Source organism: Gymnoscopelus braueri (genome assembly GCF_963280865.1).
Source record: "Gymnoscopelus braueri genome assembly, chromosome: 8".
Taxonomy (NCBI): domain Eukaryota; kingdom Metazoa; phylum Chordata; class Actinopteri; order Myctophiformes; family Myctophidae; genus Gymnoscopelus; species Gymnoscopelus braueri.
In genome coordinates, this window is record NC_137609.1 from 19,554,443 (window position 1) to 19,626,531 (window position 72,089).

The 72,089-nt window shown below is 41.8% G+C and overlaps 3 protein-coding genes across 4 annotated transcripts; 1 reads left to right on the forward strand and 2 right to left on the reverse strand.

The window, feature by feature from the left end:
• Positions 1–7,337: 7,337 nt before the first annotated feature.
• Positions 7,338–31,260, forward strand: robo4 (roundabout, axon guidance receptor, homolog 4). The gene is made up of 19 exons (XM_080434833.1): positions 7,338–7,592; positions 9,748–10,080; positions 14,440–14,597; positions 14,853–14,973; positions 15,194–15,332; positions 16,372–16,499; positions 17,007–17,122; positions 17,328–17,559; positions 17,721–17,842; positions 18,043–18,223; positions 18,701–18,901; positions 19,529–19,571; positions 21,213–21,328; positions 21,454–21,780; positions 22,115–22,210; positions 22,934–23,084; positions 24,391–24,621; positions 25,267–25,613; positions 30,122–31,260. The coding sequence occupies exons 1-19, from the start codon at positions 7,493–7,495 to the stop codon at positions 30,304–30,306; spliced, it is 3,327 nt and encodes a 1,108-aa protein (XP_080290959.1). The 5' UTR covers positions 7,338–7,492; the 3' UTR covers positions 30,307–31,260.
• A 9,259-nt stretch (positions 31,261–40,519) lies between these two features.
• LOC308089885 (cell surface A33 antigen-like) lies at positions 40,520–58,190 on the reverse strand. Of its 2 annotated transcripts, none has more exons than XM_080434835.1 (7): positions 58,091–58,190; positions 56,705–56,862; positions 42,460–42,676; positions 41,979–42,272; positions 41,718–41,799; positions 41,445–41,472; positions 40,520–41,334 (listed from the first exon to the last, which is right to left on the reverse strand). In XM_080434835.1, the coding sequence occupies exons 1-7, from the start codon at positions 58,161–58,163 to the stop codon at positions 41,239–41,241; spliced, it is 948 nt and encodes a 315-aa protein (XP_080290961.1). In that variant the 5' UTR covers positions 58,164–58,190; the 3' UTR covers positions 40,520–41,238. The 2 variants fall into 2 exon arrangements, with proteins under 2 accessions (XP_080290961.1, XP_080290960.1); XM_080434834.1 differs by having other exon boundaries at positions 40,520–41,337.
• On the reverse strand, positions 47,704–52,937 carry LOC308089886 (calpain small subunit 1-like). The gene is made up of 8 exons (XM_080434836.1): positions 52,851–52,937; positions 52,683–52,740; positions 52,395–52,459; positions 51,266–51,334; positions 50,141–50,219; positions 48,763–48,879; positions 48,595–48,653; positions 47,704–48,349 (listed from the first exon to the last, which is right to left on the reverse strand). Exons 2-8 carry the CDS (start codon positions 52,735–52,737, stop codon positions 48,323–48,325), a joined length of 471 nt encoding a protein of 156 aa, XP_080290962.1. The 5' UTR covers positions 52,738–52,740; positions 52,851–52,937; the 3' UTR covers positions 47,704–48,322.
• Positions 58,191–72,089: the final 13,899 nt, after the last annotated feature.

Sequence of the window (72,089 nt, forward strand, 5' to 3'; positions counted from 1 at the left end):
CCAGCTGGACATATAAAGAGATGGGGGCGGGTGATACGGAGAAAGAGAGAAAGATGCAAGGGTAAAAGAGGTGTGTGCAGAAAGCTCAGGGTGCTTGGTTTGGAAGCAGCAAAGAAGGGGATGGGGTGTGCTCCTCTCTAGTAGATCCCGTATTGAGATCAACTCAAGCAGAACGCTTGCCTCGCCTTTCACACCCTCATCCGTCTCTCCGTTTGCGATATGACCCACCCCCCACCCAGCTTTTGCCACAAGACCCCCCCCCCAAATGTGCTGCTTCAAAATAGCTGGTGTTATTTGTTTGCTGTCAGGGAATGTGACAAATGTACAAGAACTCCACAGATATTGATCCTCTATCCATCCCCGCTAATTTGGTCGGTAAAAACGTGCTTGCATGCTTGGAGGTGGCACATCTAATGAAATAATCGGTTAATTTGACATGGTCTTATGAGCCAACAAAGTGGAAGTCTGGCAAACACGGAGATGCCATCATCCTGGGTTTCTTGGCTGGGTGTCTGACTAGGGCTTGAAAAATCGTATGTGTTAATGGTGGAAGGAGGGGAAAACGAGCTGGGAACTATTTGCCTCAGTGACAAATTATGTATTTTTAGAGCCAACCAAGGTGGATTTTCTCAGTGGGTGGATGGCTCTAGTCCAGCACTCCCCGTTGTGAGAAGCCAGAGGGTGCTGTCACTGAACCACACACTAAGAGGACAATATCCCATTCCCTATGCCCTGGCGTTGTCCCGTTTTTACCTTTCTCTTAGGAGGGAATTACCCTAAAGCTGCTTCCCTTTGGGGGACGCTGAAGGCCCAGTTTAGAGGTCAGAATGCCTCCCAGTGGCTCTTTTTGCTGCTTGGACATGACGCCCTGTTGTGTGCCAAATCATGGCTCTATGGGGGTTCCGTTTCTACAGTGTTGAAGAAGTGATTGGACATTTGTAAGATCTTGAAAGGCAATGGCTACACTGCTCAAAACGGATGCTCACAATGGTAGAACAGGGGTGGTCATTGCGGTCCAGCGAGCATGTTCAGTCAGTGTATCCAGTTAGATTGCTATGTCTAAGGTGAAGTACAGGTACACATTCTTTATAATAGGAGGGGAAGAAGAAGAATGCATTAAAATAAAAATGATGACGTGTGTCTGGCAATAAATGACTTAGTGTTTAGGTTTTGCTTTTTTCCTTCTTCCTTTTTGAGGGGCTTGAAATTAAAACTGGCCAATCATTTTTCAGTTTCTTCCTTTTTGAGGGGTTGAAATGAAAACCGGCCAAGCCAAGACTCCAATTATCTTACAGAATGTTATATGCATTTTTATTGTTTAAATAAGTAGATGATAGGAGATAACAATGTTGATGCAATAATGATAATAATAATAATAATAAACATTGTGCATAAGACCGTAAAGAACCTTTGACAAGGTTACTTCAAACTGAGTGGCAAGTGAAAATGTGATGTATGCGCTCCATACTGTGCAGAAAAGCAGCTACAAATTTCTTGCACTAGTTGACTGGTTGGTTTGGCGGGGGGGGGGGGGGCTTGAGATGTCTCACTAAGGAAAACGGTGAATGAGGAAAAAGAAGCCTTTGTACCTGTTTCCCTTTTAGCTCTTCAAAAGAAATGACATTATTGTGGCCAGATAATTTGCACATGAGCCCTGACAATTGAAAATTGTCATCATGCAGCTCAAGTGAACAATCTCCTCTTTTGGCAAATGAGAATGCTCCAGCGTTTCTTTCTTTCATTTAGATCTAGTTTGGCTCCGTCACCTACTTCCTGCCAACCAAGCAGGAATGTTTCTTAACAAAAACTTGGCCCCTCTTAGAACTTATGAGAAGGGGGTCAAAATAGTTTGAAAACACTCCCTCGTAAATGTAATTTTACGGCCCATTTTATAACCTCAATTAACTGGTGTGTGGGCACCCCTGAAATCCAACAGCATGTCATACAGTTTAAACTTTACAGAGTTGCCCAAAATAATAATAACTGTGTGATTTGTTTTGTACAGAGCAGAAACAGTCGTGCTGCATTTGATCAGTCGGACGGTAGACATTTGATTGATGAAGCTGATCCAGTTTGGTAAAAAAGGCTTTTCTGTGTCACCTCCCCTCGTTCCAACCTCCACTTTCCTCCTCCCCCAGGCTAGGCCTTGTTTTCTGCCCCCACACCCCTACTCTATGCAGAACGAATGCCACAGATGTTGTTGGACAAGACAGTACCCCTTGGACCCCTTCCCCACACTCCTTGCGCAGCATGGGGTCTGAAACTTGTTTTTTAATCACCCCCCCCCCCCCAAAAAAAAAAGGGGAGAAAAAAAACCTTTTCCCTCCTTAAGAGAAAAGAAATAGGCAGAGAGGAGGGTGGCACAGCGAGTGAAGCCAAATTAAAGAGGGAGGGAAGAGGAGCACAAAAGCATGTTTACGAAATACAAAGGCAGAAAAACAATCTCTGAGCATCAAATTGTGGGCAAGGGTCTTGTCGGGGAAAAGAAGGTATCGTGGAGCTGCCCAATAGGAGGTCCCAAATCTCTAGAGGTTATGGATGGTGCACAAGCGCCTGGCATCCATGCGTAGGATTTATTTCTATCCAGGAAGTGCACATTGGACCTGTGAAGATGTGGGTTGGTGCATGGCTGTTCTGGGCGTCCTGGTTCTACACCTGGGCAGCAGGATCACATCGTTGCCAGTGTGAATACATTTGTCCGTCGGAGTCAGGACTGGACCAGAGGTCAAAGACCCCGGTCAAGGAGCGTGTTCGTCATGGTTTGGAACACCAGCACACACGTCATAAGAGCAGACCACACCGGAGAAAAGGTAAACTCTGCCTACACGCAACTTCCTCACATTGCTCTCACTTGAAAAGACAGCGACCTGTTGCAGAAGAGTTCATTAAATTAATGTCAATGTAGTTTGATGATTTTTTTGTGATGTTCTGCTATTGACTTCAGAAACACTTCATTGTGTATCCATAGCCTGGACAGATCAGTCACTAACACATTATCACTTGACACAACTGAAAAGATAACTTTGAACTGCAGAGAATTTTTTCACCACAAGAAATGCATTCATCAAACTTGTAAAAGTGGAAAATCCCTTTTTCTTCTGGTTACATTTTTGATTTGTAATTTAAACTCTATTTTTTTTTAAATATCAAACACATACTTGTTTTGTTTATATATTTAGAAAGTATATTTTTGATAATAGGCTATTTATTTTCAAAATACATTTCTGTGAAAAGTGAGAGTATGTTAGAATGTTATTTTGGTGACACCATCATCTACATCCGAGTTCAAATATGCAACATGTCGGCCAAGATTATGAACTTTTAACAAAATATGGGTGAAAATGTAAAAGATTTCTATCCAATATTTTTGCTTTTGAAATAATTTAATCACAAAGTTTAAAAAAAAAGCTTTTTGATGTTATTATAATTTGATTGTTTAATGACATAGACATTTCAAAACGCAGAGACTTCAGTCTATAATATTTTTATATGATCACCATCGTAATGGAATTTCGGGTATGCTTTGGCTAAAAGTTTCCTTTTTTAGTTTATACCAAGTACCTACACCATTTCATGTTGGCAGTGATTGCACACATTGCACAAGTACTTTTTAAACAGTCAAGTAACACTAAAGAATTTACTCTTAAGTCAGTATTTTACACATTCCTTACATCTGACACATTCATTATTCCCCCCCCCCCCTTATTTCATCCCTCCCTCCTACCCATTCCAATAGTACTTGTGACCTTTGGACTATAGAGCATGAAAGAGGTTCATTCCCTGGGCACATCTCAGCCCACCATCATTCCCATGGGTTGTGTTGAGCAGACTCATCCCTCATACTCTCTAAAGCTTTTGTTGCTCACTGAAAGCTGGCCGATGCTGAGGCCATCTAGCCCAACTTGTTGGATCAATATAAGCATCCATCATTTGGCCCTGGCCCTTTCTGGGCCTCACAATGACCAGTTGACTGAACAATACTTTATTTATGTGTGCTTTTGCTACTAATGAACTAGTGGTAGTTCACTTTTCTCTGGCCTGCCCCTGCTTTGCTATGGCTCTGGATAATTGGGTTAAGTTACTATTAGCTTCTGCTGTGTTCTTTTTCTATACACCTCACAGTTACGATCGAGCTTGAACCCATTGTTTTCACTGCTTTACGGTGTGAGTAAACTGTAAAGGCGACTGTAATGGAGGGCAGTATATATTATTCATTCTGAAGAAGGCATGAATGACAAAACATAATAAAGTCAACTACTTTGGGAATACTTTGTTTTCCTTTTCAAGAAAAACAAAAAAAGAAAATATGCCACAACCTCAAGCATATGTGTGATGTAAGAAGAGTGTTTTTTTATGGAAAGGTTTCACTAAAGTATCTATTATCTAATAAATATGCATTACATACAGTATACTATATTATTAAGCTTTTTATAATATTGCACGCTATGTATTTTATAATATAAACTTGCTATGGTGAGCAAAGTCCAGTCATAGATTGATCTAAAGTTAAAGGTAGGGTAAGTGATTTGCGTTGGTTAAAATAATTGTTAAATAGCTCTATATTCTGATAGTACTCATTGCTATAGAGTGTTTGTTCAGTATTAGGAGTATCCTTGTCTCTCCACCTCTTTAATAAACAGAAAATGCATTTTCGTTTCAGTTTCATTTCCAATTTTATCCAACCAGGACAGAGAACTCAATCAGGATACAGATTAAACAAGTGAAATTGGAAGTGATGACACTAAGAAATGAGCAGGAAAAATTGGAACTGGAACACTGTACAAATTAAGCTTAAAAATGGGTACTTTCTCCTGATTGGCTGAGATTTTGACACCTACCGAAAAATGAATTTTCTGTTTATTAAAGAGCTGGAGAGACAGGGAGACATCTGTTACTGAAATATCAGAATATAGTATTTTAACCTTTTAACAAAATACTTTTTGTTTTAACCAAAAAATATCACTTACCCTACCTTTAACTAAAGTACAGTATGACATGCAGTGTATCTGTGTAGACTCCTTAGATGTTGAGAAAGATGTAGCATTTCCTTCAATTGTTTTAAGGCTTGAGACTCTGAATTTCCTGTCTCCTTGCAGTGTCGACAGAACTGCAGCCACAAATTGACATTGGATTGTCAACAGCTTGAAAAATGGAATGGCTACTTATGTTTACCTAAAATGTTTCAGTTCATCCATGACAACTATTCAGAGGTGGAGTGTTGTGAGCTTGTAAATCTGATTTTTTTCTTCATTTCTGACAATGTTCGCCTATAATGACATGCTAAAATGCTAGATTGAAGGTGGTTTTAAAGTAAAATGACCAGTACAGCAATGAAAAAATACTTTACATTTTGAGTGAAAGTCCTGCATGAAAAAGTAAGTACCTGTATAAACAAAAATGTTAAAAAAGTACTGGTTTGGTCGCTCTGATTGATATATTATTATATTTGACATTAGAATAATTCTGAAGCATCAGTGTGTGTACACAGCATGTTACTGTTGTAGATGCTGAAGGCGGGGCTTGTTTGATCTACCTTCAGTTAGCTAGTTTAGTCCAGTGACTGCATGCCAACTTAGGGGTCAGGTCCCTCCAAAGAATCACCAGATACATCTGAAGGGTCGTGAGAAGATTAACCACTTAAACCCTCTATTCTTAGTAACACGGACCGAGTTGCAACTGTACTCGGACTGCTTTTTTCCGCCTACACCAAATCTCTCCAACAGAAATTGTTATATTATCAATTGTGTCAAATCTTCACCTGCAAAGCAACTAGTAACTAAAGCTGTCTAGCAGAGAAGAATAGGCCTACAATATTTGTGTGAGTTGAACAATTAAAGGACGCATCTGCACACTAAAAACTGTGCAAAATCAGATTTATTTTATTTTATATAGATCTCTGAAGATGAGTGAAAATATGAAAAAGCATAACATGGAAATACTCTAGTAAAGCACATGTATCTCAACATACCTAGCCTACATACAATAGTCGACTTGCGTAAATGTACTTTACTTAAAACAATCTTTTTAATATTTGGCTCACAATACTCTTTTTCATTTGTACTTTAAAGGTACAAAGGCATTTAAGTATAATGGGATTCATTTAAAATAATTGAAAAGCATTGAGCTCTGATGACGAAATATGTGGATTAGTTAGCTTTTTTTAAAAGTCTGATAATAGGAGTGTCACTTTTTGCAAGGGTGGCCTTGTCACTGGATAAAGACAGTTTCACAAAGGTATATTTATTGGGTGCACTTTGGGTCTTCAAAATTTGAGCTTTGACAGTGCAGAAATGTATTAATTAAAATAAACCTAGCTCTCTACAGTATATTCTAATAGTACTGTAATCATTGCTATAGACTGTTGTTCAGTAACATGGGGTCTCTCTCCAGCTCTTTAGGAAACAGAAAAAACATTTAGGCTACATGTCGGGATACCACTTTCATCCAATCAGGAGAGAGAACTCATACAGGATACAGGATAAACAAGTGAAAGTGAAGAAACAAATAAATCAACAGACACACTTGTAACCGGAACACAAGCTGATAAAATAATCTTTGTGGGGCTCTCTCTCCTGATTGGATTACATTTGTAGTCCACCTGAACATGCATTTTCTGTTAAGTAGCCTAAGTGGCAGTGCGTTCGGAAATTTATAGCAGAATAGCACTGAGCGCACTGGCCAATGCAAACTAATAGGCGAGTGCGCTCCCGCGGTGCGCATTTCCGAATGCATATGGAGAGAGGGAGACCACTGATGAATACCAAAACAGTCGCCCCAAAACAGTCGCCCTGGGGCAAATCCGGCTACCTCCGATTCTCCGAACGGTTGCCACCTGGTAGCTATTCCTAAACGTAACCTCAGTAAACCATGGCTATATGATATCTATTACCTAACCTTATTCCTAAACGTAACCTCAGTAAACTATGCCTAAACCTAACCACAGTAAAACTAAGCCTAACCCTAAACTTATTTCTAACCTTATCCTTGGTAAAACAAATACACGAATACAAGAACCGCTGTGGGCGAGCCGTCCGCGGGGCGAGCGTGTTTTGGGGCGAGACTTCCGGTTACCCTAATTAATGAACACTATCAAAGAAAGAATGTTTTTGTTTCAAACCCAAAATGGCACTTAATAGTAATACTTGAGCACCGTTAAGGCTATATTTATTGAAGGTGTCGGGCTTCCTTCCACCTTCCAGAAAGCTCAGCCACTTACTTGACTGTCCAACGTCAAGCCAACTTCACATCACACACTGCAGCATCCTCAGAGGTGCAGCTGTTGGTCACAACATGCGAACTGAGTTCTGACGCACCGTCTGTTCCTTACGTTTAGACAGCCTGGAATTCATTCCAGCGAGGTTGTAACTTTACAATGATGTGACTCTGGTGTAGCAGCTTAAAGTTTTAAAGAACGTTACAATGATGTGACTCTGGTGTTAGCTTAAAGTTTCCAAACGGTTTGAATTTGGTCCGTATGTCACCGACTGCGTAAATGCACCGCGCGTTATTACCGACCATCAGCCTACTTAAAATGACCAGCTGCGTTTTGATTAGAATGGTGGCGTTATGGAGTATCATTGGAAGCCCAGGAGGTAAGTGTGCGTTTATTAATTTATTTGTAGCCTATCCTATTTTTACAACACATTTTCATTTTAGGACATGTCCTTTCAGCCTGGATAGCGCATATGGCTCTCCTCTTTTTTTAAACTCCTGATAAAATAGGCTACGCAACAGTTTTGTCATATGGGTTTTTTTTTGTGGTGTTTCAAGAAAAATAGGCTACTTGGAATCTTTTTTTGCGGCAAGACTTGCGACTTATTAGCTGTTGCTTTGACACCATGTTATGAAGTGCATATAAAGCTGACGGCGCATCCCTGTTAAGTTTGGTTAAAGTCAGTGGTGGAAAAAGTATTCACATTTTGTACTTAAGTACACAAATATCAATACCCTATTGTAGAAATAGTCTGTTGGGTAAAAGTACAAGTTTGGTATTCAAACTGAGTAAAAGTAAAACAATATTGGCATCAGTATACTTAAAGTATCAAAAGTAAAATTATTCATCATTATGCAGAAGGTGCTATTTCACAAGTTTTCAAATGCATAAAATGTATACATTTTCAAATCCTTTGAAAATAGTAGATCTACAAGCAATGCGACTCGTTGTGAAATTTCCATATAGCCAAAGTTTAAATAGGGCTGAAGTGGTTAATGTATGTTTTGTAATAATAATCAAAATCTACAAAGTAACTAGTAACTAAAGTTTTCAAATATTTGTAGTGGAGTAAAAAAAAGTAGGCTACAATGTTTGCCTGTGAGATGTAGTGGAAATATAATATTGTACTTAAGTACAGCACTTGAGTACTTGGTTACTTTACACCACTGTAAAGTCTTAATAAGACTTCCATAAGATTCCCATAAGATTGGGTAAGGTTGTTCACTTGCCCTACATCTTGAAAAGGTGATTGAAAAATTCACCTGTCCTGCACAAATCTCAGACTTTGTCACTTTTGGATAGTTCAGCTCCATTTGCAAGTGGATACTTGGGGTGGAAAAGCAGGTCCCAGAAAGTGATAATTAGTCAATAGATAGGCTAAATTGTAAATCTCACCACCACTTTACTCTCTCAGTTGCATAGTTTGTTAACATATGTGTGTTTTACTGAACATTAAAAATGTCACAGTTGACTGTGTAGTGATTGCCCTAATAAATGAGGATGCTGTCAACAGTCTTGTCCTATAATGGCAGGCCGACCAAGAGGTCATTGAATGATGACTTTACAAAGATAATAAGAAACCACAATTCTATTTTGATTTCCACTCCTGGGCCACACATACTAGTCAGTTTACACATACATACAGATTAAACAGATGACTGCATCAATCTTTAGGCATTTTATACAGGGATTCATTTAAAATAGGCTACAGTCGCATTTCTGAAACAAAAATAAATGGTATCGGTATACTTTTCTTTGCAGGCTTATTTCAAGTTACTTTGATGAAAAGATATTTGGACCACTATTTTATCATACATTATATTGTCATATTGAATTTGTGGGAAATGGGCGTAGGTCTACCTGTATAATATAGGAACATGAATGTGAGTAATAGCACTGTCCCCAAGAATGAGGACACTAGTAAATAGTGGGTCCTTTTCTCATAATGACAGCCTAAAAGTCACTTTTAGTGGAATTCCTGTATAAATGGGATCTTTTGTTCTGTTCCGGATACGGTGTTGATGAGGGAGTTCCACTCGCTTTTGTTGGGGATGACTGAGACTTGCTCAAGTTTCCTGTCCTGTGCAGGAAGTTGATCTCAGTCCCCCCCGTTTCCTTGAATGTGGTCATCTATTCAAACAATAGCATTCCAACTCTGTTGGCTGCAAATAGACGTTGTTTGTTGGTAGCAGCACTGAATGCTGTTTGTTGCCGTTCTGAAAAAGCTACTTTAATGAAAGCAGGGATGGTGCTACCTACTTCTAGGGGGCTGCTGTTTGGGTGTGGTGCTTCCCCACATAAAAAAAAAAGAGTTAACTACAGCCTTTTACTTGAAAACAAAACCACATGGTTCCAGATGCATGGTTCCAGATGCAGCCTGCTTGGTTTTGATGGGGACTGACGTTCAGTTGCTTTGGCTCCATCTCTAACCTTATTATGCAGCATAACCATGCATGCCTGTACAGTCGCCTCCCCTGTTATCAAACATCCATACTAGATACATGTTAAACTCGATAACCATATCCCCTCTTCAGGTTCTAAGGTACGTGCAGAGGAGGTTCCACCACGCATTATCCACCATCCCTCTGATGTGGTGGTGAAAGTAGGCTATCCTGCCAGACTGTCCTGCCGGGCAGAGGGAAACCCTGAGCCCACCATTGAGTGGCTACGCAACGGCCAACCCGTGGACATGGACAGGAGAGACAGCCAATCGCCATCGACGGCGATCGCTTTATCAGAAGGAAGCATTTTCTTCCTGAGTGTGGATGGAGGAAGGAGGGGCCAGTCAAATGAAGGCGTGTATACATGTGTGGCGAGGAACAGTGCGGGCAAAGCCACCAGTCGCAACGCATCATTGTATATTGCAGGTAAGACTTGTGCAACTGGCTGAGGGATTATTGTGGAGTATCAGAATCATCTTCATTGTCACATCACAGTTTAACAGGTGTAAAGAAGTGGGTGAAAGTCCTTCTTTCATGCACGCTCCATTATTTTTGTAGTTTTTGTGAGAAGGGAGAGGATAGAGATAGAACAAGAGCTGGAGAGAAAAGAAAAACACAGGATAGAAACGAGTCACATAATGAAAAGATATATACACATACAGATAAATAACATACTGTATGTACAGTAGTAACATGTATGGTGTTTAGAACACTAGCATCATATGCAGAATCAGAATCAATCAATACATTTGACAGGTTTACAGGTGTAAAGTAGTAGGTGAAATTCCTTTTTGAGCAAGCTCCATCATTCATAGCTTTCAGGATAGAAAAAAGGGGGAGGTCAGAGAGAGGGAGAGCAAGGAGAAAAACTGAAAAGGAGCATGTCAAAAGAAAAATCAAAGAAAAAATCAATATTGTATACTCATAGCATAAAAATGCAACAGGTTACACTAGGTTAGACATAAGGCGCAATAAGTAGCAATTCATCGGCAGTTCCACATAGGAAGGTACTCCGCATAAGACAAAACTTCACAGGTCAAATCTACATAGATCCACAGAGGAAAGTAGGAAAGGAAAGGGGAACAAATTCACACGAAGGGAGGTAATCCAACATGGAAAAAACGTCTGTCAAGGAAAGTGTTCCACTGTGTCAGGCCAGCCTGGTGACAGGCATTGTTCAGCCATTGTGCAGGTGTGTACATAAAATATGCCGCCATGAGGCAGAAGTAGCAGCAGGTGCAGTATTCTTAAGGTGCAGACAGTTCACTAGACCAGTTTGTGCAACAAGGAAAGGTAAATCCACATAGTTCACTTAGGCAAAATCCACAGGTTTAACCAGGCATAAATAGACTAGAGTATGCTATATTCACAGCATCTGTACTTGTCTATGGGAAAGACAAATAGTGAAATTTGCTAAACACACAAACTGTACACAGATACCGGTACACCAATATAATCAATGAACCACTAACTTAAAGGGATACTTCACTCTCGGGCCGGGGACACATTTAAAAAAAATATTAAAAATAAATGAAAAAAGTTATGGAAAATTCATGGCCCCCTCACACATTAGTAGGACACTGCGTGTCGTGAGGGGGCCATGAATTTTCCATAACGTTTTTCATTTATTTTTAATATTTTTTTTAAATGTGTCCCCGGCCCGAGAGTGAAGTATCCCTTTAAGTACTGGATGTTGCAGTCTGTCTCAGGTAGACATCTACAATTCCCTTCTGTGGCTCAGATCCCCTGAAAATCCTCCAACCCCCACACCAACAGGAAAGTTCTATAATCCTTCTTATCTCTTCAGAGAGAAGATGAGGGCAATGTGGGCACCACATGACACACACACACACACACACACACACACACACACACACACACACACACACACACACACACACACACACACACACACACACACACACACACACACACACACACATGTATTTATGGTGAAAGAGACAGGGGTCCAATGTCGATGTTTGTTTGAGAGGAGGGGGTCAAACAATGCTGGTGATTGACCTCAGACCCTCACTGTTTACTTATCGGAATCCCCTTGAGGTGCTTCAAATGCTGCTACTCTTTCTTGGGTCCATGCAGACACCAGCTTCAATGGATAAGACTAGCATGGAAACACACCAGAACAACGGAGTCCTTTCCTTAGACTGCAACACAAAAAGAGATAATAAAGCAAAAGAAAATGCTCCATGCTAAATACTGTTCCCAGGATATAGATGGAATGCCAGTATCGAATAGTGTGTACGCATTAGAGAGTTGTCTGCAATCAATGAGATAAAGGGCTTTAAAGCCTTTGAAACTTGTAATTAAAAGTCAATGTGTGTTCACCACTTTACATTCCATGTGTTGAACAGCAGTAGCATCTAGTTTACAGATGGTGAAGATACATTTGATTGCAAGGCTAACTGGTCTGTTGGTTTGTTGGACTATTTTGATAAATTGCTGCTTTTGACATGCATCAAGCTTTTGATAGACATCAGTTACAAAACAAAAAGCTATTATAAAAGGGGGCCCTGTGGAGCCTATACGTATCTCCACCAGGCCTAGACAGGGCTGTGTAATAGTGGTGGGTTGCAGCTGCCAGGAAGTGAGGAAGCTTGGGGGGATGAGGGCTGGAGCGTATATGTTTCAACTTTCCAAATTTGTCCTGCCCCTATGGGCTGAACCGAAAGTGGTTTAAGAGGTGCACTCTAGAGGCCCCTCAACATCTGATTCCAATGGGGGGTTGATTGGATTGCTTTCATGATATTTGGCATTTTTTGTAAGAAACATGCGCACCTCCCACTAATTTATGAAGGCAATGACAGGCAAACACAGTATGGAATATCGAAACCCTGTTTGACGTAATTGTCTCAAATTTGGTGGGAAAAAAAACATGATGTAACTGCTATTTGTGGCTTTAAGGGATGGGTTTAAGGGATATCGCTTTTTTCAGCATTTTTGTCTAACTAGATTTTCTGCTGTAACATTGCTGTTTTTTGCTGTAACATTGCTGTAGTGCCTCATATGTGTGCAATTTAGTTTTGTTTGTGTGACAATTCTCATGCCAGACCCCTGAACAGTGTTTGTGCCACGTTTGGTGCAGATTGGAGAAACAAAGTGTCTGTGGCCCCTTGGGGCCCCTTGTGTGACTATTGTTATGGCAGAACCTTGAACAGTGTTTGTGCCAAGTTTGGTGTGGATCGGAGCAACAATGTTATTTGTGATGACTGCGGTTGACCCACCCACCCTCTCTAGGCCAGGGGTCTTCAACAGGGGGTCCGGGACCCCTAGGGGGTCCTCAGAGTTACTACAGGGGGTCCGCCAAATCTTTGTGTGATAGGACTTTTATTTTTACCTTAAAGGTATCATGACATTCATTTTCACTTTTTTTATTTTCAATGTTTTATTTGGGGTTTTATGACCTCAATTACACCCAAAAAACCTGAACTTAAAACATTCAGTGGATTTTCTGTGGTCTGGGGTTTTCTGAATAATTAGGCTGAAAAGTAATCTGAGCTTGGCCCTTCGACAGTGAGGTCACTGTCGAATAATCCCGCCCACTCTCCTCCTCGCCCCTCCCCTCCCCTATCCTTTCCTTTGGGGGGGGCGGAGCAGAGGCGATGATTGACAGGCAAAATCCCTCACCAGCGACACCCGCAGGCAAAGATTTCTTTTTTCATTGCAGTTGAAAAGGCTTTAGAAATGTGAGAGAAAAACACCTGCCATGGATCACTGGAATGGAATTTTCACTTAAAACTTTTTGTACACTTTTGAAGGACCAGGACAAAGACTTTGAATGTGGTGTAAAAGTGAATGTCATTAAACCTTTAACCACTTGAACCCTAGAATCCCTTTTCTGAGGAGAACTTTGGCCAAAAATAGCCGATCTACAAGCTCACAACGCCTCGCGCTGCGAGGCGTTGTGAGCTTGTAGATCGGCTATTTTTGGCAAAGTGGTATAGGTGTAGGGGGGAAAAAGAGCAGACCACGTAAACAAAAAATGTTGAATCTGAAACACAATTTTACACGATATAGAGGGGGTCCCTGCTTCATCTGTCTCTCAGCTGGGGGGTCCTTGGCCTGAAAACGTTGAAGACCCCTGCTCTAGGCAATATAGGATAGGCCCCTCCCACAAACATTGGAAGGCAATTATAGCCAATTGAAAGTAAAAAAATCTGAATGATAAATATTTATGAGATAATTCAACATGTATGTGAGTGTTATATGGGGAGGCCTATATGGGGAGTGTCATCCTAGGAATCCAGGGGTAATATGTTTGATTGTACAACCAAGAGTTATAGGGCAAAATGCGAAGCGGCCTGATATAGCGCCATCATGAGGTCGATTCGAAAAGAATTGTCTTCCTTGGCCTACTCAGAGGTCTAATAATAATATCTAAAATTGATATAGCGCTTTTCTAAGTACCTTCATTAGGAACTTTATTAGGAAAAAAACACAAAGAAAAGGTTAAGACTATGGAAAATCTATGAAAATTGTGAGACAGGGAGGTGTGCAGTTAGCTGGGGAAAGCCATAGCGGTTTGTGAGATTAACCACTTACAGATACTGTACACAGACAGGCACACAGATAGGCACATGGACAGACAGGAGTGAATATCCGCTTCCTGGGCTGTCGGAGATAAGAATAATTCTGGGAGCTGGGTTCCCCCAGCCTTCCATGGTATAGAATGGCCACATGAGTAAATATATAATCATTGCATGAGTGCACAATATTGCCAATACTGCAACTAAATTGTGTGACCAACCCTTCTTCTCCACAATAAAGTGTTACGCGACGAATTCAAGGTGCAACCCAGTGATGTGGTGGTTGCGGTGGGAGAGGTAGCCGTCATGAACTGTGGCCCCCCAGTGGGACACCCTGAACCTAATGTCACCTGGAGGAAGGATGGACTTCCTATCAACAGCACTGACCACCACTACACTGTAAGACCCTGAGCCTGCCCTGAAGTTATATCCTATTGTGTTACGTGTGGTGTACTACTACATACAGTAAAACTAATGAGTAACCCTCACAGGTTCATTTGTTGACATTTGTACACTCTGTGTTACATTAACACGGAGGGGGTACAAATAACAGACATCAACATTGAATACGTTTTAAGCTCAATTTATACACCATCGCACAACATTGTGCTTTCCGAAAAGAGCAGTGTATCCCATCCTCTCCTTGTCTTCCAGGAGCTGACTGGAAAGCTGATCATAGCCCCTGCAGAGAGATACAACTCAGGGGAATATGTCTGTGTGGCTACCAACACTGTAGGAGTGAGAGAGAGCAGGGCTGCTCGGCTGTCTGTGCTGGGTGAGGAACACTGTGTGTCTTTGTTTTATCTATGTCCAAATGCTAATCTAAACAGGTACCCTAACCTTACAGTCCTAAACAATGGTCCTAACAATCAAGTGCAAGTACTTTCAGCATGTCAATAATACTAAATATTCGACAAGCATAAAGTGGTACAAACTATAACGGCAGTTACCACCCACAAGTGTCAGAACTAAATTATGTTTACCTCCTCCTCTAGCTAAGCCTGCATTGATGTTGAAACCAATGAACATGTCAGTACGGACTGGGGAGTCGGCCCAATTCTACTGCAAAGCCAAAGGGGACCCGCCACCTTCTGTGGTTTGGAGTAGAGAGCAGGGACCATTACCCAATGGCAGGTACTACAAACCATACATTTGTTTTTCATTTCAACTTTATTTTATGTAACAAGTTGTCTCAAGACACCTTACAGCGGAGATCCAACATGTTCCCCCTAAGCAAGTATTTGGTAACTGTAGCAAGGAAAAACAAGAGTTCAGTTGATTGATTGATTGATGCACTTTATTTAGTAAGACATGAGAACATCAGTACATGGAAGTACAAAATTCACAATACAAGGTCTACTAAACTGGGAGACTCATTAAGCACTAAGCTTGTTTAAGATGAGATCCCCATGCACACAAATCATGATGACATATAAGAGACAGACAGATATACACACTACTATACAGAATGTCATACAATCAGCTTACAGGTTACTGGTATGAAGAGTGAAGAAAAAAAATGTACAAGAAATGCAGTTCAGTTCAACTTCACACTAAACCTCATATAGTTCCATTTATATCTCATGAATGTCCAGTAATGAAATACTGTGCTTACTGCTTATTCATGTAACAAGGACATTGGTAGAAACCTTTGTGGTAAGCAATGTGAATTCCTACTTTAGTTGGTCATCATCATGAGGTGAAATCCATGCGAGATTAGAGTCAGTTTTATCCAGTGTTGATAATTTTATCCAGTTATTTTAAGACAATAAATGTGGAGACATTGATGTTATTTTCTAGAGTCATAAATCAAACCAGTAAAAGTTTTGATTTGCAAGTTCTATTGTATGTTGTCTCCTTCTCCCGATGGAGAGAGGTAATTGCAACAATGTCCGCACTACAATAAAAGAACGGTCAAATCTGGTGTACCATCTGCTTCTAATAACTTGACATTGTCAACAACAGGGTCTACATTTCCTAGTAGAATAGTAGGGAGACCACCTCCAACCACTGCAGATGTGCTAGTTATATTGTATTAACATACAGATTGGATTAAATAACATTTTAGTCATTAAAATGAGTCCCAGATTGTAACTCTAGTATATCTTGAGATGGTGAAAATGTTCTGGGGTCTGTGATTTGTTATCATCGGTTAATTTATCTCTATGTGCAGGTATCTGGTGAACCCAGATCAGAGTCTCCAAATCCACTATGTGACAGCCCAGGATGCTGGGATGTACACATGTACTGCTGTTAATGACGTGGGTGTAGTCACCGCCAGTGCACAGCTAGTGGTTGAAGGTAAGCACTGCTGTTTCTTGGATGTAGTCACTGGAAGGTAAGCTAAGGTTGCCACTTACCAGAGCCAACCAAAACACTGCCCAGGATGCACATTGGTGGACAAAATGTCCCTGAATAGTGTGTGATGTCAGCTGTTTCAAAAATACAGTAATGCCACCTGTTTCTGGCTCCTCATTCATTCAAAACTATAAAACTACTTACCCAATCAGCAAGGTCCGGGAGCAATAGAAAACCTTTACACACCCATAATACCCAGCTCTTAAAGTAATGCACTCTGTCAATGCTAATTCTATTTTCACCGTATATACATATTATGCAATTAAGCAAATTGAGCCTCACAAAACATGAAAAGCTTGGAATGAAGCATCCACTTCACAAAACTAAAATTTGAAAATGTATGAATAGAAAATAAAATTGGCCAGGATGACAGTTTATGATGTTCAAGTAGTTAACCTTGTGGTTATTTGTCCTTTCTAAAACAACTGAACAAGTCTATTGTGTTGCCAGAGGCCGCCAACACCAAACTGAAAGATCTTCACAGAGAGCTGTCTGCCCTGCGGGTGGAACTGGAAAATGTCACTATCATGGCCCCTGCATCCAACATGTCCCAAGTACAGTGGAAGGTAATGGGACAATGCTTACTGTGCTTATTTGGAACAGTATGGCATCTATGTGATTAAGACGTTGATGCCTCCGGTCTTTGTAACTTGTCTCAGAGTATTTTGTTAATTTAAAAAAAAGATTTAAGCAGCTTTTGCACAAAGTGCACATTTATTACAGCTGTTTGTAATTCTTCTGATAGTCATCATGTGCTCTCTCTCTACACAGCTGCAGTCCCTCCCAGCCGAGCCCCACTACCTCAATGGTTTTGAGGTCCTCTACCGCTCTCTACTGCCTGCCAGCTCTGACTGGGCAGCAAAGAGAGTGACGCTGCCTTATTATCAGGCCCAGGTTGGCCCCTTGAAGAGAGGCTACAAGTATGAGTTCAAAGTCCGTCCCTACGGCAGCAGCCTGTACGGCAGGGAGAGCAACACGAGGCATCTGAGAGTGCCTGAGATAGGTGAGAAATGTTTCAGTGTTTGGTTGAGAGTGCACGTGGAAAAGCAATCCGTGACATTTGAGATCCCCGAGACCCATCCCAGTCATTCTACTTCTCCAAACATACATATTATTACTTCACACTTTGCATCCTAAGGTGATATGTGTGACATCTTCCCACAGTGCCCAGTGCATCACCGCTGGCAGTCTCCATAATGATAAACCCTGAGCAAAATAATACTGTCCATCTGAGTTGGGAGCCTCCCCCCCATGAAGCTCACAATGGTATCATACAGGGTTACCAGGTACAGAGCTACACCGACAGTACAGAATACACGTGTTCTTTCTTTCGCTGTTGGATCCAAGTGAAAGCTTGTAATCCACATAGAAACATTTTTCATGTTTTCAAACATTTTCATGTTTAGAATTGCAAGCCTACTCGATCCTTCCTCCTTGAATTTCATTGGATCATCATATGTGCATGTTTGACTGTCTCTCTGTCCAGGTGTGGTGCGGTGTGGTGGAGTCAGCGGGGCAGCAGCAGTACCAGAACTGGACATTGGATAGTGGCCGACACAGTCTGGACATCTTCACCCTGACCCCAGGAAAACAGTACTGGGTCACTGTGGCGGCTGCCAACGGAGCAGGAACAGGGGCAAAGAGTAAACCGCGTGGATTCATCATAGGTGAGGAACCTGCCACTTTGACTCTGTTGAATTATAAATAGCCAATCCATCATAAAATATTTAAACGAAGCCTGTGTTGGACCTGTGCTGCATGTCCTTCAACCCTCATTGATCTCGAAAATATTCTTTAAAGCTGCAATCTGTAAGATTTATTACCTAACTGGGATTTGAACCCGGGTCATCGAGCACCAACTAACTTTCTATTGGTTGAGCCAAAACAGAAAGAGTTTGGGCAAAGGATATATTGCGCTTTGTGCTTCTTGCAAAACAATTTTTCAACCAGTGTCCTAACCGACCACAGGATCTAAATGTCTCAACAGAAAGACCTGTGGTCTCACGGATATAAAGTACAGATAGGTTAAAATATATATTCACTAAACAAACAGAAACGTATACTGACTCTAATCCCGAAGCGTTTTTCTGAATCCTATTACTTCCTCCTATTCTGTCTTTCACACCTACCTCCTTCGCTCTCAGATCCTGTGAAAGGTGGCTCTGCTCAGTCAGACAACCATGGTGGAGACGATTCCCCGGTCCTAGCCTTGCTCAGCGATCCAGTGTTCATTGGCAGTGTTGCTGCCCTCCTGTGGTGCGTCTTGATGGCCGCAGCTATCTGCTTCTACCGACGGCACACAAGGCCAGGCCACATGGGAACAGGCAGCAGGAGGAAAGCTAAAGGTACAAAAGGAGGAGGCAGCTTACCTTCAACTCTGCACAGAAAAGTGTTTATTTTGTAAACTGATTACAAATGTATTTGGTTACATTAAAGGTAAGTGATATTTTTTGGTTAAAACAGAAAGTATTTTGTTAAAAGGTTAAAGCACTATATTCTGACAGTAATCATTGCTATAGAGTGTTTGTTCAGTAACAGGAGTCTCCCCGTCTCTCCAGCTCTGTAATAAACAGAAAATACATTTTCCGGTAGGTGTCAAAATCTCAGCCAATCAGGAGAAAGTACCAATTTTTAAGCTTATTTTTATAGTGTTCCAGTTCCAATTTTGCCTGCTCATTTCTTAGTGTCATCACTTCCAATTTCACTTGTTTAATCTATATTCTGATTGAGTTCTCTATTCTAATTGGATAAAATTGGAAATGAAACTGAAACGAAAATGCATTTTCTGTTTTATAAAGAGCTGGAGAGACATGGAGACTCCTTTTACTGAACAAACACTCTATAACAATGAGTACTATCAGAATATAGAGCTATTTAACACTTATTTTAACCAAAGAAAATCACTTACCCTACCTTTAAGTACTGTACACTCAAGAGTTAAATTAACACCCTCTCTGTGCTCGTCTTCTCAGGTTTACACAAACTAGCCAGTGAAGACCTCATCATAAAACACAGGTAAACAAGCACATACAGTTAAGGGTGTGGTATAGTTATAAGAAAAGTCATTGGTTAAACTGGCCTGATGTTTCAAATAAAATTCAAATGTTAAGTAACATTTGACATTTATTTTAGCAGTACTGCCAAAATTGTATTATTAACTCATTGACTGCCAGAGTTAAAACCTCGTTCATAGCAGCCCTTGCCAGCGATTTTCGTGTTTTTTTGTTTCGTTATTTTGTTATTTAATTCACATCTAGAAAGTCTACCTTGACACTTGAATCGTTTTGATCGTTCCACCACCAGAGAGCAGCACATACCAAGCTTGATCGCCTCTCGATCACACTCGCCCCCTCCCAGACCCACTCACACAGTGAAACACATGAACCGGAAGTGAAATGTCTCAGAATCTGTTATCGGCGAAAATTACTTTGTGATACACATCGGGGATGACTGTTCGTCACCCAGACCATAGATTATAGGAGGGGAGGTCTCCGATCGCTTTTCATAGCGTGTGAAAAACCGTTTGTTTCCCTATTATGGTCGAAAATGACTGGGGGGAAAAATGTAAAACCGAAAACGGAACCCAAGTCATGGAACCGGATGCAGTGGTGGTTGAAGTAAGTGGAACCCGAAACTTAGCCTGATTCATAACAGAATAGCGTGATCAGAGCATAAAGATCAATAAAGACGTTAGATCGCATTAATGCGATCCTGGCGGCCAAGCGCGCTATTTATTAGATCGCGTTAATGCGATAATGGCGGCCAATGAGTTAATGTAAAGAAATGTGGGTTCTCTTCTTTTCCATTTGGGAGTTCAGACTAGTTTGAGTCTTATGCATATATACCAAAACATTAGTAGTTACATCTACCAGAGCACTGGGAAGATGCCAATGAGACTAAAATGGACAATGTATACCACCTCTTTTGTGTGACCTTTAAAGCACGGTACTTTGATGCATTACTACACAACTGTTTTATTCATTCAACAAAAAGCTAAATGACCAGAAATATAACTCCCTAATGGGCTATCCATTAGTTTGTTTTTATTTTCCATGAACACAATGTAATGTAACTGTAGTTTATTTTGAATGTAATCTTAGGTTGCGCTCACTCCTATTTGGTTCGATTAATCTGAAACATGGAACATTTCCTCCTTTATCTTGGTGGAACAGGTGAGAACAATGTCATTCAAAATCTGACTGCCTTGAAAACATGGATTCCATGTGATCTCACCCTTCTTTGCAATGTTAAGTATGTAAACGCGGACGCCTCAAGCTACGCAAGATTGATTTCACATGTTGCATTCTGGAATGTGTCACCAGAAATCATAATGTGACGTGAGCAATTAGGTTTCCTACAGCAGGCAACAACAGAATTAAGCAGTCTTCTTGGATTTGTGTTCTCTTCTGCTCCATCTTTCATAATAGCAGTGGTTATAGTAACAAATATAACCGTACGTGGGTTTATTACCTCCACCGGTGCATGAGAGCTCACGTTGAGTATGTTCATGTAATTAGGTGGAGTATGTTTCAGGCTTTGCAATGAGTCAAGTACTGGACCTGCCGAAGACATCCTTCAGTTTAAAATGTCACAGGATGCTGTGACCACGCATTTTGATATTTTACTTCAAGTGACATAGCCTGCTATTCCCCACAGGATGGCAACACCAGACTCCCCATGGATGTCTGGAGCATGGAGACCAGCCTATTCTAATGAGAAGTACCAAGGTCTGTGGGCGCAAACTCAGCAAAGTCCAAGCAGCAGAAGTGCTAGTGAGTACAGGAGGGAGAAAAAAATATATATATATATATTTTTTTATATATAAATAAAATCTCTAAGGACTAGTAACCTATTTGTCTTATAGCCAGTCTACACCATTTCTTTCCATATTTCGCAGGTCTGCCTGTCACAGCCAAGAAGGGCCCCAGCTGCGCAGACTCAACTGTCCCCATGGTGCCTGACAGCTGTGGTGTCTATGGTACCTTTTATGTGGACTTGACAGGGAATGGTCTCAAGACCTTTAACAGCCCTGGCCGTCGCACAAAGATGCCCCACAACGTTTCCCAGCAGCATGGCACTGAAACCATCCGTATATCTTCCCAACCAGTTTCCCAAACCCCTGCCTCTGGCTGCCATGAGGCACTGCCCTGGAAACAAGCTCTTCGCTCCCAGCCCAAGATGGGTGTACTAAGAGAGTCATGGGAGAAGAACCACAACAAGCAAGGTGAATAACTGCAGATGACAGTCTATGTCAAGGGGTACCGGCTGTTACTCATCTCCTTTCTCTTCCCATATCTACTCACTGTCAGTTTTGTTACTGATTTAGCAACTCTAAATGGTAGGTGGCTTAGTGATAAGAGTAACCGAAAGGCTGACTTGAAGGAATGTATTACATGTTAATTAAATGTGAATGCATGAGATGGTGTTGAACCATGTGATGAGTATTTTCAGTAGGATGCGATTTAAAGCACTTTGAAGGGTCAGAAAAAATAGAAAGGCACTGTATAAATGCAGTCCATTTACCATAGGATAACACTTAACTCTTCTCTCTCCCCTAGAATTGCATGCAGTCAACAGCGTGCCTTTGGTGCCAACCAGGAACCACACATACGTGTCTAATGCCTACAAACAGAGACTCGGTCATCTGCCTCCAGGTCGGTTCACCTACTGTCAGTGCACTCTACTCACCTACTGATCCACTGTGTGCATGAATATGTTGGTGTGTGAGAGAAAAGTCCAGGGTAAACTATTGCGCCTTTCTTTGTCCTTAGTTCAGGTTTGATTGCTGGTGCGGTAGTCTCAAAAACATATGGGAAAAGGGGTGGAAAGACTCGTACTCCACAAAACATATTAAGGAAGACTCATTAGACAGAGCCAAAGAAAATATATTCCCCCTTTTATTTTTCAATTAAAGTGCTCAGTGTAAAGTGCAGCAAACGTGTCGGTCATGCGACCATCATCGGTGCCCTATGAACCACAGACTGACATGTTTCTAGGGCTCTAGGCCAACCCAGGTGCTCATGATCAAGGTCATCAAGGAATCTAATCAATTTCATCCCCATGGCATTTACAGGGGGAAAATACAACATTACTTAAGAATACAACTCAATGACATCAAAGGTATAGCATTATTCATCAAGAAACAAAATAAATGGAAAACTTGTGTGTGTGAGAGAGAGAAAGGCAAAGAATTCCATTCATGTTAGATGGTAACTAGCATAAGGTTTTAAAAAGTGCACACTTCATGACTGGCTGGCATTGTGGGTTCCATTATTAACTATTTAATTGGGGCTCTGAGGAAATAGGTGTTGGGTGCTGCTGACGTTGTATGAGACTGCTCGTTATTAACGTTGTGCACCGTGTGCCTGTGGACCCAGGTGGACGCTCAGAGTGTGCTAAGCTAGCTGGCTCTCCCCGCATCCTTCATTACTCCACTTCGCTCCACTATGTTGACATGCTGCCCACCCCACCACCGATACCCATAGACGACACCACAGACACGCACAGCCTCACCTCCGAAGAAGAAGGGTGAGAAACGTGCAGATATACACAGCTCAGAATTATGGAAGATGGATTTTACGCACACACACACACACACACACACACACACACACACACACACTCCTCTTTCCGCCATAACTATGTGCATTGTTCGTGTTGTCCTGTCCTTTTTAAAGCGGTTCATCAAAATCCTGTTGACTGATCCATCTGGCACAGCCTCTATAAAATTGAGCCACCCGTTTCCTTCAAGAAGGGAACATTAAAAATGCTCATAACGCTTCAATAAAATCAAACACGTTCCGAGGCTGAGTCTCAAGGCCAAGGATTCATGCAGGGGGCTTTCCCCACATTACTTGTATCCTCTCTCATGGAGTGCAGGTCGGGAGATGAACCCAACCAAAGCTCTCTCCTTTATGTCTGCTCTGCTTGTGCAGGGAGGCAAAGGTTGTAGGATGTGAGGAAAAGAGATAACACTAACAGGAAAGTGGATCTGAGTCCCTCAGATCCCAAAAAGACAATCAGATTAAAAAAACAGGAACACACGAGGCAGCCTTGACTTGTACAACTAGAAGGGGAAGGTGAGCTAAATCCTGTCGTGTGTCATAACAAGCTAGGTTCATACCCTGAAGAAGGCAGTTAACTGCCGAAACGTTGGTTTTCATTAATCTGCGTAAATAATTACAATTACAGTACTCCTGTTACTGGATATGAGTAAATTTCCCCCTCTAATGGTATTTTATTGAGTATATTGTTGTAGTCTACTTATTTACGGTAGTTTAATTTAGTTTATATATTTAATGTATTCATCTTCACTATACAATATCTTTGTTAAAGAATAATATAAACTGTATAGCTACAAAGAACGAACAGCTGAGAGAAGATATACTGTAATGTATTGTCCAGACAGACGCTCTCCCCGAGTGTGTGGAGCTGATTTAACCGAATCTGAAGAAAATACACATTTACAAACGTGAAATCTACAAGTAAAGCCATTAACAGGAGAACAATCTATGCATTGTATGATATACAGTATGCTAAGCTGTGTGAATAGACAATGACATGGTCACCGGTATGATCCTTCAAAGTACAGAGTTAAGTCAAGTATATCTATGCTTAAAAGTTCACAGACAAGATTCATTGGCATTTTTTAGCTCCTATGGCTGCAATGAGTTGACATATGGCTCCTATGGTGATCTCAGTTGGTCGGTTTGTCCTACACTTGGTCCCAAACAAAAAATCTCAGCCTCTCTGGCTACCATTAGAAAACCACATACTACCTTTGAATAATTGAGATAAAGTCATAATGTGTCCAAATCTCCTGCATCCCTCTCAGCTCCAGCCGGTCTACCAAGCTAACCGTGGACATGGGGTCTGTTCGCTCGGTATGTCCTGCTTCAGGCCACCGTAGCTCCCTCGAATCCCCCAGCACCATCGGTTGTCCCTCCTACAGCCACCTTTCCACTGCCGCTTACCGCATGTCACTGGACAGGGAGCAAGGGGCATCGATGACATCACAGGAAGTTACCCAGTACCTCGAGCTCAGCCCCATGAATGAGAGGCGTGGGTAAGGTCAACACGGAGGCCAGACTGGAATCTGACTGGCAGAGAGGCTACGCATTCAGTCATATATTTCCATATATACTAATAACTCACTGGTTTTCAAACTTTTTGTGCCCAAGGCACACTAATGGGCAAGTAAAAATCTCACGGCACCCCTGTATTCATTAGCCTGTAATCCAGACTGATTGCTACGTTCAGCTTTTTTTCCCCTCACTTCACTTTGCTTCACAGTGTGGTAAGCCTCCTATCTCCGTGCACAAAGACCATGGCCAGACTGAGTAGTGAAATGAGAAAATGACGAACGTAGCGAATCAGTTTGGATTCCAGGCTATGCATTCATATCACTATTTCCAAATTTGGGGGAGCCGATAATGACATGCCCAAAATAGAGATGCCAGGTTGAAAGTGGTTACGTTCTTTTTCCTCTTTCTTAGGATATATGATTTGCATACAAATAACTGATTTAGTTATTAAAATAAAAAGAAACATGCAATAATAATGTGTGGTTGTCACAAAATCTCACAGCACACCTATGGCAAACTGTTTGGGAACCACTGTACTACAGTAACTCATGTAAACAAGCACAGGTTTTTCCATTTATAACCTATACAGTATTTAATGCCCATCCTGTCACACTCTGTCCCCTCAGTGCCCTGAAACAGCAGCCTCCCTCCATGTCATGTCCCTTCTCCCCCACTATGGGCTACATCTGTGGTCCCCACCCATCTGATCAGCTGGAGGATGATACTGCTGCTGACGAACAGGAGGCCGTACCTACCGTGTCACGACGGGCCCGCCTCCAGAGCACGCCTTCCTCCTGCTACAGCGAATGGGAGGGTTCACTGTGGAACAGCTGGGGTTCGGTCATGGAGGGTGACATGGCCAGCGCCCGCACCAGCCTCATAAGCTCAGCTGACAGCTCCTACATGAACGATGCCAATTTTGCCCGCGTCCTGGCTGTGGCAGCGGAGTCCATGAGTGGAGCCTCTCTCTCAGGTAAGACTGAAGGAAATCCCTCTAGCTCACCACAGTAAGCAAACAACCTTCTGTGCAGCTCTTGAAAACGTTGAGGTTTGATTTGAGTAATTTCCAGGTATTGATGTTTGTCATTCCAGTATATTATGAAATGTTGGGAGCTGCAGATCCCATGACGTATTTGTCATCTCATATTTGTAGTGAAGAATGAGAACATACAGTAATTAGTCATCGCCCCGCCATTTTTGGGCTACATGTTCGCTGGTCAAAAACCTATTCTCTACTACCCAACATCGTCCAAGATTTTCAAATGCAGTCAAACTCTTGGTCTAAACTGTTAAGCAAATAACTTATTTGAAGAAATTATAAAATAAATTTGAAAATACGTATGAACCCATGGGACCATGATGATGTTTGAAATAACTTTGTTTATAAAAAGTTGTTTACAGATAACGAGATACAAGACAGGGTCTAATAACGGCATGTGGTTCTTGGTTCTTGGTCATGTGGCCAAATTTGGGCAAGGTTTCAGCCTGATCCGACACCCACTGACTTCCATTATATACATTGAAGTTAAATATTTCAGAAGATATAGGCATTATGTGAAGAACAATTATGTGGAGGTACTGCTCCCCTACAAACAGATAGACCCTCCTATGGACAGCTAGCCTAGAGTCACACCATAAAACCAAAACTCAAACTCTGTTGAGCCAAAGTGTTTATTACCTCTGTCCACTAGATGGGGCACTCTGGAAATTAATTCCTGATACACCAGTGTTTATCAACCTTTTTTGTGCCAAGGCACACCTGGCATAGCGAAAATATCCCAGGGCACACCTAGATATAAGGTATATATATATATATATGTGTTACAGGGAAAATGGCATTCCAGGGAAATTGAAAGGGGTACGCTTGTTTTCATGCCCCTCATGCAATTCTGTAGAATCAACGCTAGAGGGCAATGCAAGCCAGACATGAGCCCCACACCACACACGCACGCATGCACAAACCAGCACGCACACACGCATGCACACACGCGCGCGCGTGTGTATATACACACACACACACACACACACACACACACACACACACACACACACACACACACACACACACACACACACACACACACACACACACACACACACACACACACACACTCCAGGGGGCGGGCCTGGCGGGCTATGTTAGTGCAGTGAGTGGCACTTGGGGCAAACGCAGTCCCCACACAACATCATTTACGATTCTGTGCCTATCGGTACATAACTCGGACGGCGCTTAAGTCGACTAGCAGACCATCGGCCGGTCGTCGCGGGCACTCGCGCCTGGAGGCGCTCGGGCGCGACTCCTCGGCCTCAAGGTCTGCTAAGTCGGAGCGCCTTCCGTCATGGTCCAAAACTATACTTTATCAGCGAAAAAAAAGTAGTCCGCGGTTGTTTGAAAAAGTAATGTCCCAAGCTGGAGTCAAACCCCGGCTCCCAGTGGTAGTGGGTGGGGAGTCCAATGATTATCGAAGTGCGCCACTGAGGCTTGTACTAGTGGTGCAAAGTAACAAAGTAGATTTACTCAAGTACAATTTTGAGGTATTCGTACTTTACTTGAGTATTTCTCTCATATTATCCATTTTATTTTCAGCGTTCCCCTAGCGTAGCTTCCTGGTTAGTATGTTGTTGTTGTGGTCGTCGTCCTCGCATCAAAGCCCCGCCTTGCAGCACCGCCCCGTGCCTATAAAACAAGCGCTCCCCTGTCAATTTCCCTGGAATGCCATTTTCCCTGTGACATATATACATACACACATAATATGTGTGTGTGTATACACACACACACACACACACACACACACACACACACACACACACACACACACACAGAGAGAGAGAGATAGATATTATTGGGCAGAAACCTTGACCATTACAAATATATAAATATTTGGCCTACAAATATATAAACTTGGGTCAGTGCAATGAATGGAGGAGTCTGAAAACCTTCCCAGAGTAAAACTTCTTTGGTAAGTATATTTGGTACCCAATATACTTCTAATATCTGATAATAATATCTAATAATCTGATCCTGATAGCATTATTGCGGACGCATGCGCTGTTGCCCACTACAGACGAACACCAAAACTCTCGCCCCAAAACAGTCACCCCCGGGGAAATCCGGTGATATTCACCTGGTACTCCTAAACGTAACCTCATTAAACTATGCCTAAACCTAACCTTATTCCTAAACGTAACCTCAGTAAAACTAATAATATGGCTAACCGTAAACTTATTTCTAACCTTATCCTCAGTAAAACAAATACAGGAATACAAGAACCGCTGGTCCGCGAAAATAAATGGGGGGCGGGGGCGATCGTGTTTTGGGGCGAGTTTTCCGGTTTTCGACGGCACCACGGCTTGAAGTTGGAAGAGATTCTCTCCGTGGAGGAGTAATTAATCACAAACTACACGAATTACGTTGACACAAACACACTGGAGTGATTTAGAAGCACTTTATAAGAAAACTAACATATAGTGTTTTATTGTTGGACATTCATCATGGCAGGTTATAACATGGGCTTTTGGGACAGGACAGCCCCTCTTAGCAGGTATGACGTCCAGGTCCGCCGTATCGACCCGTTCCGACCCACTTAGTAATACTGAGTGCCAAAGCATGTAGGCTACCCTGTGCCCTTTTTATACAGTATCTACCAGGTAGGACAACATATTTGCATTCCTATGGGTGATGGTCGCTACACTGAATGGACTCGGGCGTGGCTGTGTGTGAAACGGATGATGGCCGTATCGATTGACGGACGATCGCCGCTATTGTTCTCGAGAGGCTGGGTTCACACCTTCTTCAAACGGCGCGGCACACCTCAGCAGTAGCCCCGGCCCAAAATTGGGACGTTTGCCAGGGTTGATAAACACTGTGATACACTATGTAGTATGCACCCACTGGTATGAAATCTGCCAGTAAAATACTGTATAAGATAAACACAGTTACGGTTTTATGGTTTTACGTCAGTCATGCATTTCTCTGTAATTTATATACTGTATTTGCTAAACTTACCCAATCACACATTTGTATCATTATACTTGTGAGGACATCAATAATTTAGCATTGGCAGTATTTTGCTTAATTTTGTTTTGCCATTTTTGGCCATGTGACTAAGTATAAATCATACATAACTCCAACCCTAACCCCTAAACCTAACCTCTACAAGTCTAATTCTAACTCCGCCCTAAACCTTTTCCTAATTATAAACCTACTGTACAGTTACTCCAAAAATACTTTTTTAACCATAAAAACAACAATTTCTCGACCAGGAAAATCTACAAGAAATTATATATTTCTCATTATACTACTACTACTAATACAACTACATACTTGTTGGGACATTTGCCCCTCACAAGCACACACTTATTTTTTCCAATGCATACACTGGATGAATTTGCACAGTTGAGTTCAGACAGTTTATTATTCAGTGTACATGTACTTGGTACAATTGGCAATTCCATTCCAAATGATCTGAGGTGGTACCAAGCTATTGCTTAGACCATTCAACAAAATGAACTGGAGACAAGGCATTGTTGCTGCACTGTCACCTCATCAGTCACTCTCAGTACTGGCTGCATTTAACTTAATTGTATTTGGCTATTTGTTCTTTTCAAAGTGCCGTTCAATGCCCTCTGTTTGCAAAGACACAGCAGTGCAGTTTGGATGTTGAGACAAAGGAAAGGGCAGGAACAGAGAGCTTATATTTTAGTACATTACAGTATATCAGTTTTTGCTACCTTTAAACAGAACAGTGAATATTTTTCACGTTTTGTTTATTCATTACCATCCTGCAGACCCTCTATATTTGGGCAAATCTGATGTAATCAATATGAACATGTCAGAGATCCACAGGGAAGCCACACCGTTATTAGACCTCTTGTTTCTTTTTTTAATCCTCATCCTAGCATCCCTATTCTGCGCATGTCAACATAGGTAAACATTCAGCAGAAATTGGCAAACATTTGGCAAAAATAGAAGTGAGCTTCTAAAGTAAGTACTGTAGCTTTAGGAACGAACACTTTCTGAGCCATGTGGCCCATAGGGCAGGAGCCCATTATCCTTTTTCTGTAGTATGAGGTGGCTTGATGTACAAGAATATCCTCCAACCATGATGTACAAGTACAACACCTGGACATGACGCTAGTATTTTGCAGTGACTTACCCCAATCCAACCCCTGATGCCACGTGCCAAGCACGGAGGTATTGGGTCCCATTTTATAGTCTTTAGTATAACCCGTCCGGGGAATTGAACTCCGACCTACCAATCTCAGGGGGGACACGCTAACCACAAGACCACGAGCTGGTCAGTCACAGGAAGTGAGCTTGTAGATATAGCTATATTTGGTGAAGAGATTAAGGGGTAAAGGGGAAAAATTTGGGAAACAAGTATAGACCTGAGGGACACCGGTCAACGAAGTATACAGGGTTAAATGTACAGTTCTATCGGTTGATTTGTTTTCTTTCCTACATCTTGCCCTCTGTTGTAGACTTTTCTCCACCGGCATCGCCCCTCAGTGCTCTGTTCCCTCCATTCCGTGGAGAAGGTGAGTCAGTCGGCGAACTGGACCCCATGCCAGCGTGGGACTGGAACATGGCCTGGGTTGAGGAGATGGAGGCCCAGTACAGAGCCCATTACCACGGAACACGCAACACCACCCCCTTTGACACCTAGGGACTAAGGCAGGACAGGGTCCGCAACATGAGGAGACTGGAACAACCGTGACACTTAAAAGTGTTGACCATCGTATGACTGTGTCCAGCACAGAATATGGCAGATCTACAATCGCAGCGTGTTGTGAGCTTGTAGACCTGCTATTGTCAGCACGGGACACAGCTGTATAAATTAGGTATTAGTGATTAGGCATTAGTGATTTAAAGACTGGTGGCATTTATTTTGTCACTCATATAACAAAGGGAGGTTCACAAATATGTCCCAGTGGTGCAGACATACAGCTATATTACTAAGCTTGCGATACAACTGGAACCAAATCCTCAGTGTTTGTGTGACACCTGCTCTGCAGATATGAAACCTGGTGTTGTTCTACATTTGCTGCAATAAGACTAAGCCTCTTTACCTCAGAGCAATACTACCACCTACTATTTAACACATTGGGTGCCAGCATTTTTTCATAACAACTTACGTTGGGTGCCAGCATTCTCCCCATTGACTGCGCTTTGCTGTTTAAAGCTCTAGACTCCACGAGGAGCAAATCCATGTAAAAAAAAACATCCATTCATGTTGCGCGATGACCCTGGCTACAACCTGGAACGATAACATTTCACTCGCGAGTTACAATGGGGGGGGATCGCGCATCGCGCATGACCGGTTTTCCCCACCGGAAACAGATTCGGAGATATAGGTGTTTTAAAGAAGGAAATAGACAGGAAGTGGATGGCGGCCATGTTTTTGTTTTTCCGGTGATCTATCTGGCCTATCCTTCTCAGGATCACAATGGGTACTCCCAGAGCTGCTCTAGCCCCGCCCGTGTGGAGAAAAACGAAAAAAACAAAAAGACATATTTCACGGTCTGGACCGTGTTCGGCACCGGACCGCTACTCTGCGCAAACACGGTTCAGACCGTGTTTGGCACCCGATGTGTTAACATCCTTCACTGTGCCTGTTCTCTGTGCATCCTCGTCTTCTCTTCTTAGAGAAGAGAATAACGACAGTTCCTGTGGGAGGTGGGGAAGCTATAAAGACTCAAGGCTGTGAGAAGTCATTTGGAATTTTTTTTAATTTATTTTATTAAATACTTTACTCTAGTAGCCTCTATGAGTACACATGAGCATCAGCTTGAAACACACACGTAACATGTTGAATATTTTACATGGGCTGCTGTCCAACCAAATAGAGATTATTATCATGGCAAATGTGTATATTTTATTGATCAGTCAGTGTAAATATGCCACATAATGAAACATTATTTAAAGATTACTCACATGCTCTCTTTTTATTTCTACAGTCTATTATTGTATTGCTTTGTCTGCATTTCTGTATATTATATACTCTGTTTTTTAATGTTTGATAAACATACCAGTAAAAGTTGGGCAAATCTTACTTTAAAGGCAGGGCAACAGCATTTTAAATTCTGGATATTCAAATAATGTGGGAAAAAAAACAATACTTAAAGGGATATTTCACTTTCAAAAAAACGTTGAGTCATTTTATCGTCTACTCAGGCTTTTGTGAGCCCCCCAGACTGTTTTTAAGTTGCTTGATTCAGTATTTAGATATTTGATATTCATTTTATCAGACACGCCCCCTTCCTGTACAAACCCATTATAACTTCAAACTCAATTTTTAACATGTTAGATTCATCAAAAACACCCGTCCTTGGTTCTGGTGACTCACCCCGCCCTCCTTATACGTGAGGGGGCCGTGTTTTTTCGACTACTTTTTTCATTTATTTGTAATATTTGTTTTGGAAAATGAAAAAAAAAATATATATATTTTTTTTGTTGATGAATCTAATGGGTTTGTATAGGAAGGGGCATGTCTGATAAAATGAATATCAAATATCTAAATACTGAATCAAGCAACTTAAAAACGGTCTGGGGGGGCTCACTCGTGTAGACGATAAAATGACCCAACGTTTTTTTGAAAGTGAAATATCCCTTTAAGTTCTAATATGGCAAGTGTTGTTAAAAGTGGTTTGAACAGCTAAATCTGCGCCACCCCCAGTTGAGCAGTTGTGTGATGTCCAGGAGTGGAAGAAGTCCACACTGGTAAACTCACCTTAACTCCCTATAAACAGATATCATTAATATACATTTAATTTAACCTTTTACAGTATAGAGGCTTCCACAGCATTGCAAATATATCTGGTTTTGAATGCTATATATTTACAATTTCTATTTATAAGCTAATATTAAACTACTAGAATTACTGGCAAACAGTGTACTTCTAGCAGCTTCCTCCACTGGGGATGTCATCACTGCACTTCCATCCAAGTATATATATATATATATATATATATATATATATATATATATATATATATAATATATATATATATATATATATATATATATATATATATATATATATATATATATAAAATTATCTGATATTGTCGTTTAGATCTATACTAGTATTCAAATATCAGACAAGTCCCCATCTGTTGCCCTACCTTCAAAAATGTGTAGCAATATTCGATTTGAGAATGTTGTGGTGTCTCCACCAACTAACTGAAAGCTTAACCCTCTGAATAACTTGAATTTTAGTCTAAGGAATATATATTTTGGAATATATGAATTTATTTCTTTGCTGGGTCTGTACGTTAGATCTGGTAAGCCTCATTAACTTTTTTTAAACTGAGGAATAAGTAGGTTATAGTTTTATATTAAAAGGTGATGCAGTTTTTCCTAGGATTTACAACTTTGTATGATTTACAAATGCGTGTGATAGTTTAAAAGCTCTGAATTCATTGCAATTAAGTGTTGCATTTGTAATAGGTTTCAATTTCAGCATGACATCAGTTGAGTACCACATGCCGAAGAATTATTTTACCAGCCATATTACATATTGTATGTGCCTGTATTTCTTGAAGATAAAGTGACAGTTTCTACCACAATGGCCTTGGTTAATTAAAATCTCTCGTCTCTAACTGGGTTAAGATATTAAAAAAAAAACATCTGTGCCTCCTGACACAATAGGGCTTACATTAGGTTTGCATGAACCTAAATTATTATTATTATAGAGTCCCCATCATTTTACTGCTGTGGCAGTGGGAGACACTGTGTACTCTGGGGGTGGGGTCCATAATTGGGAAGAATAACTTCTTTATGTCCTTGATATCGGCACCCACAGGTGGTTCAAGCCCAAGGTTTCTGGGACTGATCCAAAAGCGAGGCTTGGCCACTCGGCCTATGTTTTGGGGAAGGTCATATCCTACATATCCTACATATCCTACATATAATTTGAGTAAGCTCTGTCGGTCTGTCTTGGTGTCTTGGTGTCTTGGGTCGTCTGTGCCCCAAACTGCGCATGTGTCGTTGCCAGGTTTCGCGCGCGAAATAATTTGAGTAAGCTCTGTCGGTCTGTCTTGGTGTCTTGGTGTCTTGGGTCGTCTGTGCCCCAAACTGCGCATGTGTCGTTGCCAGGTTTCGCGCGCGAAACAAGCAGCAAGGTCTATGAAAACAAGGCCAAACGAAACCAACCCTACAAGCAACAAGGTCTATGAAAAGAAGGCCAAACAAGCAGCAAGGTCTATGAAAACAAGGCCAAACGATACGAACCCTACAAGCAACAAGGTCTATGAAAAGAAGGCCAAACGCAGCGCTTTCACACATATACCTTGCCTCTTGGAAAACAGCCGATCGACAAGCTCACAACGCGTCCCCACACCCACCTGCACTTTCACAACCAACGCCAAAACACACTACCACCAATATGGCCCCTAAACCGCTTACAATAGAACAACATGGCAACACCGTGCTTCTACACCATAGACCACACCCACTCTCGCCAGAAAGCCACATTTCGTGGCTGCCTCCGTGGTGTGTGTGTGGGTGGGGGGGAGATGATCGCACCACAACTTCGGTCCGCGGCCGTGTATGCGTGGACACGCACGTGCGCATGCACGTTGGGGAGCCACGTGTCACAATGTACATTATTTGTGTTTGCGCGACGCCCGTGTGTGTGTGTTCGCGACGGGCCACGGGCCACATGAGGCTGTACCGTGGTGTGTGTGTGTGTGTGTGTGTGTGTGTGTTTGTTTGTGCGCGCTCGCGACGGCTCGCACGCGCGTGTGTGTGTTGGCCACGGGGAACGGCTCCGCCTGTTACATCTTTAGATGCGCGGGTGTTTGTGGGTGTTCTGTTCCTCCACGACGGGATGTGCGTGTGTGTGTACACACTACACCATTGGTTCTCAAAGTGGGGTCCGGGGACCCCCAGGGGTCCTTGAGGGAGTTCCAGGGGGTCCCCAGCTAAATGATAGATTAGGCACCAAATGGACCCTTATGGGTCTGTAACTCTGACAGTGTACAAATGGAACCAAATGGACTCTAACGGGTCCATTTGGTTCCATTTGTACACACAGTTAAATTAACATACATTTTACCATATAAACTGGGGTCCAAGGGATAGACATGCCATTAACTGGGGGTCCTTGAAATTAAAATGGTTGAGATTCACTGCTACAGCCGTAAACAAATCTTCTCTTATGGGGGTCCCTCGCATATCTTTTCAAATGGGGGTCCGCGGGCTAACAAGTGTCAATTTGGGGGTCCTTGCCATGAAAAAGTTTGAGAACCACTGCACTACACAGTACACACTCACTTTCGATCCCTGATAAACTGTCTGTTCTCACCGCATAACCCAAACTGCACACTTTGGGTGCTCATATCCCCCTACGGGTATGGTCTAGTCTATAGAACAGGGATAGGCAACCTGCGGCCCTAGTGCCCCTCTCCATTGGCTCCCAGTTGCTTTGGCAAAAATTATATGGAAATGAATAAAGGTTAATGCTTTACATTTAAATGTATTATTGTTGTAGACCTAAGGTTATTCTTACGTTCTCCAAATTTGAAAACGGGCAAAATACAGAATGTAATAGTGCGCAGATTTGTCTGCTTTCACCACCAGTGCTGCTGTGCTGGCTTACCAGTATTCATCATTAAACATAAACTTACTGTCACAGTGGTGCCGGTGCTTGTGATTTGTAGTGATGTAATGAACAAAATTAACCAGCGCTGTGCCTCCACTGTGGAAATACTACTTCACTACCTGTTTTCCTGTGCTTCCCCAGATCCTTATTGCAAGAATGTATATGAAGACCCCCTGAACAGATTACACAGGGAAACACTTTATGTAGGAGTATCAAACAATATTTTATTATTTGACTGAATGTGTGTGAGCATGAGATAGAGGGGGAAATTAGTATGTGTGTGTGTGTGTGTGTGTGTGTGTGTGTGTGCACAGTTACAGCACAGTTACATTTAAAATACTTTGTCTAACAGGTCCGTTCATAAAAGTCCTTGCGGACTTGTTTCCAATGAGGGCCTTGGTATTCAATTCATAGGCTAGGTGTGTGTCCCAAACCAAAGGTTTAGATCACTGCTTTATTTTAAACTTGCTCTGGTGCAAATTACTTGACTATTTATTTATAAGATCAAATGAGTGTTATGAAATTAATCTGAGTGACCAGCCATAAAACTTCCCATCAATCAAACCTTATCACAATTTCGGCAACCAAAATGAGTACAGTTTAGAAAAGCACAGCAATATAGTAACCTTCAAGTGAAAATAAAATAAAATGAAAACAGGCCTATTGTTTAACCAAAAATACTGGGTATGTATTTTGGCTCACAAGACACTAAACAAAAGAAACCACGAACTCATACCGTTTACCCCACTAGTGGGACAGTACCAAAAGAGAACCTTGCAATGTTTTAAAGAATGACACCTCTGTCTTCACAGATTATGTACAGGCAACTCCCAAAAACACAGAAGCCAAAAAAAAACTATTGATGAGGCCACAAACCCCTCTTGGTTACTCCAGTCAACCCAACAACTCAGTTCAAGAACCTACAGTACACCACCAAGCGCTTGGTTTTCAAATTTGTTGTGGCCCAGTTAGTGCACATATCCACATAAGATAAGTCCAATAATTGAAATCCCAGTCTTTGTTTAGGTGAGTAATATTGTAATCTAATGTTTGTCACTCACAGTACTCACAAACCACTTGTAGAGACTAGCTGTACGCAGGCAGTAGGCTACTGTGAAGTGTGAACGGTGAAGTCGTAGCGAGTGCTGACAACATCTTTTGCTATTTTCGTGCCTTTCAATACTCTGGTTTTAACTAGAAACATGGAAACGGCCATGCTCAACTAAAACGTTTTCAGACTTGGGAAAGCAAAGTGGCCTAACCTACATTGTATTGAATGAGAGCAGGGTGGAGAGCAATTGTGGTTCATCAAGACCGATATTTAAATAAGAGAAGGGCAATTTCTCCTATGAATGCAAACAGGCAGGTGCTCGAGCACTGGTTGGCTCCTATGTGTGCACCTGATGGAGGCCCTGCATGCTACACAGGTTACAGATTAAACTGCATACTACACAACTCGTAACTTTGCCAAATACATTATTGCTGAATTGTCAGATGTCATGAAAGCTGTGAAGAACACACCGCTCTACTTCACCATTCTGAGGTTTGATGGCTTTCACACAGAACAGTGTTGTCTGGCATGTTGAAGTTATGTGTCTAGTCAGGAGTTTCAATGACGATGTTTGGCTTGCGGGCCGAACAGAATTTGTAAGTTCTATGCAAGGCCACAATGCACACGCCATTCAGGTTTCTCTATGACAGAATGGAAAGCATTCTAAAGAATAAGAATATACAGTAAGGGGTCCCTGCTTCATCTCTCTATCAGCTAAGGGGTCCTTGGCCCAAAAAACATTGAAGACCCCTAATCTACATAAAAGCCGAAATATGTCATCCAGGCACGCAAACCTATCCATAATCCACCACTTTTTTTAGTTCTTGTTTCAACTCAAACAACTTCAAACAAAACACGGTATTGGCGGCAGCAGAAGAACGAACCGAGTCTGATCAACAGCTGAAACAGCCTGACAAACCTCGAAGAACACCCCATGGCCTCTGAAGTCCATGTTATGAAAAACGCACACACAGACATAAAAAAACATAAATTTTCAAATGCGTACTGTGTTTACCAAAGACAAACTACATCGCTTATTAGGTTCTATAAATTAATTGTGAAAACATTACAGCAATGCATTGATAATATATCAATATATATATATCAATATATGTACATATATATATATATATATCAATATATGTACATATATATATCAATATATGTACACACATATATATATACATATATACATACATACATATACACATATAAATATACATATATATATATATTAGGGCATTCACAACTAATGATTTTTACTAGTCGACTCATTTGACCAAGTAGTAGTCGACTAGTCTGTTTTAATGCCATCCTACTACTATATTACTATTATTATTATCCTCCTGCCCTTATTTTTATGGCGTTTTAAGGGAAGCGCTTCTGGCAGAGCAGCACAGCACCACAGCAGCGTCTCCAAGGATCCCCATTGCCCAATAATAGGCTTTTATTGGGCGTACTTTTGACCCCCTTTTGATAAAAAATTAAGTCAGGAGGATAATAATAATAGTAATATGGGCCATTACTATGGCATTAAAAAAATAAAAAAAATAAACTATTCGACTACTACCAACAGAGTCGACTAGTGGTTATACTAGTCGACTAGTTGGTGAAAGCCCCAATATATATATAGTGCACCTGACGTCAGTAGCCTACGTCAGTAGCCCAATGCATCCCTGCAGACAAGCAGTTGGTTTTTGAGATGCAGCTGTCCAAGGCAGACAGGAAGCTCTATCCAGTTCCATGTATGGTACACAAATACATAGAGAACAGAGAAAAAGGAACTGAAATCTGTCTCAGCCATGTCTGCTGGAAAGGTCTAGACAAATGATTTATGGTTTGTCAGAAAGTGTCTTTCCCTTTCTTCACTTACTGCACAATTGTTGCAATTATGCAAAATAATGTGTTGTACACTATGTCTTTTGTCTCATGAGGTCTGTTCCCAAACTCATTCGACTGATGTCTTGTCTCATTAGATGTGGTTGAAAAATTGTGGTAGCTTAACAAGTAACACAAGTGTACCATTGATATGCTGCCAGGGTCAATCCTGTGTTAATTCACACTGCCCCACTCATTTGTTAGTTTCAAGACTTGTGGTTTCCGTTCAGGTGAACAAGTACTCGATGTTGATGAGAAAGTCTTAGACCATGCGTAGGTGGTATGATGTAAAGGTATGCCAGTGGAACAATGAAAGAATTAAGGCAGCTATTAGCAAACATTACTTCTAGCTTTCTGTCTTGTCTTGCATCCTCACCTGAGGCAATCATGTACGGGTACCAACACAACAAATCTCCTGCAACATATTAATGAGCATGTCATCCCGACACTTTACGAGTCATCAAAATCATTAAAAAGAAGTACTGCCACGGACACGTTTGTCCGTGTAAGGGACATGTTGATTAATTGGCACTCTGCATCTTCTTATTTATTTTACTCTTTGCATCTTCTATTGTATCTAAAGCTTTGCATATTCTTATTTATTTTACTCTCTGCATATTATTTATTTTACACTCATCTTGATCATTACTGTTTAGTATTGACTCATGTGTGCCATTTGACGTTCTTACTAGACTGCCTCTCTCTACTCACTAAGCTATGGCCGCCCCAAAGGATAATCTGATATACAATACTTCCAGCAACTACAGGTATCTAATCTATAAAGTGTAAACAACGCTCAAATTCATGTGTGTGCATGTCTGTGTGTAGGGGACACAGGGAAACTGTCAGAACCTTCCCCAAAACATCCGGGACAACGCTCCATACGTCCCAGACTTCCAAACTGTGGAACAAACTCCCCATTGCAGTTAGAACTAGAGCCTCTACAACTACAACTACAGAACTACGTCGCAGTGAGCTTATAGATCGTCTATTTTCTGTACGCGATACTGTGCGCAACGAAGTATATGCCCAATCGAAACCTAACCTGGCCGGACGCACATGTCCACTCCACGAGGAGAGCAGACGCACACAGACACGCAGACAATCAGTGATCCGTCTTAATTTGAGATGGATACAAGTATTTGTGGACCAAAAAGTATTATACTGTTCATTTCCTCTCTCTCCACCCTCTCTCTGTCCAGTGTAATTTCACAATTTGCAGATTGAATTTTGATCTTTCACAAAATTGCTGACTGAGACATTTCTAGACAAGCAAATACTTAAAATACTTAATTGAAACATTTTACTTTTATAACCAGTAATTCAAGGCTACTGGATTTGTTAGGGCAGGCTGGGAGTTATTGTGGCTATTCTTGCAAAGATTGTTTTTGTCAATGTGATCAGGGCAAAGAGGTTGTGTCCCACTGTTGTAGAGTAATATGCTGAATTGCTCATATAGATCATCAGTGACAGTAACTTTTGTATGAATATTGTTCATGTTTGTAGAGTTATTTTTTCAGTATAATCCTCGATTCCTAGTGTTAATTTAAAATGAGATATTCCTCTAAATCTGCTTAGGGCTTATCAATAAATCATTATCATATACATTTTTGTAACTTCTATATAAAGTATGTACTGGACTGGGTCTATGTTGTTTAACTTCCGTTTTCAAAATGTTGTACTTTGTGACATGACATTGCCACGCCCTCTTTTAATCCTATCCTATTATATATTAAGGAAACCTTTGTCAGTCAATCTATCTGTTCTGCATGTTTCTCCTCAATGGGTTGAGAAATTGATCTGAACTTGCACACGGGCATTGACCATTAGCATATGCACAGTCAGTGACGTTTCACCTTCCCCAAATGTAAGCTGTTTTAACGTTTTTGTGTAAACGTCGGAGATTCAGAGTTTGGCCTATGGGATCTTTTGATTGATTGAATACTTTATTTAGAAAGACATGGAAACAGTACATGGAAGTACAATTCACAATACAAGGTCCTCTAAACTGGATCGCTCATAAAAGCACTTGGCTTATTTAAAATGAGATCCCTGTGCACTCAAATCATGATGACATTTAAGAAGACATACAAATATACACTACTATGCAGAACGTCATACAATCAGCTTACAGGTTACTGGTATGAAAAACAAGAAATATGTACAATAGACAGTTTTAGGAAGGGGGGGGGGGTAGGTTAAGACTTTGACAGGAATTGCAGCCTCCTGAAGGTGATTCTTTAGGGCAGTTTTGAAAGTGAGTAGGGTTTTACACTCCTTTACTCCTTTGGGTAGGGCATTCCACATTTTTGTTGTGTAGCATGAGAAGTGTAGCATGAGAAGTTTTTAGCATCCAGGCAGCAGACACTGATAAACACCTGATCTATTCTAAATGTAAAGGAATACTAACAATAGAAAAAACTTCATTTGTATAGTAGCTTTCAAGGTTAAGATAAAATAACATACACAAAGTATACACAATTTATCAATTAACCCATTAAGACCTGAGGCCGATTCTAAAAACGCCTTCTAAATCCTAAGTTTTCTGAAAAATTGAATAAAATAAATAAATAATAATGATGCTATATATCGTCTCTGTACTCATAAGTCCAAAACTGTGACTTTTCTGGATTCAAAATCAAAAATAGAAAAAGTAGCAGATCTACAAGCTCAACTTTGCACCGCGTTTCGAGATTGTGGATCTGCTACTTTTGATACTTTTGTGTGACGCTGTAGTATGATCAAGTAGGGCGTTAATTTATGAAAAAAAAGTTAGAATATGGAGATAAAAGGTTTCTGCCTGACAACAGCGATATAGTCAAAACTAAAATGACACAGAGGCGTTCCCAGCTTTGAAAGGTATAGTCTAAATGGGTTAATTAAAAGCTGTGTGATCAAGTGAATTTCAAGAAGACATTTGAAAGGCCTGCCTGAGATCCCCAGGAAGGGAATTCCACAGCCGAGCGGCCCGCACGGCAAAAGTCCGGTCACCTTTAGTGACAAGTGGAGACTGTGGAACCATCAGTAATGGCACAGCAGGAAGGTCTTTTTTTTTACATGTTGGATTATTCTTCCACAGGCCTGTTGTCCTGGTGAGCAGAGGAGATGAAGCCTCGTCTATAACCAACGCTTCCACTGATGTTTACATTATGTGGACTCTCCTCCTGACACAAAATAACAAAATGTAATATAAAGTACCTTTATAATCAACAATAAATCACAATTCATCATTATAAATATGTGCAATTAAAGAAAAATAAGCTCTTCTCACCGCTTTATCCATGCCAGAGTCTTGTTTCCTTTAAAAACATGAAATCTTTTTTAATGAGATATAACTATAGCAACAACTACTAATAATATTATTATTAGATTTATAATGCACTTTACATTTGAAACTAATATGAAAGTGCAAGTAAAAAACGGTACACAAAAACGAGTTTAAATACAAATGCATACACTTTTACAAGACAAGAACAGGACATAGTTCAATAGAGTATTTGGACTAGACTGTCATTGTATAAAGTTCTGATGACAGGAAACTCACCAGAGCCACAACATCACTACAGCAAACAGCAGCACTGCCAACACCTTGACTCCCATTACAACACGAAGGATGAGGCCATCAACTGCAATGACACCATTTATTCTTCATTTAATCCAAGAAGGAGGAAATCAAGCAACATTGATTTCAGCATAGGTTTTCTGGGGCTTTACATATTAATAGGGGGGGAAAACATCTAAAACCCCATTATTCACTTAACTTAGTAGATTACAGAGTGGTAAAAGAGTTCCTCTGCCTACTCACTGTCTGCTGTGTTCACTTGCAGTAGAACCTCAGTAGAGTTGATTTCTCCCACTGAGTTCCTGGTGTGACAGAAGTACAGTCCAGATTGGCAGGGCTTCACAGAGGCAAGAACCAGAACCTGTCCTGATCCTACCTGGACCATGGAGCTGCAACCAGGAGGTCCAGTAGTCCTCTTGTACCAGGTGTAGCTGTGTACTGGTGGGTTAGCGGCACTGCTACAGGCCAGAGTCAAGTTTCTGCCCTCAACAACTTCTCCTGGTGGATCCATTGATACCAAGGGAACATCTGGAGGGTCTGAGGAGGAATACGTTTGATATGCTCAAATAATTAACGCTATTTGTTGAGTGCTTTCAAGGTGTAAATGTATGTACAGTATGTATGTATGTGTGTATGTGTGTGTGTGTGTGTGTGTGTGTGTGTGTGTGTGTGTGTGTGTGTGTGTGAGTGTGAGAGAGATATGAAGAGTATTATGAGCCATTACCCAGGACTATCAACCGTGTGGTGGCAGCCAGCTTGCCCTCATCGTCCCCAGGGATCTGGACTCGACACTCATACACCCCGTTATCTGCTGGTGTGATGGACATCAGTTTCAGATTGACCTTCCCTGTTGCAATGTCATGGTCCAAAACCACACGACCTTCAAACTTCTGTTTCACATCAAGTGTACCCGTATTGGAAAAGTAGGTGACCATCAAGGACTGTTCAAAAGCAAGAAAAACAGAACATTAAATAATGACCAACATATTATGATTTTACATTTAATTGTAGTGGTACTAAGAGGTATCACTTCAAGTGATGCATAGAATGTAAAATGTATGACTTGTAAACAGCTAATATTACATTAGAGAAAAGTCAGCCCTTCCGGTGGTGTCCCTGATGCCACTTCATTGTTTCGGTATCAACACAACAACATCACATCACATGTCACTACAACACTAGCCACAACGTGCGCGCTTCATTTACGCATTGTTTTGTCTACTTCTCATTGCTCACTATACATTTGCCTCTTTGGAGCATAATTAATTTCGTCCAACAACATTTCGCCACATTAGCGACCACACCGGAAGGGGAAACCCTTTAGCACCGTTTAGCGTTAGCCAAAAATGTCTAATAGTACTTAAACATTATGTCGTTGCAGTCACCGCGGTAATGTCCCTATTCCCACCAGTCACGCTTAATATGTCCGTCATTTTCGTGCCATGTACATTCCAAACAAAATATTATTACCCACGTCATCGTCTTAACGCAGGCTCTAACACGATGGATTCAGCTCTTTTCAGGGTTGCCAGGTTTCGTGAAAGAAACAAGCACTCCGGCCTAGGAATTTGCCTCCGCTCTATAAATTGCCCTCCGTTCTTGCTCGCTCAAAGTCACTTGCAATAACTGGACATGGCAACACTGACCTGGCAAGTGGCAACGCAGGCTAAGCCAATCAGGTGCGAGAATTACGCTCTGCAGGTGCTTCCGGCAGCATTCGCTCTCTCGCGAGCTCTCCAGAAAAAACAAAACAAAAAGGCTAGTCTTTCTGAGGAGAACCCAACTGCGTCCTCCCGTAATTTTCCTTATTCTCATCCTGTGGATTATGGATTCCTACCTCAACTCCGCATGGATTGTACACCAGAGGGATAAGGAATTGTACGAGAAAGAAAAGGTGGAATCACACAGTGACTTCTACCTAGCTACTGGATCTGAGAAGAAACCTCCAGGCTACGGCACAGCGTCGAACCACTCGATCCTCACAGCCAACCCGAAGCGAAGAAACAAACCCCTGAATGGTAGATTAAATCGCAAGACATGTTTCTGCATAATACTACTACTTTCCGGAGACGTTGCCAGAAACCCTGGCCCAGTAACCACAAGGCAATCCGCTCGGATTGCGGCTGAAGCTAACAGGCTAGCAGCTGTGGCCAACGTTGCCATTAGCAACGGGGAACAACAAAGCCAGGCTGTAACAAAGAACTTCCGGATCACCGGAGCTAGCCCAGCTAACGTTGCTACCGAAGCTAGCTACGTCGACAACATCAATGGCTCCCCGCCAACTCAACTAGGCGAATCAACCCCGATGATCAACCGAAACACCCACGTTGATTCCACCGCAGCCGTCGACGAGGACGCTTGCACCGACGTGCCACAGCGATCAACCGGGAGATGCAGCGTAGCCGAGGACGCGGAGCCAAGGAGTCACCTAGCTGTTTTCACCGGAGCAGAGGCCCTGATGCACCATTTTCAACCTACGGTTCCTTCCACGGCCAGTGTCCGAGCAGAGGCCGTGCTGGGTCCCCCGCGACCCATCCCCCCCCCCCCCAACCCCCCACCCTCCCCCCCAACCCCTCACCCTCCCCCCAACCCCCACAGCTGGTTGCCCACGACGGAACAGATTCTTTGATGGACGCTAACACCACAACACCCCCCTCCCCCGCCCGATACTGCTCCCCAACGTGATCTCTCAGTGGACAAACATCTCTCCATTGAACAAATGATCAAATCGTTTGGTGTAGGCTTGCACATGATTCACCTCAATTGTAGGAGACAAGCTAACACAAATCAAGCAGATGTTTTATGATGGTAAGGTTGACATTTTAACTTTCTCTGAAACTAAACTTGATCATACGATAAAGGACTTTGAGATTGAGATTGAAAACTACAAATTCTTCAGAAATTATAGGAGCATTAATGGGAGAAATGGGGGTGGTGTATGCATGTATGTACATAATGACAATGTCTGCATCCTTCGCGAGGACCTGAAAGATGCAGACATAGAAGCTGTGTGGGTCGAGATCATTTTTAAACATGCTAAACCTGTGCTAGTCGGTACCATATACAGACCTCCTAACCAGACTGATTTCTATGATAGACTAGAGGAGTGTTTAGCTAAGGTGGACCATGCAGAGACGATACTTCTTGGTGACTTTAACACAGACATGCTCCGTAAGGAAGCGTCAGTGTATAAGTCATTCAAGGGGTTTTGTCATCGGCACTCACTCCACCAGCTGATCACTCAGCCCACAAGGCTGTGTGTTTCCACTCAAACTACCATAGATCTCATTCTAACAACGGACAAGGACAAAATCCTCAATAGTGGTGTTTCTACCTGTGGCATATCTGATCATAACATGATCTTCTGCACCAGAAAGAAACGTAAACCTAAGACCGGTTACCACAAATCAGTCACGATCAGAGACCTCAAAAAGTACAAGAGTGAGGACTTAGATCACAGACTAGAGGAACAGGATTGGTCCGACGTTCTAAACAGCACACAGGTAGACGAATCTTGGCTTGGTTTCAAAACCAAATTCATTAAAATTTTGGACAGTGTGGCTCCCATGAAAACCATCAGGGTCAAAACCCGCTCGGTACCATGGATGAATTCGGACATCCTTACTGCCATAAAAGTCAGAAACAAAAGTTTCATAAAGGTAGGATCAAACTCGCCAAATGCTTTAACAAAGGTCTCGAATCCCACGTAGCTAAACTCGAAAAAGAGAAAAACATGCTAAGAAACAAGGTAATTGGCATGCTCCCGTTAGCATAAAAAAGCTACCTCGATGACAAAATTGAGGAAAATCAAAGCAAACCACGAGAGCTTTGGAAGCTACTCAACAACCAACTAGGCTGCAGCAAGAAATTGAAAACCAGGTTTGCAAACATAAGCCTCAAGGTGAATGACACTCTCACTACAACCAAACGGGAAGTGAGTAAAATCCTCAACATATTCTTTACGACCGTGGCCTCAGAACTGGTTGAAAAACTACCCCCTCACTCTGGGAAACATGGTAAAGAGTATGTTGACTCATTTTACGAAAAACAAGGTGTACGCAAAGATGATTTTAAACTCTCCCCTGTGACAACAGATGAGGTGTTTAAAAAATGTAGTGCACTTCAACAACGCAGAGCCACAGGACTCGACAACATCCCCGCCAAATTTCTAAAAGACTCAGCCGCCTCCATTGCTCCAATCATTACTCGCATAATAAACCTCTCCATCATACAGGGACGGGTCCCTAACGACTTCAAAAAAGCAAGGGTGACCCCTCTGTACAAAAAAGGAAACCAATTAGACCCTGGCAACTACCGCCCTATTTCTATTCTTAGCTCCATCTCGAAAGTCATGGAAAAAATAGTCTATGAACAGGTCAATAAGTACCTTGCCGAGAACAATCTAATTTACAAATTCCAATCTGGTTTCAGAACAAACCACTCCACTGACACATGCCTTCTCTATTTGAATGACTCTATCAAACAAGATGTCGACAAGGGCAAATATTGCGGCATGGTCATGCTGGACCTCCAGAAGGCCTTTGACACCGTTAATCACCCAATTATGATCAATAAGCTCAAAGCAATAGGTTTTGATGATACGTCGGTGAACTGGATGAGATCCTACCTGGAAGGGAGGGAGCAAGTGGTGGAAGTAAACGGCACCCAGTCCCCTCCCCTCCCTGTGACTTGTGGTGTTCCTCAAGGAAGTATACTAGGACCTTTACTGTTCCTGATATATGTGAATGATATGTCTTCAGCTTGCGACTGCAGACTGTTCCTGTTCGCAGATGACTCGGCTCTGCTGGTCTCGGACAGGGACAGGCTGCAGGTTGAGAAAACTCTCAGCACTGACGAAAAAAAAACGCCGAAAGAGTGATCAAAAAGGTCAACCAAACAACAGGCTATTTGTGGAGGATTGATCGTCTAGTCAGTAAGAATACTCTAAGATTCTTGCAGGGGCCCTCATACAAGGTCATTATGATTATGCATGCACTTCATGGTATCACAACACCTCCAAGGCCTTAAAAACAAGGCTCCAAACATCCCAAAACAAACTTGTAAGGCTACTTCTTGGCCTCAATCACAAAACCCATCTAACCCCTGCTCATTTTGCTAGGATTGGATGGCTTAGGGTTGAGGACAGAGTACAGCAACGTGCTATGGGCCTGGTCTTCAAGATACACCACAACATTGGGATCCCCCTGTATTTGTCAAAATACTTCCAAAATGTTAATGTCCATGATCATAACACCAGAGGCAGCTCCACAAATCATGTTCAACCCAGATTTGGCTCAACAAAGGGAATGAACTCGTTCTCATGCTATTCATCAAAAATTTGGAATGCCCTACCAAAAGGAGTAAAGGAGTGTAAAACCCTACTCACTTTCAAAACTGCCCTAAAGATACACCTTCAGGAGGCAGCAATTCAAAAATGGCCCCTGTCCAAGTCCTAACATAACCTACCCCCCTACCCTCCCCCCTCTCTCTTTCTTCTTTTGTACATATTTTTCACTCTTCATACCAGTAACCTGTAAACTGATTGTATGACATTCTGTATAGTAGTGTGTATATCTGTCTGTCTCTTATATGTCATCATGATTTGTGTGCATGGGGTTCTCATCTTAAACAAGCTCAGTGCTTAATGAGATTTCCAGTTTAGTAGACCTTGTATTGTGAATTTGTACTTCCATGTACTGTTATGTACTGTCATGTACTGTTCTCATGTCTTACTAAATAAAGTACATCAATCAATCAATCAATGCACTGGCAGGGGGGGGGGGGGAGACACACAGAGCGAGAGACAAAGAGAAACAGAGAGCGAGAGAGAGAGCACGCTAGACAGAGACACAGACAGAGAGAGCGAGAGAGAGAGAAAGACACACACGGACAGAGAGCGACAACGTCAAGCTAGATGGGAGGCCCGAACTTCTAGTTGTTATCCATATCTTATAATCTTATCCAGTATGCTTTATGTTTCATTCATGTACATAGCTACCACCAGTATGGTCCTTGACAGTTGTGCATAAATCAGTGCCACACCGTTACCGTTAGTGCCTTTCAGGTATCAAAACAAAAATGGAGTTTACAAATAGTGATGCACTGGTGAGATTGGATTAAACAATAAAGTTATTGCATTGACTGAGTCGCAATAGGGTATAATAAGGCAAGTGAAACAAATGACCGCCACCTCCACTTGACTTTTCCTTTTAACCATATAAAACTGGTGATCTTTCTCCTTAAAATTGAGGCTTCCCCCACCCTTATCCACATCCTAATATTCAATGGCACTCCCAGAGCTATATACAGAAGTCGTCAATAAGCAAATATTAGATAAATGTTCCATTGCGTGTGCAGGTTTGTAGTCATTGCCTCTCTCAATAGCATTAGTTTTATTTTTCCAAGCCATTTGGGACAGTGAAACATCCCATACACGTATTCTGCACTATGAAATGTTGTGTTCACATTCACAAAAAACCTGCATACACAAGGGATTGGTTGATAAACATGGTGGGATATTAGTATGGTCAAAATCCATTGTGTAGACAAAGTGTTTTTTAAACAAGCAGAGGAGTCACTTCTTGTGTTCAAGAGTACATGGTCAACTGAAGCCACTGCAAAAACAATACAGAAACAAATGTAGTAAACCTATAATGTAGATGCAAACTGTTCCTATCACCATGATTCATGAACAACAGTTATTTCAAATGTTTAAACTCCAGAGGAGTCCAGACACAAATCTACAACATCCCAGAACTGATTGGCTTACCTCTTGAACATTGACCTTGATAGTCCCGTTGTTGTCCTTATCCAAGGTTTTGAAAGCACCTGAATCACATCCCAGAACTGATTGGCTTACCTCTTGAACATTGACCTTGATAGTCCCGTTGTTGTCCTTATCCAAGGTTTTGAAAGCACCTGAATCAGAAAAGTGCATGGTTAAGACTTGCTCCTCGATAGATTATATTAGATTAGACAGAATGTGAAATCAAACTAATTTGTTTGCCATTTCAGCTTTGACACTTACGGCACATAGCGTCCAGCCCTACAAGGCATCCAATGTAGTTGTCAAAATCCATGTTCCCATTTTCATCACTGTATCTGCGAATAATCATCTGGAACAGCTGGTCATTGAGGGGGAAACCTAAGGAAGGGAATGAACAGACATCAGTAATTATCATACCACATTCGCCACACACACATACTGCATTTCACTTAGTTGAAAAATATAATAAAAAATAATAATAAAATAACAGTTAGAATTAAATTGAGATTTTCTACATTACCAAACATATTCATTAGTATTCCCATATTTTTACAGTAAGGCCAATCAATTTATAACAGGGCTTGTCTATAACAGAAGTAGACCATTCACACCTCACACCACTATCGTGTATGGCATCACAAAACAGAAACTTAACAGTACCTATGTTGCCCGGTACAACTTTCTGTAGCATAATATACCACAAAACGGCACTGAAGTTACATTCTAGCAGGCAAGTTCATCACCATCTCAGGTGATTGTAAAATGATAATATTCATGTTATTAGTTTGTAGACAGATTTTTTTGCCGGACCCTCCACTGTTTAACCATTATGAACCCTAGCATCCCTGTTCTGGGCATGTCATTATAGGCGAATATTTGGCAAATGTAGAGCAGCTAGTTTTGGCAAAGAGATATGGTGAATAGGGAAAAAGAGGGGGGCAAGCACAGACCACTGGGGGACCTACATTATATAGGGTTTAAGTGGTTAAACATGCATGCATGACATTGACAATCACTCGCACTGCAAACAGCCAGAAACGTGCCAGACCGGTATCACATTTCCTTGTTCTGCCTTCCAGACAAACTCAACATATGCATCTGCCCATTGTGCCACAGCAGTGCAAGCATTTCATATTTTAAAGAGACATAACAGAGACAAGGTTCTGGAATATATTCCTTTGGTCCTATGTTGCATTATGTTTTCAACAATGGTGTCAGTATAATGTTTAATTAGCCAACCCTTCCTACTCTGTTGACTCTAGATCTATATTATTTAATGTTAGAGATTCACTCTCACTTTCTCTGCATAGAATGAGCATAAAATCAGCTATCCAGGTGACTGCACCAATGGAGAAGTCAAGTCAAGCAGGAAAAACCTGTACTAGTTCATAGTTGGCATTGGCAAGATGAACACATTCACATTGAAACAGTCATTTTCATAAAGAATGACTCAACTTCCAGATTACCATTTCTGGCAACAGAAAGAAGAGAGATTAGATCATATAATAACAGGGTACGGCTGAGCTAGGCTTGCCTAGTCTTGTTTTCTATTCATTGTCCTTTATGAAGCTTATTCACCTAAAAGATATTTGAAATTATTTCACCTGTTATAACAAAGAAAAAGAGAAAGATATCTTACCAGCAGCCCTGAAAGCGTCGGGCAGCTCATCTGCACCAATGATCCCAGAGCCATCTGCGTCATAGGTCTTGTAAACTCCCTAATAGACAGAGAACAGTTTGTAACAGAACAGCAACATATTTTACAATCTACTAGCAACCAATGGGAGAATAATCTAGCTAGCAGGATGTTTGGTGAATTTGGTGTACTCGAATGCGTCTCCCCCCTTTTGTATTCCCTTCACTGTCTTCCGGTTGCTGCCTGCATGCAATTCAAAACAGTGGTGATGACCTACAAGGCAATCAAGGGCATGGCACCCCCTTACTTTCAGGACATGAGCCACCCCTGCTACACCCCTTCCCACACACGATCTAATAACACCGGAAGTCTGTCCATACCTTCCATAAAACACCCTGGCCAATGCTCCAAGCGTCCTATACTCTCCTCCCTCCTGGCTCCCAAGCTGTGTGTGGAATGACTGTCCCCACTCAGTTAGAACTGCAGACTCACTCCCCATTTTCTGTCACAATCTGAAAACTCACCTCTTCAGACTCTATCTCACCCCCTAGCACTCCTCATTCCTTGTATATCCCTTCTTGCCTGAAATTTGTTTTTCATAGATACTATGCAGTTGTATGTTGAGTACTTGTTCATTGCTTGACCACAAATGCTAAGAGTGTTATTTAGAGATAGCATGTTCTTTAGACAGATGCTAGGTTTCATACACTGTTATTTGTTGACTAGTGATCTGATCTGGCACGTGTAAGTTTCTCTGGATAAGAGCGTCTCCTAAATGCCTAAACTGTAAATGAGAACATTGTTGTATAGCTTCTAAGAATATGTAAATAAAATGGTACCAATCCATTATATTGGTGAGCTGAACAAGCAACTCAAAAACCAAGGCAGGTCTTAAAGCGTAGAAGGGTGTGGCACATACCACATCCTAAGGAAACCAGTTTTCAAGCCTATAGGTAAAATGTGCCCACCTTAGATTACAAAGCTATAATGACGTACCGACTTATTCTCTGTAACTACAATCTTAGTTACAGGGGATAATTAACCACAGACATTTTACTGTGCTTCACAAATAAGGTTTTCATATTATCTTGATGCAAAGGGGAAAACAAAATAGGCCAAAGCACTTACCTTCCATTTCTTAATATTGTTCCAGAGATGTTTGAATTCATGGAATCCAAGTTTGCCAGTACTGTCACTCTGAAACAACACTAAGGATTATAATATTGGCTTTGGCATTGTTAATTGTGTATACTATGTTTACCTAAGGTGTGCTCATGTCTTATTAATGATGCAAGGAATTTAATGAAGGGATTGTCCACCTGTCATCTGTATAACTATTCAAGAATGTATCATAGTAACTACAGTATGCTTTTAACTAGAGCCAAGGAGATAAGCTGTCATATGTAACCATTCCATAATGTACTACAGCAACTATGCTTTAAACTACAGCCAAGGAGATTATTTGCCGTCATATATAACTATTCCAGAATGTATCATAGAAACTATGCTTTAACTAGAGCCAAGGGGATTAGCTATCATTTGCAACTATTCTGGAATGTACCATACCAATGTACCATTTTAACTAGAGCCAACTGCTTTAGTGGCCATTGAGGTCTTCCTTTTTTTTAATCATTTCATGTAATTTCTTATTGAATTTGTGAGGTGTATGTTCTCTATTTGATTTACAACATGTATGAACCACCAGCTCAATGCCAAATGTTGTGGTGGCAACTTACAAAATCATCCCAGACCAATTGAGTCCCTCAATATTTCCTCTAATTTTGTCATCCCTTCACAATGCAGACTGACATATACGTGTATATATACTGTATATAGACAATAATACACACACACACACACACACACACACACCCTGGGAATAGTTATAGTTATAGTGTGGTTAGGTGGTCAATGCATTAACTGGTTTAACCAGAAGTGCACTGCGTGTACCGGCATGTCCGCAGTGCACCGGACGTGCAGTGCGAGTACCGGCATGTCGATTAAATCTTACCCACTTTCAACTCTATCGTCAGAACTGGCAGAAGGCAGGAAATAAAGAGGGTCTAATGGGCTTCATTAGTCATATGGATAACCAATCAAAACATTTTGAATTGTAAATGGTGTCTGTTTATACATTTGTTCTGTTCTTTAACATTGCAACACTTTGTTGAGGGAAGTGCTATGAATATAGTTCTTCTTCAGTGAACTGATACTAGATTGTATACCACATACATTCTTGTACTGATAGAAAGGATACATCCATGACTGCAACCATACTCCGGCAAGACTCGATACTGAAACCATCGGTCTTCAGGTCTGCATCTACAATTCAAACAAATTGAATTCTGTTTATATAGGTAAAATCCCATTGAGATACAAGATCTCTTTTACAAAGCCCTGTCCAGGGTAGCAGCAGTACAAAAGTCACAATATTCAACAAACATATACAAACATTCACATAAAAGAAACATAAAACATAGAACATAAAGATGGACTAAAGGGGCACAGTACTGTACGGAGTAACCAACATAGAAACAGGTCTTACGTCTGGAGATGATTTTATTCAGGATGTTCATCAGCTCAGTTGGGCTCACCTCCATGTCCTATAAAACAAAGATTGTTTAAACCAACAAACTTTATGACAAATGGCTGAGCTAATGTTAAGAATAATCATATAAAATGGTGGCGATATCGTATAATTTATTTCACTCACATCTCCAGCAAGCGGTTTGAAGACCCCGCGAAACTGTCTCTCCTCATCGCTCTCATTTTGCTCTGCATATTGAAGCGGTCTACGTGGTGGAGGCTGCAGTAGTACAGAGACATTGAGAAATACTTAGGGCTGTCACAATTACAATATTTAAGTTGTCTTTTTTTTTTTGCATTTAACATTGGAACATACGAATTAGGGCTGAACGATTTGGGGAAAAAAATCTAATTGCGATTTTTCTGACTGATATTGCGATTTGATTGCGATTTTTTAATTTTATTAAAAATAAAGTCAAGCTTCAGTTTAGTATTCACTGTGTACGTTTAAAAAGTAATTGGAAGTAATGGAACATTACCAAATGGCATACCATTTATTTACTGTTCTAGATTCTAATAAATAAGGATGAGAACTAAAAGATATGAATTGCTTCATTGCTTCCCACATGTATCTTCCTAGTACTTTTTTTCCCCATGTATATATTTAAACATTTAGCTGGAATATTAATAGCTTATTTTTTTAAACAACCCAACATTGAACTTGTTAAGTCATTAACTTATGGCTCAAGAAGATAAGCTTTTTCTGAAATGAAGTTCAATAAATAAAAATAAAAATAAAATTAAACAAATAATTACCTTTTTGTGTAAACAATTCACTGCAGTGAAATTAGGTCTTTCCCTTATGGCTCCAGAAGCATATTTACTGATATCCAGTATTTAGCTTATGTAGATTAACATTCAACTAAAATGTAACACTTTTTTGTCTCACAAGGCAAAGTCCTCTCCTACTGTACATTGTACTACTAGTCCTTGGAAGTGAAAAACTCAGAATACATAACGCAGCGGTGGAAAGTAACTAAGTACATTTACTTATGTACTGTACTTAAGTACAATTTTGAGGTATTTGTACTTTACTTGAGTATTTCTAATTTCCAATACTTTAACTTCTACTCCACTACATCTCAGAGGCAAATATTGTACTTTTACTCCACTACAATTATTTGAACTGACTTTAGTGACTAGTTACTTTGCAGATATAAATTATATTATAAAACCTACATTAACCACTTTAGCCCTATTTTATACCTAGGTTATTTGAAAATAGCTGATCTACAAGCTCACAACGTGCCGCGATGCGACGCGTTGTGAGCTTGTAGATCTGCTATTTTCAAACATTAGTACTTTTACTTTTGGTACTTTAAGTACATTTTGATACCAATACTGTTGTACTTTTATTCAAGTACATTTTTAATTTGGGACTTTTACTTGTAACAGAGTACTTCTACATTGCAGTACTTAAGTACAACATTTGAGTACTTTTTCCACCACTGTATATAAGTGACAAAGATACAGTTCATAGTCGCTTCTTTTGGGCTTGTTTTCATAGACAGGGTTGCTTATTTCTCTCACAAAACCTGGCAACACTGACCAGGAAGTGCTTTCCATCGTATTGTTTACATTGGATCACAGCATCCAACAGTAATAGTTTAATAATGATGGGAAAAATATAAGTTACACTTACAGAAACAAACATAGATAGGAGCAACTGCAACACTACTACTACTACACTACTTGTGTCGCACCAAAAATAATGTTTTACCGCTACGCGCAGCATCGGGGACTTGCGCAACACGGCCGTTCAACAAACTTAAAATACTCGTAGCCGACGGAGAGGGACCTAATTCTATGAGAGGGACAGAGCGAGAGAGAGAGGGTGGGGGGGGGCTCGCTGCCCTCTCGCTGCCCTCTCGCTCCCTGTGTAGAGAGAGGCAGCCACTCTGGAGAGAAGGAGAAAAGTCCCACCGGTGCTCTGGGATTAATATTAATATAAAAATTATTTATTATGATAAAATAAAGAAATCGCGGCCTTTGCGATTAGCTAATCGCGTGGTTTCAAATCGCGATTTCGGTTTGAAAACGATCAATCGTTCAGCCTTATCTTATCGTATATATAATTGTTCTCTCCGCCAGACCGGACGACCGAAGGCCGGAGACTAAGCTTTCACCTACGTCCGTCTGTCCGTGAGAATGAAGAACCTTTGCCCCAAATTCTTCAAATCGGCCGGTTATAGCGTCACCATGAGGAAGATTTTGCAAAAAAAACTTTTTGCTACTACTCCGATTTTGTCCAAACATCAGATTTCTCATATTACATTCTGATTGGCTACCATTGGCTTCCAAAGTTTGCGGGGCTGGCCCCTTTTGCACAACATGCCACAAATCATGAATGCAGTGACCGATTGCTACGAAACTTTGCACGTACAGTACATTCCCACTAGGCCAATGAATTACCCCACATTTGTCAAATCGCCACTTCATATTTTGGCCTATTAATCTTGATCTGTTGGTCGTACAATCAACATTTTTTCAATGGATTCCTTGGATCATGACACAACATAAGCTAATAGGTCCAATTTGTGCCAGATTACGGTATATTTTCCACCATTTTGTGTTTTCTTCAAAACACTTCTTTTGCTCATTGATTGTGTCCAAAACTCACAAATTGGTACACATCATCTCTGGAGTCAGATTTTTCACATCTCATTCCAATTGACTGCCTTCCACATTTGCGGGCCCTGGGCAGGCAACCCGGCCTGGCGGAGACCTGTGCTCCAAGAAGCTCACTTTTCTAGTTAGTGTGGTAGACTATAGTACTCTTCCCACTTTATTCTTCTAGATAAACTTTTTTCTTATTCGCTATTTCTCCCACAGTTTATTTCCCCAATTTCGTGCCATATGTCAAAATGACCGGCTTCACCGGGAATGGACTGCTTGTATTTTGCTAAGAGATTGGTTACATAGTTTAATTGATATTGATTTATTAGTGCATTACATTTCCCCATCCACTTTAATGGGAAAATGAAAAAACTCAAAGTCAAGTATTTTTTTCTCATAAACCGTAAAGGCTAGAGTTAAAAAACTTGGAGGGGAGGTTCATAGTTTATTGCCAAATTATCAATAAAATAATTACACCAGTCGGCCACATGGTGGCGCTATAACAGCCCACTTGACTTTTTGGAACTTATGAACCGTAGGTCGTAGAATGAAAAAATCCACGCCCATTTGCGTCTGGATAGATTTTCCGCCATTTTGAATTTTCTTCAAAACACACTTTTAGCTCCTCCTCCCACATATTGTATCCAAATTTCACAAAAATCGGTACACATGATCTATGGACCCATGCGATAAACATATCCAAACGATAGTACTTACCGTTCGTCCGTAATTGGCTTCCAAAGTTAGTGGGAGGGGCCCGTTTTACCAAAAATGCCAAAAATCACGAACGAAACGTCCGGTCAATCTCAAATTTGAATCACATGTCAAGGGTGGTTTACTCAATGAATCTCCAAAAGCATTTCCACTTTGATCCATAGGGGGCGCCACAAATGCGCACAACGTAACCGTTTGATGCAAAAACAGATTTTTGAGGGGATCAATCCTCTCAAAATGAAAGGCGAGTGATCTAAGGAGTGACGTGACTATATAATTGCCCCGCTACATTTGTGGGAGGGGCCTGTTTATTTAGTGGGAGGGGCCTATTTCCTCAAATCAAAACGGCACGCGTCACGAACGCGGGATCCGATCGGCACCGAATTGGAATCGCACGTCGCGCGGCCTCCGACGGTATTCCTCCAGTCGTATTCCTCGAGTCCCGGCGGCCGTGACCCACGACCGGCGTCGGCGCAACCACACTTTGCAATTTCCCAGAATTGCGACGCGTCTAGTTATATACTGTATCTTGCATACTCTGACTAACTATACAGTATCTAAATTTCTCTCTCTCCAGTATTCTGATGCATGTTGCTGTTTGCTTGAATCCAAACTTCAACCAATCAATATCTCTCACACACACACACACACCCCATGACCTCCAGGTCTGTCGCCCTCAGCAGTCCAAGTGACAATAACGAGAGGGTTGCGGGGTGTCTTGGGCTTGAAAGTGCAGGGCAGGGTGATGTTGTCTCCTGTGGCAAACTCATAAGCTTTTTGAGGAATTGTTACTTGAAGAGCCCCGGCCACTGTGGTAACATAAAGGGAAACAGAGGTAAACACAATTCTAAGTTTCATATATGCAAAGTGTCATAAGACTGCACCAACATAAGTGCAGAGACACACCATATATAGGCCAGTCTCTAAGTCTATTAATATGCCCATTTTAATGGTGAGAGAATGTGCATGATACTTATTCCTTTATTTATATCTATACTGTAAGTAGTCAGGTAGAGAGAACATTATTATTATCATCATTATTATTAGTAGTAGTAGCAGTAGTTCGCGGATGACATGGCACTGGTCTCGGACAAGAACAAATTTCAGGTTGAAAAAGCTATACTGTAACAATGTGATACTACAATATTATAATAAGCCATCTTGTTGACTTGGTTTCAATTTTATCTTACTTGCTTATAGTTTGTTTTCCCAACAAAGTCTTTTTTTCACCCTCTCCCCCCCTCCCCACACACACAAGTGTTATCTTAAAGGTAGGGTAAGTGATTTGCAATTATTCAAATAATTGCAAAATGGGTCTATGTTCTGATAGTGCTCGTTACTATAGAGTGTCCTGTCCATATAAAGAGTCTCCATGTCTCTCCAGCTCTTTATAAAACAGAAAATGTATTTTGTAGTTTTTTTTTTTTTTTTTGTAGTTTCATTTCCAATTTTATCCAACCAGGACAGAGAACTCAATCAGGATATAGATTAAACAAGTGAAATTGGAAGTGATGACACTAAGAAATGAGCAGACAAATTTTTAACTGGAACACTATACAAATTAAGCTTAAAAATGGGTACTTTCTCCTGATTGGCTGAGATTTTGACACCTACCGAAAAATGTATTTTCTGTTTATTAAAGAGCTGGAGAGACAGGGAGACATCTGTTACTGAACAAACACTCTATAGCAATGATTACTATCAGAATATAGAATTTTAACCTTTTAACAAAATACTTTTTGTTTTAACCAAAAAATATCACTTACCCTACCTTTAATTAAAATAATAAAATACATAAAAAACATATTTTTTATCTATATCCCTCCACACATCCCACCCTGCCAACATCTGCACAATATCAGAAAAGACAATGGCAGCAATGCACACAAAGAAATATAAATGTATTTTAATTATTGGATATAATGTATTATTTTGTGATATAATGATCTAAATAACTCCCTAATTTCTCTTTCGTAAGGCAAATGACCTTTTGTCACAAGACAAAATATGCCACTGCTGTATTTAATTCTCTCATACCTTTTAGTGAAAGAAGCAGACCGATTAGGACTTTGATCTTCATGGTGACGTGACATCCATCAACTGAAGTCATGGCTCATGGGTACAGAACAGAAAGCAGAACAGGAAACTTGCGCAACATCCATCAACTGAAGTCATGGCTCGTCATGGGTACAGAACAGAAAGCTCATTCAAAAGTATTCACATTGTCCTGGTATCGCTGTAACATTGTTACAGAATGAGACCACATTCTTCTATATTATTCCTAGAGATTTTGTCCAAACAGAGGAACGTCATTTGAAAAAGGTTTTTATTTTATGAAATGGGCTTCCACCGCATTGCAAATATATCTGAATGCTATATATTTAAAAAATATTTATAAGCTAATATTACACTAGAATTACTGGAAATACAGTGTACTTCTAGCAGCTTCCTCCACTGAGGATGTCATCACTGTGCAATTCCATTCTGCTAGCTGAAGGGTCACCTTTTCAAAACTAAAAAAATAATCTGATATTGTAGTTTAGATCAGTACTACTGTAGTATTAAAACAGATTGTCCCCATCTGTTGCCCTACCTTAAAAAATGTGTAGCAATATTCGATTTGAGAATGTTGTGGTGTTTCCACCAACTGACTGAAAGCTTAACCCTCTGAATAACTTGCATTTTAGTCTAAGACAAAATTAAAAAGAAAACATTGAATATATGGATTTATTTCTTTGCTGGGTCTGTACGTTAGACCTGGTAAGCCTCATTAACCTTCTTTAAACTGAGGAATAAGTAGGTTATAGTTTTATATTAAAAGGTGATGCAGTTTTTCCTAGGATTTACAACTTTGTATGAATTATGTAAATGCGTGTGATAATTTAAAAGCTCAAGTGTAACTGTAACAAGTGAACAAAAAGGGATGCACGTACATCTCCATAAAGATTTGCAGGTGCTGGACTCAAAAATACACACCATAGAAAGAAGAGGAAGTCCGCACACTGTTGACGCTCCAGCGACCACAATTTTATTTAAGTTTCACAGCATACAACGTTTCGACCCCTTCGGGTCTTCATCAGGTATGAGGAGTGCAGACATAGGCAGGTTAAAATAGGGAGCAAACAAATCAAGTCCCAGCTGTGTCGGGGATAATGGACACACACACCCCCCCCCCCCATCTTAACTCATTGAGTGCCAGATTTTTTATTTTATTTTTTAAACGTTTGGCAATTCTGGCACTCAATTGTACTACCTATGAGTATGTAAAAGAACAAAAACGAATAAACAATAATTATTTCTATATTATGTTGTCCCAGTGCCAGAGTTTTTTTCAAAGTAAAGAATAAGTGCTTAGGAAGCGAGATACAGCCTTTTTCAGTTATACGTTAAACAAGGAGTGGATGGAGCTGCAAATCTTCAGATAATGATATCTTGGGTTCTGAACATGTTTTTCAAAAAATAAAAAACGTCATTGGCACGTTGCGCCATAGCGGTAAAAACACGTGAAACACGTTAATGGCACTCAATGAGTTAAGGGGACAGGCTACAAACAGTATGAGTAGAGAAACAGAAAATCAGTTCATTTTGTGAAACATTTGCCACTCACAAAAGATATACAATTTAACTTTAGTTTTGTTGAAAAAGTTACCTAGTATTACTTTAACTATTTATTTATAAGATCAAATGAGTGTTATGAAATGAATCTGAGTGACCAGCCATGAAAACTTGATCACAATTTAGGCAACCAAAATGAGTACAGTTTAGAATAAGCACAGCAATATATTATAGTAACCTTCAAGTGAAAATAAAATAAAATAAAAACAGGCCTACTGTTTAACCAAAAATACCCAGGTATGTATTATATATGGCTTACAAGACACTAAACAAAATAAACAAACTCAAACCGTTAACCACACTAGTGGGACAGTACCAAAAGAGAACCCTGCAATGTTTTAAAGAATGACACCTCTGTCTTCACAGATTATGTACAGGCAACTCCCAAAAACACAATAGCCAAAAAAAAACTATAGATGGCGCCACAAATCCCTCTTGGTTACTCCAGTCAAACCAACAACTCAGTTCAAGAACCTATACCACCAAGCGCTTGGTTTTCAAATTTGTTGGGGCCCAGTTGGTGCACATATCCACATAAGATGAGTGCAATAATTGAAATCCCAGTCTTTGTTTAGGTGAGTAATATTGTAATCCAATGTTTGTCACTCACAGTACTCACAAACCACTTGTAGAGACTAGCTGTATGCAGGCGGTAGGCTACCGTGAGCGGTGAAGTCCCCTGAAGTTGCCCACAGGGCAAACGCCTCCAGCCGGACGCGACAGGGAAACAGTCCTCCACAACGACAGTTAACATTGTACTTACAGCTTACTAGACTATGGGTCTTCAATAGGGTGTCTGGGGTCGGACACTATAGGGGGCCCACCAAATGTTTGTGTGAAAGGAATTTATTTTTGTTTTTACATTAACCACTTGAACCCTAGCATCCCTATTCTGGGGGGAACATTCGCTGAAAAAAGCAGATCTACAAGCTCACTTGTTCACTTTTCAGCAAAGGAAAGAGGTTTGGTGTAGAGGGAAAAAAAGAGCAGGTCAAGTTTACTAAGTGTTGAGGGTTTAAGTGGTTAAATGTACACGTTACATGAATCTAACATATTAAAGGAGGAGTTCACCCAAAAAATGACTTATTTTCTATCAATTACACACCCCATGAAGCCTTGATTTCATGGATTTATTTTTGTTTTTGTGGCATTCCTAAGACAATAATTTGATTATAATAAATTTGTCCCCATTGATTCCGGTAGGAGACACAAATGCATTTGTGTCTCCTACCGGAATCAATGGGGCTAAATTTATTATAATCAAATAATAAAGGAAGGAATGCGACAAAAACAAAAATAAATCCATGAATTCAAGGCTCCATGGGGTGAGTAATCAATAGAAAAAAAGTCATTTTGGGGGTGAACTACTCCTTTAATAACTAAATTAGTAAACAAATTTAGTTTTTTTTACACAAATCCAACATAATATAAGATAATGAGCAAACAAACAAAAAATAATAATCCGGGGACGCTGTGGGCGTGTCTTCTCCTCCGCGTCATCAGCGCCCATACCCTAGGTGGGGTTGGTGAAAGGGCCTACTCTGTGTTGACGAGCCTGTGACTGAGCTGTCTGCAGATACTGCGCCTGCCGCATACAGCAGTCCACCTGGCTTCATGTAAGTATCCTAAAATCCTTTGTGGGTTTGGTGAATCGCAATCCCTTATAATTGTTTTTGCAACAATGGAGGGGGAAGGGAACTGGTTGGAATAACGCGTTCCTTCCACGCGCTACGTCCTACCGGGGAAACTCCCCCCTGTCAGGTGACAAGAAGGTCAGTTGGCTCATGCATTGAAGGAGGCATGAGCTCAGCCCTGGGCTCCCTAGGCTGGTGGGGGGGGGGGGGGGGGGGAGTGTAGCGCCCAGGATCACTTAGAAAATTGGCACCAGGTGAAAAAAGGGTTACAAAATCGTGGGATAAAAATTTAAGAGAAAAAAAAAGAATCACAAAAAAATCACAACTGATAAACACACCTTGAACTGAAAACTAAGAAAATAATAATCTTGATCAACAGTTGAATAATATTTAGTAATTAAGTCACCAAATATTCACTCCATGCTACACGGCTATGCCGTATTGCACATTTACTGTATATGCCTCATTGCACATTAAATGATCAAAGGATATATAATTAGTATATACTATACATTTTATACCCTTTGATCCCTGCCCTTATTATGCTATGCTGATGTGGATACTGCTGTAGGCTTCTTTAATATTTATAATTACCTCATCTTAGTTCTTAGTTATTATTACCATTGTTGTTGTAGCACAGTGCTTTGTGGACCACAAAAAACAGTAAGCCTCACATTGGTTAATACATGTGGGAAGCTATATTATTAGAAAAGTAATTCAGGGAAAAGAAAAGAAAAACAACAAAATAACCATGCTTATGCAAAGCAATACATTGTCACATGTTGAAAAAAAAACTAAAAAAACACTGCAAATGTATTTTAACAGGCTCTAGTCTACACTAATCACAGCCTGAATCTTTCCCTAATTCTTTAACCATAAACACAGCCAATTCTCATCCAGGAAAATTGTCCTCACAATGTCCATTTCTCAAACAAGGCAAAGCACCGTATTGCTTTGATATTTCACTTGTAATAATAATATATAATCATTTGTGTTTTAAGAGTTTTTACCAAAAAGTGTTCCAATCTCCGATCTGCTGGTCACAACAGCCAGGTGTTGAGTCAGCAAAAGGAGACCACCCAGAGGTAGGGCAGAGTTGTGATGCTGAAAGAAAAGACCAAGGTGTCGGGTGCAGACAAGCCACCGTCACCCGGCGCTCCTGCCAAGCCATAAACGGGACAACGACTGACAGATACAGAGATCTCCAATTGTTGCACATTTTGCATTTCAAGTGTTGTGTTGCTTCTTTATTAATGTTTTGAATTAAGTTCTTTAATAAAGTTTGTACTGTTTATTGAAGTTGACTTGGATAGACCTTTATTGATCGTGTGTGTAGTCCATTTTGTCTTGAAATAATCACACACATACATAAAAAGAGACCGTTTTGATTTTAATTTGACCTTAACACACAGCTGCCAGGATCTCTGTGTTGCATTAATATTCTCCTATTGCTTTATTACAATTACACATTTATTATAATGGTACATAAGATTATAATGTATTATAACTATAATTAGAATACACCATGATCCTTGCAAAAAAAAACGTCCAGAATTATGAAATATTATTTAATAGATACATAACCTTATAAGTCATAGAATGCTTCATGTGATAAGATTATTTCCATAAAGCATGGGTATTATACAGTCTTAAAATTATAATCTTATAACAATGTATAATTATAAAAATACAGATAATGCATTATAGACATGGGATAATATAGAGCATGGGATGCATAGCAATACTCTACAGACTACAAAGCCAACACCCCCCACCGTTGGCCGAGATTTAAAAACGGACGTTATTTGATAGCCAGTGTTGGTTTATATTACTTAGGAGAGTAATATGTTACTTATTACTCCTTTGAAAAGTAATAATATTATATTACTTATTACTTGGAATCAAGGGTAATATATTACATATTACTTTATATTACTTTCCCCGCGCCCCCTCGCAAAAGAAAAGACGTGTACAGTTTTTAGCCTTTTAGAACTGAATCCAATTTAATGGAACAATAGAAAACAGTCAACAGTCTTTATCCTTTTAAGTATTTTGCTGCTGCAAATTCCATATTTGGAATTGGAACAATAATTATCCTTACAGGAACAACATCAATCTGAACTGCACACACTGGCTGACTGCCTGAACATTTCTTAACCTTTTCAACATATCTTACACCAGTCAATATTAATTAGCCAAAGTGCAAGGGGGGAGGAGAGAGGAGAGGAGATATAGAGCAGTGGTTCTCAAACTTTTTCATGTCAAGGACCCCCAAATTGACACTTATTAGCCCCCGGACCCCCATTTCAAAAGATATGCCAGGGACCCCCATAAGAGAAGATTTGTTACGGCTCTAGCAGTGATTCTCAACCATTTTAATTTCAAGGACCCCCAGTTTGACATGCATTAGGGCTACAGACCCCCATTTAATGGCATTTCTATCACTTGGACCGCAATTTAAATTGTAAAATCTATGTCAGTTTAACTCAGAGTGTACAAATGGAACCAAATGGACCCGTTGTTAGGGTCCATTTGGTTCCATTTGTACACTCTCAGAGTTAGAGACCCATAAGGGTCCATTTGGTGCCTAATCTATCATTTAGCTGGGGACCCCCTGGAACTCCCTCAAGGACCCCTGGGGGTCCCCGGACCCCACTTTGAGAACCAATGATATAGAGGAGAGGAACACCGTTTCCTCTCCTCATCAGCAGTTCGTTTCCCCGACCACCAGACAAGTGACGCAGGGGGACTTCTGAAAGGGCCATGCCGAAAATAGGTTACTTTATTCGGATACAATGCGTGTCACTGTCCGCCCCTGCCGGTTCTCTGAATTTTTATTTTTAAATGGGCTCTGTCATGATTAATTGACCACATATATGAAGTTAAACAACTACATTCTATCCGAACGATATCTTTTAAGTAAATTCCGTGCCTCAAAATAGAAGTTTGAGAGCTTTTTGAAGTTATAAAACGTCGGAGAAATACACGACGCAGCAGTCGCATACGGGTCATGCACTACGTCATAACTGTGCGCAAGCTGCGTGCTAAAAAAGAACTGATCTGCAAGCTAAAAAGCATCTCTGTTGACGTAGGTTGATAGCTTGTAGATCTGCTCTATTTTTGCATGATGCGAGAACTTGCCTCTACGAGAGACGGAGAGAGAGTACATATTAAATGAATGAATGAACAAAAAAAAAAGACGCTAGTCATCAGTAACGAGTAGCGAGTCCTTTTTTGACCGAGTAATATGGTATTATATTACTGTTCTGGCAGAATAATACCTTACTTTACTCGTTACTGGGAAAAGTAATAATATTACAGTAATATATTATTTTTAATTCGTTACTGCACAACACTGTTGATAGCATGGCATTATATGATCACATATTGGACATGTTTACGTTGGTCTAAAATATATTAAAACTTAATGAAGTGTCACTTTCTGATGTCAGGACTCAATAGAGTGGTATAAGCGTTTTTTTAGGCGCCGCCATGACTAGCCTACGGCTGCCTGGACCAATCAAAGCACACGAGCATAAGCCCATGAAAACGAAGGGGTGGGGAGTCATTGGAATAGAAGTTCGGGCCGCGTCCACCTCACAGCTATGTTGCACCAGTGCTCATCTCTATGTGTCATTCCTTGTCCGTTTTAGGGCATATATGGAGATCTCTGTATCTGTCAGTCGTTGTCCCGTTTATGGCCATATATGCTGACTGAGAGGATGACCCGCACCACCACAGGAAACCTAGCGTCCCCATTCCTGGGCAGACATTCAGCGGAAATAGCCAATCTACAAGCCCACAACCTGTTGCAATGCGCATTGTGAGCATGTAGATCGGTCATTCTCTGCGAAGAGTTTTGGAGTACAGGGGAAAAGGAGCATACCTGGGATGATGTAGGGATGCTAGTGCTGCTAGGTGCACCTTGAGTAGGCCTAAACAAGGTTTGTTTTTGTGTTGTGATTGTTCTGTGGCTTTCTGTATGATCCACATTGTAATACTTCTGTTACGATCGTTGTGTTATCATGGTGTGATGCTTGTGATGCAGCACTTTATGTCACCTGCACTTTCGGTTTGGTTTGTTGAGTTCTCAACTTGCTTAACACAAGCAGTCAAATACATATTATAGCACATTATAAAGTGCTTTAACGTTGTCTCTAATAATTCTTCTTCAAACACATAATTGATTGTAGCCCATTAACATTTATTGTTTATTCTCCAAATTACTTCCAAAGTCAACATAGCATTCAACCGTCTGTGATGCTACGTCAGATACATTGTAACACTACCTGGCCGACGAAGTGTGTCCATTTGGTTACATTTTTATACTCCGAGTTAAATTAAAACTGAGGTTTTAATTGCACTCTGAAGTGCCCGTATCTTACAGCTGTGAAAACCTTCATTATTTTTACCGGGTGCTCGAAGAGCGCCGGGTCTACAGAGAGACAGACATCGTCATCCGTGACACCTATTTGGCTCCGCGACACCTATTTGGCTCTGCGACACCTATTTGTCATTGGCTGTCCTGGCTGTCCTTCACTACTTTAAGCCAATGGGGACACTTCCCCGTTTAAGCCAATGGGGAGACGGCCCGTCATTCGCAGCACCCGCCTCCCCTCGGCCCTCGCAGCACCTCCCCTCCCGAAGGCAATCAACGCTCCTTACACTACTGCATCTTAGCCTCAGGCTACAGAGCTGCTAACCCCCCCCCCCCCACACACACACACACACACACACACACACGCAGCACAACTTCAACTTCCAGTGAGGGAGGACAGACTGTCTTTCCATCCAAAGCTACAGGAGGGAATACTACTGACCCAAACCACTGCTGACTGACTCTACCAGCTGAATGAACTTCAACAAGAAGAACCACAATTCACAGTGAAAGTCAACTTCAGGGAACATTCTAGAGGAGGGAGGTTTACCACTGACTGGCTGATTTCCGGTCTTGAGCAGACTGTTTGTGGCTTCACTCAAAGAAAGACAAAATATGTCTACAACGTTTTCTTTTTCAGAAGAGGATTTCTTCTGTCCGGTATGTCATGACATCTTTAAAGATCCTGTTGTCCTGTCGTGTAGCCACAGCTTCTGTAAAGCCTGTCTGCAGAGATGGTGGAGAGAAAAGATGATAACGCAATGTCCAGTTTGTAAGGAAACGTCGCCGACGTATAATCCACCCTGCAACCTGGCTCTGAAGAACCTGTGTGAAACTGTCACACAGGAGAGACACCAGAGAGCTTCCAAATGTCAGAGGATCTCTGCAGTCTGCACGCCGAGAAACTCAAGCTCTTCTGCCTGGAATGTCAACAGCCGGTGTGTCTAGTGTGTCTTCATTCAGAAACACACGCCCAGCACGTCTCCAGAACCGTGGCTGAAGTTGCGCTGGACCGCAAGGAGGGAGTCCAGAAATCACTGAACCCCCCCCTGTTCTTGTACATATATTTTTTCCCCTCTTTTTTATTTTTTTTGTTGTACATAGTGTTATTTTTTTGCTGTTTATTTTGTAATGATATTTGAGCTGTGGTGCCACTATATATGCCTATGAATTGAATACCAAGGCCCTCATTGGAAACAAGTCCGCAAGGACTTTTATGAACGGACCTGTTAGACAAAGTATTTTAAATGTAACTGTGCTGTTTTACATTTTTTGCCTAATAAAATATTCAATCAATCAAAAGCACAGAGCTGCTAAACCTATATATATTACTCTGTGTCACGGTGATTTGAACCGATGGCAGGCATAGTAGCCATAGAGGCTAGAGATGTGTCTAGCGCCCCCTTAAGACTTTAAAAAAAGAGGCTTGTAATAGAAGGGAGGCTTTAAATTGCTTATTTCAACGGCGCCCCAGTCATTAACACAGAGATGGTTTTTACTTGAATAGGTCACTATTAATTAGAGGATTTACGGTATGCGGTATTGTATGATGAGTACTTTTCTTCAAATGGGACATTCTGCACAATGAATACTTTTACTTTTGGTACTTTCAGTACATTTTGATACCAATACTTTTGTACTTTTACCCAAGTACATTTACAATTCCGGACGTTTACTTGTAACCAAGTATTTCTACATTGCAGTACAATACAAAAAAAAACATTGTGTTCTTCTGTTCTTCTTCTTGAAATAAGTAGCAGGTGGAACTGATTGCAGTAGTGGGAGGTCATACAGCCTGACAATGACATGATCAGGTGCAATCAATAAAGCCAAACAGGTATAGCCTGGCATGGCCAGACTAATATCACTGCGTAGATATTAGTCTGGAATCTCTGTGTGGAACTTGCATTTCCGAGGGGCAAATTAAAAAAATGCCCCTGGTGATAAACCCACCCCGATTGGCCCCTCACAACTTCGGAGGGAGAGAAATAAAATCTCTATTGAGAGGGGCCAGACCTAATCTGCCAAGGGCAATTTTTTTTTTGCAATGGCAGATTCGTCTGGAACCAGGCTAAAACAGGTAGAGTATATAAGCTTCAAGAATGAACCACCACATAACACACATCAACAACATTGCTGGCTTGAGGACTTTTGACGTGAAGGTTTTGGCAAACTGTTTTTTTTCTCAAACGATTATAAATATGGGATCTCCGCAAAAGATGGCTGCGGGCATCTCTGCAGAGGCAGCTGGTTTGCGCAACCGATACATCCTTGCAGTGGTAAGTCCAATACACATTTGCCAATACTCACGTTTTAAGATGCCTGTTATTGCTTACACTATTCCACTAACAACTGCCTATGCATGTCTTCCTTTACCCCTACCAGTATGCGTGCGGTGACCCACATTGCAACAAGGAAGATCTGGTGCGGGAAGTATTTAACCTGGGCAATGATGCTATCCTGGCTATAAACAAACATGAACGTTTGACGAAAGTACTTCAGATTCAACAGTCAGTACAAAAGAAAACATCCAGAGAACTAGCTGAAGTGAAAGAAAAATGTCGAAAGGTTGAAGAAGAACTTCAAAGAAGCAGAGAATTTGTCAATACGACTCTGACTTCTGGTACATAAGTCCAAGTGCATATGTCCAAAAATATGTCAGCAATGCATCCATACAATTTGATATTGCTAAACATGATGTTATTAACACTGCTTTACATGTCAAATACAGTGTTGGATGATGACTGGGTTGAAGGCACATCTGCAACCACTGGCCTCGCAAATGGTACAAACCTGTATTGTAATGCCACATATATTCAACAATATGCCAAATGACACACAACTCAGGGTTACGGATGTAACCCCGGTTTCTTTAGAATTCGGAGTAACATACTCACTATGGGATATCAGCGCCTCCTGGCGTGATGCAGAGCTACATACCATAAACTCCCGGGCCATTCATTGGCTGAGAAGGGTATGTCACGTGTCCGGTAAACCGGAAGAGGTATAAAACCTCTTGCGTGACGTGGCTCATCCTCTTTAACACGCTTCCTGCATGCAGATGCACACAAACAGGGGTGTTAGGTGAGTATGTTACTCCGAATTCTAAAGAAACCGGGGTTACACCCTGAGTTTCTTGTCTAATTCTCCGTAACATACTCACTATGGGATGCATAAACCCCCCTGGGCTTATAGCCATACCGAATCTCAGGTCCGCACGCCCCCTAGCCATAAGGCCCCGTCCCCCTGGACGTGACCTTCGGCCTCACGGGCGCCCCAGCCCTCCGGGCCAGGGTGCGGTATATGATGTTAATAAAAGGACCCTGACAGACCAAGTCTGCCTTATTCAACTAATGGACAGACACAAGTCTGTCCCCTAAGTGAAAACAAGGAAACAGGGCCCTCCTCCCCTGGGAACCTACCACAGGTGGTCCCGAGGGGACTTAAGAGAAGGAAGGTAGGGGACACAACACCGTTCCTTAAGTGAAACAAGGAAACAGGGGCCCTTCCCCCCTGGAGACCTACCACAGGTGGTCCCGAGGGGACTTCAAGAGAAGGAAGATAGGGAAGAGAAAAAAGGCAGGTTAAAACACAAACCAGCCTAGCTTCCCCCATTCTAACTAGAGACAGCCGCCACCCCTAGGACAGCATGCGCCACTGACGCTGCTGCCACGTCCAGGCTATAGAAAGCCGCAAACGTTGAAGGTGACGACCAGTTTGCGGCCGCACACACTTCCTGGACCGAAACCCCCCTGGAGAGGGCCCAGGAAGCAGCCACGCCCCTAGTAGAATGAGCCTTCAGTCCTTCTGGAACTGGAACGCCACCACTGACGTAGGCCAGCCTAATGGCATCCAAAATCCATCTAGAAAGCGTCGCCTTAGCCACTGCCTTCCTCTGACCACCCGGGCCGAAGGAGACAAACAGCTGCGACGACGATCGGCCGGCCACCGTCTTCTGGCAGTAGAGCCTCAAAGCCCTTACCGGACAAAGACAGTGTAGCCGCCTATCCTCCGCTGAAGCGAAAGGCGGCGGATGAAAAGCTACCAGCTCAACCGGCGTCTGGGTGACCACCCCGTTCTTGGGGACAAACGCCAAGTTTGGCTTAAGCAAAACCCTACTGTCGTCACCCACGAACCTCATACACTCCGAACTCACCGAGAGCGCATGTATGTCGCTGACCCGTTTGGCTGTAGTCAGGGCAACCAAAAGAACCGTTTTGAGGCTGACGATCCTCAGATCCGCTGACTCCAAAGGCTCGAACGGTGGGAGGCAAAGCGCCCCCAGCACCACCGTCAGGTCCCAAGCCGGGAACAGAGCCCTAGAGACCGGCCTGGCCCGCCTGGCGCCGTTCATGAACCCCCGCACCATCGGGTGTTGGCCAACCGTCATGCCATCGAAACCTTCGTGACACGCGGAAATGGCCGCCTGATACACCTTAATCGTCGAGAAAGCCAGACCCTGCCTCAATTTTTCCTGTAGGAACATGAGGATGCTGCGTACCGGGGCCCGAAAGGCCTCAACCGGCGGTGACTGACTCAGACACCATGCCACGAACAGGTTCCACCTGTCGTCGTACGCGGACCTCGTGGAAAGGGCCCTTGCCCCCTGGATGGTGGCCACCACGTCAGGGGGCAGGCCATACGAAGTCAAAGTCTGCCTCTCACGGGCCAAACCCACAGGTCTAGGTCCTGAGGTCTCTCGTGGAAGATGTCGACCCCTCCCTGCCGTAGCAGGTCCCTGTACAGCGGGAGGGGCCAAGGCTCGGCGTAGAGGAGAGGTGTTATCTCCGACCTCCACACGCCCCATGCCGGAGCCACTAGCAGCACTGACCGACCCTGAAGTCTCACCCTCTCCAGTGTTGAGGGGATCAGGTCCAGTGGCGGGAACGCATACAGCAGTTCGTCCGGCCAGTCGTGGGCTAGTGCGTCCATGCCCAGTGAACGGTCCCCCACCCTCACCGAGAAAAAGCGAGAACACTTCGCGTTCTCCTCGGAGGCAAACAAATCGACCTGCGCCCGGCCAAACCTGGCCCAGATCAGGTCCGCCACCGACGGCTTGAGGGACCAGTCCTCGTACCGGGGTTCGCCCCTGGACAGTAAGTCCGCCCCGCTGTTCAGGAGACCCGGCACATGTGAAGCTCGAATCGACGCGAGATGCGAATCGCACCAACACGTCAGTCTGCACGCCAGGCTGTCCAACACTTGGGAGTGCAAGCCCCCCTGCCTGTTGATATAGCACATGGTCGTGGTGTTGTCCGTCCTGATAGCGACGTGACAACCGCGGATGCGAGCCTCGAAATGTTTGAGGGCGAGAAAAACCGCCATCAGTTCCAGATAGTTGATGTGAGCCTCCCGTAGACTGGAGTCCCACACCCCTCTGGCCGAGCGTCCTTCGTGGACGGCCCCCCATCCCGTCAGGCTGGCGTCCGTGGTGATAACCATCCGTGACGTCACAACCCCCACACTGACCCCCTCGGTCAGAAAGGGCGCCTGTGACCATGGTCTGAGAGCCTCCACGCACCGTGGAGGCACCACCACTTTCCGCGAACCCATAGTGGATGGGATCCCTAGCGCCAACATCCACCGCTGGAAAGGTCTCATGTAGAGTCTGCCTAGGCGGACCAGGTGTATGGCTGAGGCCATGAGACCCGCCGCCCGCATACACAGTCTGTAACTGACTGGACGCCCCACGTGGAAAGATCTCACACACGCCAAAAAGCTGTCTACCCTGTCCTGGGATAGGCGCGCCATGAGCGTGTTCGAGTCCAGCAGGATCCCTAAGAAGGTGGTCCGCTGAGACGGAACCAGTACGCTCTTTTTGGCGTTGATCATGAAACCTAGGGACGTCAGGTGAGCGACCGCCACGCGCGTGTGTCGCATCACCTCCTCTCTCGAGCCCGCCGCCAGGAGCCAGTCGTCTATGTAAGTGGACAACCGGATCCCCTGCCTCCTCAGTGGAGCCACGGCTGCGTCCGTGCATTTCACGAACACCCTGGGGCTGAGAGACATTCCAAACGGGAGGACATTGTACTCGTACACCCTCCCCTCCAACCCGAAGCGCAGGAACTTCCTGTGCGGTGGGTAGATTGGAATGTGAAAATAAGCATCCTTGAGATCGATACTCGTCCACCAGTCCCCAAGACGCACGGTGCGTAAAAGCGCAGCGGTTGTCAGCATCCGAAAATGGAAAACCGTGAGGTATTTGTTGAGACCCTTCAGGTTCAGAATGGGTCGCACCCCCCCCCCCTTCTTTGCCACCAGAAAATATTTCGAATAGAAACCCAGTCGGTTCTGGTTCGGAAGTAATTCCGTGACAGCGCCTTTGCTCAAAAGGGAGGCAACCTCCTCCCTCAGAGTACTGGCCGCTGGACCTGTGGCCTTGGAAAACAACACTTTGTCCGTCATTGGG

What these genes read in the sequence shown, in the direction of transcription:
- robo4 (XM_080434833.1), top strand. Translation starts at nt 7,493, where the DNA reads ATGCACCGCGCGTTATTACCGACCATCAGCCTACTTAAAATGACCAGC. An exon ending in CGCATCATTGTATATTGCAG is followed by an intron (nt 10,081 to 14,439) that starts GTAAGACTTGTG and finishes TCCACAATAAAG; the next exon opens with TGTTACGCGACGAATTCAAG. An exon ending in TCCAAGCAGCAGAAGTGCTA is followed by an intron (nt 21,329 to 21,453) that starts GTGAGTACAGGA and finishes CATATTTCGCAG; the next exon opens with GTCTGCCTGTCACAGCCAAG.
- LOC308089885 (XM_080434834.1), bottom strand. Translation starts at nt 58,163, where the DNA reads ATGACTTCAGTTGATGGATGTCACGTCACCATGAAGATCAAAGTCCTA. An exon ending in TCTGCTTCTTTCACTAAAAG is followed by an intron (nt 56,863 to 58,090) that starts GTATGAGAGAAT and finishes ATGTTACCACAG; the next exon opens with TGGCCGGGGCTCTTCAAGTA. An exon ending in ACAGACCTGGAGGTCATGGG is followed by an intron (nt 42,677 to 56,704) that starts GTGTGTGTGTGT and finishes GCTTTTGAACAG; the next exon opens with TCCTTGATGGTCACCTACTT.
- LOC308089886 (XM_080434836.1), bottom strand. Translation starts at nt 52,737, where the DNA reads ATGGAGGTGAGCCCAACTGAGCTGATGAACATCCTGAATAAAATCATC. An exon ending in ACAATATTAAGAAATGGAAG is followed by an intron (nt 50,220 to 51,265) that starts GTAAGTGCTTTG and finishes TCTGTCTATTAG; the next exon opens with GGAGTTTACAAGACCTATGA. An exon ending in AGGGCTGGACGCTATGTGCC is followed by an intron (nt 48,654 to 48,762) that starts GTAAGTGTCAAA and finishes TTTCTGATTCAG; the next exon opens with GTGCTTTCAAAACCTTGGAT.